The 60,948-nt window shown below is 45.6% G+C and overlaps 2 protein-coding genes across 2 annotated transcripts; both read left to right on the top strand.

Annotated features, from left to right (window-relative positions):
• Positions 1 to 23,757: 23,757 nt before the first annotated feature.
• LOC133442191 (hydroxycarboxylic acid receptor 2-like) lies at positions 23,758 to 27,476 on the top strand. The gene is made up of 3 exons (XM_061720140.1): positions 23,758 to 23,812; positions 23,945 to 24,279; positions 26,793 to 27,476. Exons 1-3 carry the CDS (start codon positions 23,758 to 23,760, stop codon positions 27,474 to 27,476), a joined length of 1,074 nt encoding a protein of 357 aa, XP_061576124.1.
• A 7,764-nt stretch (positions 27,477 to 35,240) lies between these two features.
• On the top strand, positions 35,241 to 38,341 carry LOC133442190 (hydroxycarboxylic acid receptor 2-like). Its single transcript, XM_061720139.1, has 2 exons — positions 35,241 to 35,717; positions 37,661 to 38,341. Exons 1-2 carry the CDS (start codon positions 35,241 to 35,243, stop codon positions 38,339 to 38,341), a joined length of 1,158 nt encoding a protein of 385 aa, XP_061576123.1.
• The last annotated feature ends 22,607 nt before the right edge of the window (positions 38,342 to 60,948 follow it).

The raw sequence follows: 60,948 nt of genomic DNA, 5'->3' as shown, positions 1-60,948 counted from the left end.
GTAATACAGCTGCAATAAGCATAGCTTACAGTTAAAGGACACGTTTCCAAAAGAAATGGAGTATTTTGTATCAAAGGGACAACAGGTGTCATGTGTCTGTAAGACAATGGAAAAAGACAAAGGTAGAGAGGGATATAGAGTTACATGACACAGAGGAGATGGGATGAAACTGGTACAGGAGCAGAGGCACTGCAGAATGGGGAAAAGTAGAACTAAATCAATCAATCAATCAATCAATCAATCAATCAATCAATCAATCAACCAATCAATCAATCAATCACTTTATTTGTCCCCAAGGGGGCGATTAGTTTCGCGACAGGAGAAGCACACAATGTTAAATATACATAAAATATACACAATAAGTTACAATAAGTTACACATCATAGTACAGACCTAAGCTTGAGAGGGAAGGCTTTTTCACCCACTACCTTTTCCTTCCGGCATTTAAAAGCGGAGGAACAAAGGCGTGTTTGTATCTGTTTGTCTTTGCAAAAGGGAGTCTAAGCAGTAAGTGATGGTAGAAACTGAAACTGTTTATTAAGGGATGTGAGAATCAGACAACATGGAGTTCTTGATCAGCTGTTTGTTATAAAGTTCTTGTAAAGTTTGTTGAGCCGACCCGATGATTTTACTGCTTAGACTGACAACTTTATTGAGCAAATTTCTGTCTTTGACCTTCAAAGATTGAAACCAACAAATGAAAGAAAAAGTGATAACAGATTTGATGAAAGAACGATAAAACATAGACATCAGGGAAGAATCCACCTCCTGGAATTTAGAAAGTTTTCGGAGACAAAAAAGGCGCTGCTGGCTTTTCTTATATATCGAGTCTGAATTTTTTTCCAAATGACAGTTTGTTGTCAATAATAGTGCCTAAATATTTATAGGACTCAACAATTTCAACTTCTTCACCCTCAATCACTTTCCTTACAGGAGAGGGCTGCACGCGTCTGAAATCAATACACGTATCCTTTGTCTTTAAGATATTCAAAGATAAAAAAGATTCCTCGCACCGTTTAAAAAAATATTCAAACACAGGACCATGTGAAGTCTCAGTACTTTTCAGCAGGTTCACTATAACAGTGTCATCTGCAAACGTCAGTATATGACAGTTTTCTAAAGTGCTACAGCAGTTATTTGTATCCAGTATGTACAACAGAGGAGAAAGGTGAGCCAGTAGATGTTACAGATAAGTCAGAGAACTGTCTACTGCAATGTATCCCTACGTAAGTGACTGATAATGAAGCACAGTGTTACCCTACAAAAGCATAAATGTGGTTTTCAAATAAATAAAGGGAATCTGAGGGAAAGAAGCTTCTTACAAGTTAAAAAGAAAACGAGCAGCGAAAAACAACTAAGATGGTTTAGACCAGGGGTATTCAACTAGATTGGGCCGGGGGCCACATCTGCAAAAGGACTGTATGGAGAGGGCCGCACAATTTGAAAATGTGGGGGTTTTCAAAATGTATTTTGCACTCAAAGACGAAGACTTATGTATATATAATACATTTGTATTATACATTTGAATATATCTAGTTTACATATGAATTATGTATTAATTGTCTCCAGATTTAGTCATTGTGAATGTTAAATATAATATTCAGATAAAGAAATATTATTTTAAATGCAAGTTAATTTTGAAACCATGCATTGTGCAAACTTAATGAAATTGATATTGACCTACTTTTAATAAAACACGCCATAATGACAAAGCACCACTTTCCACCAAGATGGGTAGGGACACTGCGTAGCGTGGGGAAATGGATCTTCCTCCCCGTTATGTCAGGTAGGAACAGACTCAGATTGACCTGAAACGCAGTTACATTCTCGAGGATCTCAGCCACACTCCAGTCTCTCCCCTGTAGCTGCAGATTGAGTTTGTTAAGGTTCCCCATAATGTCACATAAAAAAGCAACTTGTGATATGAGATCGGGTGTTATCGGGTGTTATTATCTCCCATTCAAATCCATTTAATCGGGTCGCGGTGGGGCTGATCTCCGCAATTTGAAGCCTTGTATAATAATTGTAAAAATCTGGGTTATTTTCTTGGAGGATCTCGTCAAACATATAGTGAGGGTTCTCCACCGCATCGGCCCTTCTCTCTGCGCTCTCTCCCCGATCTCCTGCGCTGTGCGCCCCGTGACCGCCTCCATCACCAAGCGGCTTTTCCAAATCCAACTCAGCCTGGATCATTTCTCGTGTCCTCTGCTTTTTCCCCACATCCAAGTAATGATCTGACATGCTGACATGTTTGCTGCATTTAACACCGCTCCCCCCTCACTCCACGCTGTTCGATTGCGTCATCACACGCCGTTATTAACTGTTCGTTTTTTTCCCCATTTATTCCACCGAACACCGAAAGTGTTTTTTTGCTATTTTCTTCCGAACATTCGGTGCATCAATATTATAAAAAAAAAATATATATATTATTTTTTATATATATATATATATATATATATATATATATATATATATATATATTATTTATTTTTTTTAAATATGAGGGGGCCACATAAAAGCTCCTGGCGGGCCGCATGTGGCCCGCGGGCCGCCAATTGAATATCCCTGGTTTAGGTGAAGTTTAACGTCAGTTTAAAGTAGTCAGTAGGAGTCAAGACATTTTGCTTTCCAAAAATTCCCGTACATAAATTGTCTGTGAGCATCTAACATCAGACATCAGACATCAGACAACATCTCATTTAAATGACAAAAATTTTAAAACCTCACGGCACAGATGGCGGTCAGTCCACAAAAATCTGGTTTCCAGCTGTTTTTGGCCAAATTAATATGACGTATTTGTACTATAACATTAATAATCATGCATACATTACATGAGGGCTTTGCCTCATCAATCATTTGTATGATCATCCGTTTGTCTTCATCCTCTGCTGACTATTTTCACAACAGCGGTAGCCACAATTACAAGAACTTGTCAGACTAAAGAAGCTTTCATCCATTTTCTCAAAGTCAGGATCTTCTTTCTTAAAGCAGCACAATGTAACTTTCAGCTTTTGTTGAGTTTGGCGGCTCCTTTGGACAAAAGCGGTAGTGCTTTACCAGAAAGAACACTACATTTCCCATGAGCACCAGCGCGTACTGCCAGAAAACTCCTGTCCCCGTCACTGCATTTGTTTTGATAGTAAATGAAATAAGACGGGACGGACTTTCAAAACGACTTTTCTGTTTTTAGCGGTCGTTTGCAGGATGGATAGTGAAGAGGTAATGTATCTATTTTTGGCTAAACATAATAATGTGACGATGTTGAAAATCACTAAGTTCAACTTGGTTTTATTAGTGAAGTCTCCCCCGCCCCCCCCGTCCTGTTTCAGCAGATAATGAGCCCCAAACTACAAACTCATACGCTAGTCCAACATACTTACTGACAAAATAAAAAAATACTTCATAACCTGTGAATAACTGAATGTTTTGCAGATCAGCCCTGCACAATTTTACAGTTCTCAGGAAAAATACTAGAAATATTCTATACATTTTCTTTGCATTGCATTCTTTCCTCTAGTGCTGTAATTCTATTCAATTGTATTATTTTATAAAGCTTCCTCATTGCGAATTACACAATTTTATGATCACTATTATTATTCTATGTGTCTGTTGATATTGTCAGTAATTTTAGAATTACCAAAACCACGCCAGCGAGTGAACGCCGGGCCAATGTTTATTTTTGTCCGGGCATTTAGCTTGTTACTCTCCCGCTTTCTTTTTTTGCCTCCTCCGATAAAACTTTTATTTTCTTGGGTTTTTCCGCTGCTTGGGCCATGATACCAGCTTCTGCTGAGCTCTGCGCTCCACGCCCCGCCCAGCTTTGGTCTCCACTACGAATCGGGAAGGAGGGGGAAGTGACGTATGCCGTAAACCAGTCAAAGCTGTAAAAATGTGTAGTTTTTTAGTGTGGCAGGGTTCCTACCATGCTCCTCAAAGTTACATAGTGCCAGTGAAGGAGATACAGACCCCTCAGACCATGACAGAGGTTCATTAAACCTGTTGGAAGTTGATGTTCCATCACAATGATGATGATGAAATATTAGATTAAGCTGGAAAAGTTACATAGTGCTGCTTTAAGGCGCATGATATAACAAAGCTAACTCGAACTTTGCAAGTTAATGATCAGAATGAACAGTTTCCTGCATATATTTCACAATAAAAGCATTTTAAACTGCAAGGGGGTTCAATTTGAATCGTGTTACGTTTGTATTAACAGTGTCGTGCAGTAACTTCAACAATGCAAATGGTTGACAGTTTTCTTATTAAAATACAATGAATTACACGTAAAGAGTAAAAGACGGTCATGTTACCTTCTGTAGTTAAGGTGGATAAAGGTCTCCGTCACATTTAAAATTCTATAAATATCTGGATGTTTTTTTTTTTAATATATCGCTGACCAACGGTCCCTTTGCAATTACACCACGGACCACTAGGGGTCCACGGACCCTGGTTGAGAATCACTGTACTAGAGCAGCATAAAAGAGGTGAGATGTGTGGTAGGCATGATGGAGGGATTCAAAGTGGAGGTGGGGTTGCATCAAGGGTCATGCACAGCACTGTTTTCTACGGTGGAGACACTAACGGATCAGATTACAGATGAGTGAAGGGTGGTGGTGAAAACAAACAGGTGGAGGTACGCACTAAAGAATGAAACTGATGAAAAGATGGGAGGCCGAGCTGGAGGTAAAAAAGGCTGATTTAACGTGGCTGAGAGGAAAGTTCAGATCCAGATTTCTAAGCTGGTTTTTCAGTTCTAGAGAGTCATGAGGTAACTGATGACACTTTGTTTCTGTGGAACTGACGATTTCAGCTTCCTCTGAATTTAACTCAACAAAATGCTTTTGTATCCATACTAATGCGTTTTATGCAGCAACAAAACTCCACAGGCCCAAGTTCTACTGTCAGCGACAGATGTTAGTGTCATCTGCATAGTTGTGGAACATATTAGCTGGTCTAATGAAAGTATGTAAAGATTGGACGATAGGGGACCAAGGATGGACCCCAGGGGAACACCAGAGATCAGCCAGTTGCTCTCAATTCAATTCAATTTTATTTATATAGCGTCTAATACAACAGATGTTGTCTCTAGACGCTTTCCAGAGATCCAGAACATGAACATAAACCCCCGAGCAATTATATAAACAATGGCAGGTAAAAACTCGCATAGTGGGAGAAAAGCCTTAAGAGGTAAGAAACCTGGACCAGGACAAGGCTCATGAGGGGGGACCCTCCTGTCGAAGGCCAGACTGGGGGAGTCAGGGACGTCAGCAGCACACAGCAGGCAGGTGGAAGCAGCAGCAGGATGACCAGAGGTGGGGGGGGGGCGTCAGCAGCACACAGCAGTCATGTGGAAGCAGCAGGGGGGGGTGCAGGCAGGCGGAAGCAGCAATAGCAGACATCCACGTAGGCAGGTGGAAGCAGCAACAGGATGACCGGGGATGGGGGGGGGGGGGCGGGAACACGGTCCAGAACGCAGCTTCCGAGGCTCCAGCCTGCAAACATGCACAAGAGGAAAAAAAGGGGGGCCGGCACAAGAAACTACAGGAACGATGGACAAAAATGATAGCTATGAGATATTTATAATAAATAAAAATGGTAATGGAGAAGAGAGGCAGGGAAAAGGAGAGGAGAAGAAGGGTGAGAGGCACCGCCCAGCGGATCATGTCGGTGCCCCCCTGCAGCATAAGCCTATAGCAGCATATCTACTGCGAAGCTATATTTGAGACTAACTATTATAGTTTTGTTCTATAGCTGCAACAAGACTACTAGAGTTTACACTATCTAGAGGTTTACCAACACCAGCTAGAGTTTTACTAAACACCAACTATAGGCTTTAAACAGGTTTTAAGTTTAGTTTTAAAGGTGGAGGTGGTGTCAGCCTCCTTAACCCAGATTGGAAGTTGGTTCCAAAGTAATGGTGCCTGATAGCAGAACGCCCGCCCTCCAAATCTACATTTAGGAACTACGAGTAAACCTGCACCCTGGGAGCGGAGAGCTCTGCCAGGAACATAAGGCACTATCTTGTAAATACTGCAGAGCTAAGCCGTTTTGGGCTTTATATGCAAGTAATAAAATTTTTAATTGATTCTACAGGTAGCCAATGGAATGAATGCTCTGGAGTTATTTCAGTATCTGTCCTTGATAGCACCTAAACCAGTGATTAATGTATACGCCGATGTACATGTAACATTTCTCTTGCAACTGGCCATGAGGTGCCACCACAGGATTGGAGTCAGATTACGGTCTCTGGAGGACACCTAGTGACCTGTAGATGGTTCCAAAACCTTGGTTTTGGGCAGGATAGGTGTCATGCCACATGACAGGCATTTGTCTACCAGAGTATTGAATATGCGAGGCCAGAATGTGCTCAGCCAGGTTTAAAGATGCCTGTAACACATTTGGTTGGTATTTTTGTCCACAGCAGTAGACTGTTCAGTAGGTCTCAACTGAAGTAAGCAAACTTCCTGGAAAGGTCACCAACCACCACTAGTCTGAGCGCAGGCTACATGTGGTTTGGTGCTATAGCCACGTCTTGATACAGAACCAAGAAGCAAAGACGAGGTCAGAGTTCATGAGTAAAATCCTGTTTTATTTATATTCACATTAAAAGTTGTATAAAGAGTTGCTGCACCTGTTGGGACAGCGAGTGCTGGACAGGTCAGCCAGACGGTTCCTGCTAGGATCCATGCTGTAGTTGGACCCGGCTCCACTTGAAGTCTTGATGAGCAGCTGGACGCTGTGGCTTGTACACGGCCAGCTGCTGGCGAGGGGGTGCCAGGACCTGAACCGGCTTCTGGGTCTTCACTTGCTCAGCAGGATCCCTAAACCTCCTGATGGGAGAGCCACCGAGGTGCTGAGGAATGTTGTGGACCGTGGCCGGACCAGAACCTCCAGCTCTGCTCCCGGGGACTACCTGGGCTGGGATCCTGAAGTTGGGGATACCTGCACTTCCAGTACCAGTCTGAGGGGAGCGGTGAGCTTTAGAGCGCCGCCGTGATGCCCTCTTTGCTGGAGCACGAGCGTACGTCTGCATCCGTACATGGCTTCCACCTGGAGAAGCACCAACCGGGCTGAACAGGACGGAGCCCATCTGATTGTAGCTGGAGGGACTTTTAGCAGCAACGCTAGAAGGTTCCTGAGCTGGAGACGGGAGAGAAGCCGACCCAGAGGAGCTTCCTGTAGGACCAAACATGGAGGCAGCGCTCCGAGGTAGAGGCTGGACAGCAGCTAGCGTAGCCTGCTGAGCTGACCCAGCTCTGCTCTTCCCACCTGGACCCTGCTGGTTCCGACTCACAGCAGTGAGGAGGACAGATGTCCTTTGTAGCTCAGGTTGGACATTGTCCTGGTTGGACACCAAGCTGCTCTGCATCGGTCCTGCAGAGTTCTGGGCTGGCTGGAAAGGAGTTTGTGTGTAGTCCCTGGTTGAAAGTCCTGGACCAGAACCCCTTTGGACCGCAGAGGCAACGCTGAAACCTCGACTCTGGAACGGACGTGGAGACACAAAGACTTGTCTGACCTGGTTCTGGGGAGAGCCACCAAGTCTCCTTGGACGGCCATCTTGGTCCAGGAAGCCAACATGCCTGTTGTCTCTGGAGCTCTGGGCTGCAGGATAAAGACCGTTAATCTGACATGAACCACAGCAGCAGGTGAACAGGTGTCGTACTCACCTGCTGAGGTCCAGAGGCAACGTGCACGCTCTGCTTGAGCCAGACAGACCAGCAGGATCCTGCTCAGGAACCAGGAGACCAACAGTCAGGAGAATAAAACCAGATCTACATGTCTGAATACAGCTGCAACCACGTACCCCAAACCAAGTCCACAAGCCATCTCCAGGAGTCTCCGGTCTGGTCCAGCACCAGGAACACAAACACACTGAAGCTGTCCCTGCTGGTCTGGTGTTTATTGAAGCTGCAACCAATCAGTGTTTGATGAAGATGTTCTGCAGGTGTTGCTGCAGAGAGGTCGGGGTGGAGGCTTTAGAGACCAAACCTCACTGATACTCACTCATACTATTAGACTATCTTTCTTTTCACGATAGGAGTCTACAGACTTAATTCAATTCAATTAAATTTTATTTATATAGCGTCTAATACAACAGATGTCTCTAGACACTTTCCAGAGACCCAGAACATGAACATAAACATAAACCCCCGAGCAATTATTACATAAACAATGGCAGGTAAAAACTCCCATAGTGGGAGAAAAGCCTTAAGCCAAACAGTGGCAAGAAAAACTCCCCTTTAGGAGGGAAGAAACCTTGACCAGGACCAGGATCATAAGGGGGGAGAAACCTGGACCAGGACCTGGATCATAAGGGGGTAGAAACCTGGACCAGGACCTGGATCATAAGGGGGTAGAAACCTGGACTAGGACCTGGATCATAAGGGGGGACCCTCCTGCCGAAGGCCCGACTGGGGGGTCGGGGACGTCAACAGCACAGCAGGCAGGTGGAAGCAGCAACGTGATGACCGGGGGTGGGGACAGTAGGCAGGTGGAAGCAGCAGCGGGATGACCGGCGGTGGGGACCGCAGGCAGGTGGAAGCAGCAACGGGATGACTGGGGGTGGGGACCGCAGGCCAGCACGCAGCTCCCGAAGCTCCGGCCCAATCAGCAAAGGTTGAGAAGGGGCAGGGCCAGGGAGAGGAGTCTTGATGGACAAATCTCCCCCCCGCCTGACCGGGCCGTTACCCTCCCCCTCTCACTCCCACGTTGCAGGTTCAGGTGTTGTGCATTCAGAGATGCTCTTCGCCACAGCAGAGGATGCTGCACCATGTACAAAAGAGAAAAAAGAAAAGGGGGGCCAGCACAAGAAACTACAGGAGCGATGGACAAAAATGATGGCTATAAGATACTTATAATAAATAAAAATGGAAATGGAGAAGAGAGGAAGGGAAGAGGAGAGGAGAAGAAGGGTGAGAGGCACCGCCCAGCGGATCATGTCGGTGCCCCCCTGCAGCATAGGCCTATAGCAGCATATCTACCACCAAGCTATGTTTGAGACTAGCTATTATAGTCTTGTTCTATAGATGCAACTATGACTACTGACCAGTGTCGGCGCCATCGGCGGTTACCAGGGGGCAGTGCCCGCTTACTTCAGTCACTGTGCCCCCTCACTTTTCTTCTTTGGCGGTAAACAAATTTCCCGAAAGCGAACTATTGCGAAGGAGAGATTGCGAACGAAAGAGAAATTGCGAACGTGAGCTGAGTGTATCCTGTGTGGTTTCCTCTAACTCAGAAGGGGAACACTGTGAGTCTTTTTTAGACATTTTGTTCACATTTTCAACTGTCAACTGTCAACTGCGGATTCTGGTGTTTTCCTCTTTGCAGCAAGTTTAAACAAATCCTCCTCCATTACACTATCCTCCTCTCCATCCAACACAGACTCAGCCATCCTGGTGGCAGTCTGTCCAGTCAGACCCTTCCACAGAGCCTGACTTCTAGACTCTGCCATCTCGCTCTGTACACCGGTCGCTTCGCTCTGCGCAAAAACCTGCGCCCCACTTTGCGCCTCGCCCGGCGCCCCGCTCGGCGCTTTGCCCGGCGCTGACAGCCGGCTCTGCTGCCTGCCGTTCCCCCACTCTGTCGGGGCATGAATGGATCAACTTGATATATTGAAAACATGTATGTGACCTCGTTGTGTGTTACGAGTAAAACATTTTCAGTCAAAGTAAAATATGCGCTTCCTTGCATTATTTACACCTAAATGATTTGATTTCTCCACATGTTTTAGACAGATTATTAATAGGAAAGCAGTGAGAATGCACTTTTTTCCTTAAAATGCTGTCCTACACGACTGATTTGGTGCCCGCCCTAATAAGCATCGTGCCCCCTCTGAATTTTTGCTCTGGCGCCGACCCTGCTACTGACTCTAACACACTAGAGTTTACACTACCTAGAGATTTACCAACACCAGCTAGAGGTTTACTAAACACTAACTATAGGCTTTACTAAACAGAAAGGTTTTAAGTTTAGTTTTAAAGGTGGAGGTGGTGTCAGCCTCCTTAACCCAGATTGGAAGTTGGTTCCATAGTAATGGTGCCTGATAGCAGAACGCCCACCCTCCAAATCTACATTCAATTCAATATTCAATTCAATTTTATTTATATAGCGTCTAATACAACAGAGTTGTCTCTAGACGCTTTACAGAGACCCATACCCAGAACATGACCCCCGAGCAGTTATTACATAAACAATGGCAGGTAAAAACTCCCCTGGTGGGAGAAAAACCTTAAGCCAAACAGTGGCAAGGAAAAACTCCCCTTTAGGAGGGAAGAAACCTTGAGCAGGACCAGGCTCATCAGGGGGGACCCTCCTGCCGAGGGCCAGACTGGTGGGTCAGGGACGGCAACAGCACAGCAGGCAGGTGGAAGCAGCAACGGGATGACCGGGGGTGGGGACCGCAGGCCAGCACGCAGCTCCCAGCAAGTCCCAGGTTGGGGTGCAGGGTCAGGAAAAGACTTGTGCTCCGTAATGCAAGCTACAGCCACCCACGACCACCTGCAGGACAAAAGAGAGAAAAGGGAGGAGAAGGGGGGGCCAGCAACGGGATGACCAGGGGTGGGGACCGCAGGCCAGCACGCAGCTCCCGAAGCTCCGGCCCAATCAGCAAGTCCCAGGTTGGGGTGCAGGGTCGGGGAAAGACTTGTGCTCCGTAATGCATGCTACAAGCCACCCACGACCACCTGCAGGTTCCGGTGTCCGGCAAAGGATGCTGCAACATGGACAAAAGAGAGAAAAGGGAGGAGAAGGGGGGGCCAGCACAAGAAACTACAGGAGCGACTCTGACACACTAAAGTTTACACTACCTAGAGATTTACCAACACCAGCTAGAGGTTTACTAAACACTAACTATAGGCTTTACTAAACAGAAATGTTTTAAGTTTAGTTTTAAAGGTGGAGGTGGTGTCAGCCCCCTTAACCCAGATTGGAAGTTGGTTCCATAGTAGTGGTGCCTGATAGCAGAACGCCCGCCCTCCAAATCTACATTTAGATACTCTAGGAACTACGAGTAAACCTGCACTGTGAGAACGGAGAGCTCTGACAGGAACATAAGGCACTATCAGGTCTTGCAAATAATGCGGAGCTAAGCCGTTTTGGGCTTTATACGCAAGTAATACAATTTTTAATTGGATTCTGAATTTTACGGATAACCAATGGAGCGACGCTAACACTGGAGAGACGTGGTCTCTCCTGCTGATTCCTGTCAGCACTCGTGCTGCTGCATTCTGGATCAGCTGGAGCCTATTCAGCAAATTACTTGGACATCCTGCTAACAACACATTACAGTAATCTAGTCTAGAAGATACAAACGCATGAACTAGTTTTTCTGCATCACTCTGCGAGAGGATTTTCCTAATCTTTGCAATATTACGGAGATGGAAAAAGGCTATTTTACAAACCTGATTGACATATGGTTTAAACGACAAATCCTGATCGAAAATAACACCAAGGTTTCTCACAGTTGCACTGGAACCCATCGCAACACCATCTAATCCCTTCCTAAAATGCTCTGGACCAAGAATGATAACCTCTGTTTTATCTGAATTTAGAAGCAAGAAATTTCTGGACATCCAGTCCTTGATGTCCCTAAGACATGCCTGAAGTTTAACTAACGGTTCTGTTTCATCCGGCTTCATAGACAAGTAGAGCTGCGTATCATCAGCATAACAATGAAAGTGTATGCCGTGATTCTGGATTATACTTCCCAATGGCTGCATGTATAAACTGAACAAGATTGGCCCTAGCACTGAACCCTGCGGAACACCATAACAGACCCTTGACTGTTCTGAAGAAACCTCATATACATGAACAAACTGGAACCTGTCAGATAGATATGATTTAAACCAACATAGAGCTGTCCCTTTAATCCCAACAACATGCTCTAACCTGTGCAGTAAAATGCCATGATCTATAGTGTCAAAAGCAGCACTGAGGTCCAGTAGAACCAATATGGACACTAATCCCTTATCTGAGGTCCAGTAGAACCAGTATGGACACTAATCCCTTATCTGAGGTCCAGTAGAACCAGTATGGACACTAATCCCTTATCTGAGGCCATAAGAAGGTCATTCGTGACTCGGACCAGTGCTGTCTCTGTGCTATGATGCATTCTGAACCCTGACTGAAAGACTTCAAACAGATCATTTCTATACAAATAGTCACATAACTGGCTTGAAACTGCCTTTTCCAGAATTTTAGATACAAATGGAAGGTTGGAAATTGGTCTATAATTAGCTAAGGTGTCTGGGTCAAGAGAAGGTTTTTTAAGTAAAGGTTTAATTTCTGCGACTTTGAAAACCTGTGGTACATATCCTAAACTTAGGGATAGGTTAATTTGGTCCAGTATTGTCGTACCAATAAGAGAAAAAATATGTTTGAATAGTCGAGTCGGGATGGGGTCTAACATACATGTGGTTGACTTAGCTCTATTAACGAGTGAAGTCAGCTCAGGGAGGTCTATAGGATCAAAATAGTCTGGAGACAAGTCAGAGCCTAGGGAAGTCGCTAAAGCTGAAGAAACACCTACAACCGGCTGGTTGATTTCTTCTCTAATTCTCGTGATTTTACTGTTAAAGAAGCTCATAAAGTCTTCACTACTGAGAGCTGCAGGAATGCACGGCTCAACAGAGTTGTGACTCTTTGTCAGCCTGGCTACAGTGCTGAACAGAAAACGTGGGTTACTTTTATTATCCTCTATCAACGTTGAATAATAAGCTGTTCTGGCTTTGCGAATGGCTTTTTTATATACTATTAGAATATCTTTCCATTCACGATAAGAGTCTACAGACCTACAAGAGTACCACTTCCTTTCCATTTTACGCACGCTTTGTTTCAACATGCGAATATCTGAATTGTACCAGGGAGTTAAGCTCCTGTGGCTAGAAACCCTCCTTTTCAAAGGAGCAACTTCATCTAAAGCTGAATGCAACAAATCAGCAGTGTTACTAGCAAGGAAATCAACATCTGCAGAGGTAGAACCCAGGTCACTGGCCTCGACTACATCACTATTTCGCACTGTCGTAAGATAAGCAATGGCCTCCCTAAATTTAACAATAACTTCATCAGACAAACATCTGCTAAAATAATACCTCCTATTTTGCACTTCAACATCAACAAAATTAAATTCAAACGTTATTAAGTAATGGTCGGATAAAAGGGAGTTTACAGGTGACACCAACAGACCATCAGTTTCAACACCGTAGGTGAGAACGAGATCGAGAGTATGATTAAAACAGTGCGTCGGTTTATTCACTTTTTGTGAGATACCCATTGATTCTAGAAGAGAATCGAAGGCTAATTTAAGATTATCGCTTTCAACATCCATATGAATATTAAAATCACCCACTATGATGAATTTATCTGTGCTGATCAATAATCCAGAAAGGAAATCTGAAAATTCAGACAAAAATTCTAGATACGCACCAGCAGGGGGCCGGTACACTACCACTAACACAACTGGCTTTTCTGATTTCCAGCTCGGAAATTTCAGACCAAGCATGAGGCTTTCAAATGTATTATAATTGCACTTAAGTTCAATTTTTTTACACTTGGATACTCTAGGAACTACGAGTAAACCTGCACTCTGAGAACGGAGAGCTCTGACAGGAACATAAGGCACTATCAGGTCTTGCAAATAATGCGGAGCTAAGCCGTTTTGGGCTTTATACGCAAGTAATAAAATTTTTAATTGGATTCTGAATTTTACGGGTAACCAATGGAGCGATGCTAACACTGGAGAGACGTGGTCTCTCCTGCTGATTCCTGTCAGCACTCGTGCTGCTGCATTTTGGATCAGCTGGAGCCTATTCAGCAAATTACTTGGACATCCTGCTAACACATTACAGTAATCTAGTCTAGAAGATACAAACGCATGAACTAGTTTTTCTGCATCACTCTGCGAGAGGATTTTCCTACTCTTTGCAATAATATAATCATAATTTGAATCGTGTTACATTTATATTAACAGTGTCGTGCAGTAACTTCAACAATGCAAACGGGTGACATTTAATTACACGTAAAGAATAAGGTCATGTGACCCTCTAGTTTAGGTGGATAAAAGTCTCAGTCACATTTGAGTAAAATAATCTCTTTCTATAAATATCAGAGGATCTTTTTTTTTTTAAATATGTATTTTATCAACGACTGAAGGACCCTTTGCGATTACACCACAGACCACTAGGGGTCCATGGACCCCCAGTTGAGAATCCCTGTACTAGAGCAGCATAAAATAGGTGGTGTGGAGTAGGCATGATGGAGGGATTCAAAAGTGGAGGTGGGGTTGTATCAAGGGTCATGCCCAGCACTGTTTTCTACGGTGGAGACACTGGCGGATCAGATTAGAGATGAGTGAAGGGTGGGGGTAAAAGGAACAGGTACACACTAAATGAAACTGATGAAAAGATGGGAGGCAGAGCTGGAGTTAAGAAGGCTGCCGATTTAACGTGGCTGTTAGAAAGTTCAGATCCAGATTTCTAACCTGGTTTTTCAGTTCTAGAGACTCATGAAGTGATATGTTTTCTGTGGAGCATAGATTCAGTTTTGTCTGAATTTAACTGAAGTAAATGGTTTTGCTTCCACACTGATGTGTTTGATGCAGCGACACGACTCCACAGGCCCAAGTTCTCCTGTCAGCAACACAGATCTGAGTGTCATCTGCATAGTTGTGGAACATTTACGCTTATCTGATGAAAGCATGTAAAGATTGGACAATAGGGGTCCCAGGATGGACTTCTGGGGAACACCAGAGGTAAGCCATTTGGGGGTATTTCAGTATCTCCTGAAGCAGTGATCAGTGTATACGCCGAGGTACCTTTAACATTCCTCTTAGCATTGACTTGCAACTGGCCTTGAGGTGCCACCACAGGATTGGAGTCACATCACGGTCTCTGGAGAATACCTAGAACCCTGTAGACCAGGGGTAGGCAACCCTGGTCCTCGAGTGCCACTGTCCTGCATGTCTTAGCTGCTACCCTGCTTTAACACACCTGATTCTAATTAATCGTCATCAGGTGTCATCCAGGGCTGCACAATTCTGTTGATGACACAGGTACTTTTATCATGGTGTGCTGAAGCAGGGTAGCATCTAAGACATGCAGGACAGTGGCACTCGAGGACCAGGGTTGCCTACCCCTGCTGTAGACGGTTCCAATCCTTGGTTTCGGGTGGGATAGGTGTCGTTCCACATGGCGCATTTGTCTACCAGAGTATTGAATATGCGAGGCCAGAATGTGCTCAGCTAGGTTTAAAGATGTCTGTAACACATTTGGTTGGTATTTTGTCCACACCAGTAGACTGTTCAGTAGGTCTCAACTGAAGTGGGCAAACTTCCTGGACAGGTCACAAAACACCACTAGGTCAGGCTACATGTGGTTTGGTGCTATAGCCACATCTTGGTACAGAACCAAGAAGCAAAGACGAGGTCAGAGTTCATGAGTAAAATCCTGTTTTATTTATATTCACATTAAAAGTTGTATAAAGAGTTGCTGCACCTGTTGGGACAGCGAGTGCTGGACAGGTCAGCCAGACGGTTCCTGCTAGGACCCATGCTGTAGTTTGACCCGGCTCCATTTGGAGTCTTGATGAGCAGCAGGACGTTGTGGCTTGTACACGGCCAGCTGCTGGCGAGGGGGTGCCAGGACCTGAACCGGCTTCTGGGTCTTCACTTGCTCAGCAGGCTCCCTAAACCTCCTGATGGGAGAGCCACCGAGGTGCCGAGGAATGTTGTGGACCGTGGCCGGACCAGAACCTCCAGCTCTGCTCCCGGGGACTACCTGGGCTGGGATCCTGAAGTTGGACATACCTGCACTTCCAGTACCAGTCTGAGGGGAGCGGTGAGCTTTAGAGCGCCGCCGTGATGCCCTCTTTGCTGGGGCGCGAGCGTACGTCTGCATCCGTACATGGTTTCCACCTGGAGAAGCACCAACCGGGCTGAACAGGACAGAGCCCATCTGATTGTAGCTGGAGGGACTTTTAGCAGCAACGCTAGAAGGTTCCTGAGCTGCAGACGGGAGAGAAGCCGACCCAGAGGAGCTTCCTGTAGGACCAAACATGGAGGCAGCGCTCCGAGGTAGAGGCTGGACAGCAGCTAGCGTAGCCTGCTGAGCTGACACAGCTCCAGTTCTGCTCTTCCCACCTGGACCCTGCTGGTTCTGACTCACAGCAGTGAAGAGGACAGATGTCCTCTGTAGCTCAGGTTGGACATTGTCCTGGTTGGACACCAAACTGCTCTGCATCGGTCCTGCAGAGTTCTGGGCTGGCTGGAAAGGAGTTTGTGTGTAGTCCCTGGTTGAAAGTCCTGGACCAGAACCCCTTTGGACCGCAGGGGCAACGCTGAAACCTCGACTCTGGAATGGATGTGGAGACACAAAGACTTGTCTGACCTGGTTCTGGGGAGAGCCACCAAGTCTCCTTGGACGGACATCTTGGTCCAGGAAGCCAACATGCCTGTTGTCTCTGGAGCTCTGGGCTGCAGGATAAAGACCATTAATCTGACATGAACCACAGCAGCAGGTGAACAGGTGTCGTACTCACCTGCTGAGGTCCAGAGGCAACGTGCACGCTCTGCTTGAGCCAGACAGACCAGCAGGATCCTGCTCAGGAACCAGAGAAACACACAGTCAGGAGAATAAAACCAGATCTACATGTCTGAATACAGCTGCAACCACGTACCCCAAACCAAGTCCACAAGCCATCTCCAGGAGTCTCCGGTCTGGTCCAGCACCAGGAACACAAACACACTGAAGCTGTTCCTGCTGGTCTGGTTCTTATTAAAGCTGCAACCAATCAGTGTTTGATGAAGATGTTCTGCAGGTGTTGCTGCAGAGAGGTCGGGGTGGAGGCTTTAGAGACCAAACCTCACTGATGAACCTCCTATAAGGGAGCCATACGTCTGTCAGGCTGGTACCAGCTAACAGGATTGTAGCGGGTTTCTGGTCAACAGATCCTGCCGTGTTTAGGATGTTGTTCTAATAGAGAAACATTTTCAGCAAAGCTTTGCTGTTTCAGAGATTTTTGTTATTAAATCACGTTGGTAAAACTTTTCTTTATTTCTGCACCGCAGGAATCAGATCGTGATGCTTCATGTTTTAAATATAAGTATAAGTTGTTCACATTGTTATACTTATGAGAGAGGTGATTGCAAACATCCACAATGCCAACTATAAGACTCTACAATCTACATTGGTCTTAATCCGTTAGTATATAATACGCGTCAGTAAAGCGGAACGAGGAGCTGTTTTTCGGTTTTTAAAATACAAACAGGAACTGTTGACCAAAAACCCGCTACAGTCCTGTTAGCTGGTACCAGTCTGACAGACGTATGGCTCCCTTATAGGAGGTTCATCAGTGAGGTTTGGTCTCTAAAGCTCCACCCTGACCTCTCTGCAGCAACACCTGCAGAACATCTTCATCAAACGCTGATTGGTTGCAGCTTCAATAAGAACCAGACCAGCAGGGACAGCATCAGTGTGTTTGGGTTCCTGGTGCTGGACCAGACCGGAGACTCCTGGAGATGGCTTGTGGACTTGGTTTGGGGTACGTGGTTGCAGCTGTATTCAGACATGTAGATCTGGTTTTATTCTCCTCTGACTGTTGGTCTCCTGGTTCCTGAGCAGGATCCTGCTGGTCTGTCTGGCTCAAGCAGAGCGTGCACGTTGCCTCTGGACCTCAGCAGGTGAGTACGACACCTGTTCACCTGCTGCTGTGGTTCATGTCAGATTAACGGTCTTTATCCTGCAGCCCAGAGCTCCAGAGACAACAGGCATGTTGGCTTCCTGGACCAAGATGGCCGTCCAAGTGGACTTGGTGGCTCTCCCCAGAACCAGGTCAGACAAGTCTTTGTGTCTCCACGTCCATTCCAGAGTCGAGGTTTCAGCGTTGCCCCTGCGGTCCAAAGGGGTTCTGGTCCAGGACTTTCAACCAGGGACTACACACAAACTCCTTTCCAGCCAGCCCAGAACTCTGCAGGACCGATGCAGAGCAGCTTGGTGTCCAACCAGGACAATGTCCAACCTGAGCTACAGAGGACATCTGTCCTCTTCACTGCTGTGAGTCAGAACCAGCAGGGTCCAGGTGGGAAGAGCAGAACTGGAGCTGGGTCAGCTCAGCAGGCTGCGCTAGCTGCTGTCCAGCCTCGACCTCGGAGCGCTGCCTCCATGTTTGGTCCTACAGGAAGCTCCTCCTCTGGGTCGGCTTCTCTCCCGTCTGCAGCTCAGGAACCTTCTAGCGTTGCTGCTAAAAGTCCCTCCAGCTACAATCAGATGGGCTCTGTCCTGTTCAGCCCGGTTGGTGCTTCTCCAGGTGGAAACCATGTACGGATGCAGACGTACGCTCGCGCCCCAGCAAAGAGGGCATCACGGCGGCGCTCTAAAGCTCACCGCTCCCCTCAGACTGGTACTGGAAGTGCAGGTATCCCCAACTTCAGGATCCCAGCCCAGGTAGTCCCCGGGAGACCTGGAGGTTCTGGTCTGGCCACGGTCCACAACATTCCTCAGCACCTCGGTGGCTCTCCCATCAGGAGGTTTAGGGATCCTGCTGAGCAAGTGAAGACCCAGAAGCCGGTTCAGGTCCTGGCACCCCCTCGCCAGCAGCTGGCCGTGTACAAGCCACAGCGTCCAGCTGCTCATCAAGACTTCAAGTGGAGCCGGGTCCAACTACAGCATGGATCCTAGCAGGAACCGTCTGGCTGACCTGTCCAGCACTCGCTGTCCCAACAGGTGCAGCAACTCTTTATACAACTTTTAATGTGAATATAAATAAAACAGGATTTTACTCATGAACTCTGACCTCGTCTTTGCTTCTTGGTTCTGTACCAAGATGTGGCTATATCACCAAACCACATGTAGCCTGACCTCTAGTGGTTAGTGACCTTTCCAGGAAGTTTGCCCACTTCAGTTGAGACCTACTAAACGGTCTACTCCTGTGGACAAAAATACCAACCAAATGTGTTACAGACATATTTAAACCTGGCTGAACACATTCTGGCCTCGCATATTCAATACTCTGGTAGACAAATGCCTGTCATGTTGCATGACACCTATCCTGCCCAAAACCAAGTTTTTGGAACCATCTACAGGTCACTAGGTGTTCTCCAGAGACCGTGATCTGACTCCAATCCATTGGTGGCACCTCAAGGCCAGTTGCAAGAGAAATGTCACAGGTACGTCGGCGTATACATTATCACTGGTTCAGGTGCCATCAAGGGCAGATACTGAAATGACTCCAGACCAAATGGCTGATCTCTGGTGTTCCCCAGGGGTCCATCCTGGGTCCCCTATGTCCTATCTTTACATACTTTCAGTAGACCAGCTAATATGTTCCACAACTATGCAGATGACACTCGGATCTATGTGTTGCTGACAGTAGGAGAACTTGGGCCTGTGGAGTCGTGTCACTGCATCAAACACAGAATGGATACAAAAGCATTTTGAGTTAAATTCAGAGGAAGCTGAAATCTTCTGTTCCACAGAAACGAAGTGTCATCAGTTACCTCATGACTCCCTAGAACCGAAAAAACAGGTTAGAAATCTGGATCTGAACTTTCCTCAGCCACGTTAAATCAACCTTTTTACCTCCAGCTCCGCCTCCCATCTTTTCATCAGTTTCATTCTTCTTTTGGTGCATACCTCCACCTGTTCCTTTCACCACCACCCTTCACTCATCTCTAATCTGATCCGTCAGTGTCTCCACCATAGAAAACAGTGCTGGACATGATCCTTGATGCAACCTCACCTCCACTTTGAATCCCTCCGTCATGCCTATTCCACACCTCACCTCCTTTATGCTGCTCTAGTACAGGGATTCTCAGCCGGGGGTCTGAGGACCCCTAGTGGTCCGTGGTGTAATTGCAAAGGGACTGTCGGTCAGTGATATATTTAAAAAAAAAAAAAAAGATCTGATATTTATAGAAATAGATAATAATTTAGATGTGAAGGAGACTTTTATCCACCTAAACTACAAAGGGTCACATGACCTTTTACTCTTTGTGTCATTCGTTGTATTTTAATGAGAAATCTGCCAAGCATTTGCAGTGTCAACCAAGACAGCCCTACGACATCCAGAGACTTGAGGTACTCGGGGCGAGTCTCATCCACCTCCGGTGCCCACCGTGGAGCTTACGAACTACCTCAGTGACCTCGGCTTGGGTGATGGATGAGCACGTCCCCGAGTCCCCACTCTCTGCTTCTTCAGTGGAAGGCATGTCAGTCGGGTTGAGGAGATCCTCGAAGTATTCCTTCCACCGTCCGACTATGTCCCCAGTCGAGGTCAACAGCTCCCCACCCACACCGTAAATGGTGCCGGCAGAGTACTGCTTCCCCCTTCTGAGGCGCCGAACGGTCCTCCAGAATTTCCTGGAGGCCGACCGAAAGTCTTCCTCCATGGCCTCCCCGAACTCCTCCCAGACCCGAGTTTTTGTCTCCAGGACCGCCCGAGCCGCGGCTCGCTTGGCCTGCAGGTACCTATTTACTGCGTCAGGAGTCCCACAGGCCAACATAGCCCGATAGGACTACTCCTTCAGTCTGACGGCATCCTGTACTTCCGGTGTCCACCAACGGGTTCTAGGATTGCTGCCACGACAGGCACCGGAGACCTTGCTTCCACAACTTCGAACCGCTGCGTCGACAATGGGGGCAGAGAACATGGTCCACTTGGACTCAATGTCCCCCGCCTCCCCTGGGATCTGAGAGAAGCTCTCTCGGAGGTGAGAGTTGAAGATGTCCCTGACAGAGCAACACAGTCTCACTCCCAGCTCGTCAAAAACCGACGCTTGGTCAGGGCCCTTCGGCGTCAGTTTCTGACGCACAAGGTCGCCCTCAGCGTCAAGCACCGACGCAGCGGGCTCTCAACCGATTCTAATGTAACCCGGCCGCGTCGTTTCAAGCCGCTGAGAGCATCAGTCCCATTGGATAACGGAGGATCGGACACACGGAAGTATTCTAGTTACTGTCCGTTTTGACGTTAACGGCGATTTTCACAATGATATCTGCAACATTTCTTAAGGCAGAAACACCACTGTATCCTTAATTACACAACATTATTGGGGTAATTTCCTGCACAATCTGCATAAATAGGCTGTTAACGTCATGCCAGCCAATCAGAATCCTGGAAAAAACATCAACAAATGACACGTGTAACTTCTAGTTAAGGCTGATTTATGGTTCTGCGTTACACCAACGCAGAGCCTACGGCGTAGGGTACGCGGTGACGCACACCGTACGGCGCGCATCGCCTCGTACCCTACGCCGTAGGCTCTGCGTCGATTAAACACGGGACCATAATTCAGGCTTTACTTCCAAGACGGAACGAGAGTCTTTCGTTTGGAGTGACAGAAGTACAGTTACTTTTAAGTGTGACTTTAGAATATTAAATAGGTAAAATACAAGAAAATATTGACGGTGGCCAAACTAATTGTAAACACAGGTCGCACACATGACGCTGGTGACGTTTCTGTTGCATAATGTGACGTTCTGAAGCCTAAATCTCTGTTTTCCTCTGTTTAGACGCAAACGTGAAAACAGAGTTTTTGAAAATCTCCACTTTGGCCGGAGTTTTCAGAAATGATCGTTTTTGGTGACTTTGAGCTCTGTTTTCGTGTAAACGAACGGCCAAAACGCATGAAAACGCCTCCGTTTTTGCTCCGTATAAACGGGGCCTCAGTCCCATTGGATAACGGAGGATCGGACACACGGAAGTATTCTAATTACTGTCCGTTTTGAGGTTAACTGCGATTTTCACAATGATATCTGCAACATTTCTTAAGGCAGAAACACCACTGTATCCTTGTTAATTACACAACATTAGTGGGTTAATTTCCTGCACATCAATTTTCATGTTTTTCCCTTCGATTCTGAGAAAGAAAGAGTTGTTTTATCAGTGATGGATAATTGTAGGCAATACACTACCCATAATCCTCAGCTACCGTTGCTATAGAGACGACGCCAGTCCGCTTTGCTTGACAAAATCGTTTTATAACTATTTATATTTATTATTATTATTATTAATAATTATATTTATATATAACTATTTTAACATTTCTAAACACAAAAACACGAAAGTGTCCTTGATAATTCAATAATACAATAGGTTCATGTTAAGGACATCCGTTTTAATTAGTTCTCCTTCGATTATGACATGTTATTAATGCTCAGTAGGCACAGGAGGTTTGTTATGTATTGTTATGAGGCCTATTTCGTGTCTATTTTTGAACAGTTCACTAACGCTTTGAGCTAGGAGGCTGACATTCTAGACTCTGTATCAGGAGGTGACTTTCATCCACTGTGCAGATTTTCAGATCTGTGTGACCTTCGGAAGTGTCAAAGGTCACCGCGTCTGTTGCTTTTCGGCCTGCAAAGACTATTTTGTGTCTTTTTTTGCATAGTTCACTAACGCTTTGAGCTAAGAGGCTGAAATTCTAGACTCTGTATCAGGAGGTGACTCTCATCCACTGTGCCGAGGTCCAGACCCATGCGTCCTTCGGAAGTGCCAAAGGTCACCGTGTGTGGTGCCTTTTTCGGGCCTTTTTTGTGTATTTTTTGAATAATTCACTAACGCTTTGAGCTGGGAGGCTGATTTTTGACTATGTTGCAATGCAGAAGGCCCTTTGCTAGGATCTTTTGGTCCCGTGGCTGTACGACTTCCACAGAGCTAGTTGGCATTGCAGAGGGTTCACAGAGTTGAGACTTGGCAAGCCCAATCTAGGCCCCATATGGAGGCCACAGGTTTTACTTGGTTTGGTCAAATGTTGTGGCAACAGTGTCCGTTCGAATGTTGGAAAAGGTGAAGTTTCAAAGCCCCGCCCATCGAAAAGTACAGGTCCGATCTGCACCAAACTAACGTCACAATGATATCTGCAACATTTCTTAAGGCAGAAACACCACTGTATCCTTGTTAATTACACAACATTAGTGGGTTAATTTCCTGCACATCAATTTTCATGTTTTTCCCTTCGATTCTGAGAAAGAGAGTTGTTTTATCAGTGATGGATAATTGTAGGCAATACACTACCCATAATCCTCAGCTACCGTTGCTATAGAGACGACGCCAGTCCGCTTTGCTTGACAAAATCGTTTTTAACTATTTATATTTATTATTTATTATTTATATTTATATATAACTATTTTAACATTTCTAAACACAAAAACACCACGCGGCCGGGTTACATTAGAATCTGTTGAGAGCCCGCTGCGTCGGTGCTTGACGCTGAGGGTGACCTTGTGCGTCAGAAACTGACGCCGAAGGGCCCTGACCAAGCGTCGTTTTTTTCACGAGCTGGGAGTGAGACTGTGTTGGACAGAGGGCTCAGCCAGACGTTCCCAACAGACCCTCACAATCCATTTGGGTCTGCCCGGTCTGTCCAACCTCCTCCTCTGCCAGCGCATCCAACTCACCACCAGGTGGTGATCAGTTGACAGCTAAGCCCCTATATTTTTTTAAATATAAAGATGTTAAAATATAAAATGAGAACAAAGCTTTCAAAAACAATATATTAAATCCACATGGATATGAATGATTTAGGATAGAAACTTCTGATTTTGACAAAAATAAAAATGTTAAATTCCATTTTTAAACTTTAAACATTTAATTTTTTCCATGAGGGACTTGAAAAAGTAAAAAAGAAAAAAAAAAAGAAAGAGGAAGCTGTTTAGTTTCAAAACTTTCCCTAGTTTGTTAATGTGAGCCGCTCCCTTCAGTCTCTGTCAACAAACTGACTTGATGGTCTGTTTTCATCACTGAAGTCAGGCAGAACCGGAATTTAAGAAAATGGACCCAGAACCAAACTTAACCACTATCTTAAACCTCCCAACTCCTGGAGGGGGTTGCCCCCCGGTTGGGATCTTAAACCTCACAACTCCTGGAGGGGGTTGCCCCCCTGTTGGGATCTTAAACCTCACAACTCCTGGAGGGGGTTGCCCCCCGGTTGGGATCTTAAACCTCACAACTCCTGGAGGGGGTTGCCCCCCGGTTGGGATCCAGCTGGAAGGACTAATCCTGCCCCCGATGCTGAGCATTGATGTGATTCTGGGACTGCTGGGGAACATCGTAGCTCTGTGGATCTTCTGCTTCAGAATCAAGGCCTGGAACACCAACAACCTGTTCCTCTTTAACCTCGTCATCGCTGATTTCCTGGCTCTGGCCAGCCTACCGCTCAGGATTGATGCCTTGCTCAGAGGCTACTGGGTGTTTGGAGATGGGATCTGCCGGATCAACCTGTTCCTGATGTTCTCCAACCGAACGGCCAGCATCGCCTTCATGACGGTGGTGGCTGTTTACCGCTATTTCAAGGTGAGGAAGGAGAAACACACTTATTTCTGTTGATAAAAACAAACCTTGAATCCTAAAACCTGAAAATGAGTAAAACATTTTCCAAACATGTCCAGACCACTGATTGGGTAACGTATTGTGTCACTTCCTGTTTTTTGCAGTCTGTTGCCGTTGCAGGCTCTGATTTCTCCAGACTTTTTTGTCTAAACTTAGATTGTTTTCTGGTAAAATAATACTATATCTGGTAAACTTCTGTCTTTAATTCAACACTCGCACATTTTTCTCTTCCGTAACTTTCATTGTCACCAATCACTGATCCATAGCACCATAGCAATGATAGAAATACCTCCATAATCTCCGTAATAACTGACAAACTAAACATATAGCCTACATTCACTAAATGAAGATTATGTAAATAAAATACACATTTCTCTCTAGAAACATTAAAATGCATTTTAATGCCGAAACATCTTAAAATATTGCATTTTCCAACAAAAATAAAATGTATATCAACTTCTGACATGTTACGTTACTATTTCAATCTTATTTGTTATTTACTGTCTAATTATGTCTTGCCGCTTTTAATCTCAATGTAAAGCACTTTGAATTACCTTGTGTTGAATTGTGCTATATAAATAAACTTGCCTTGCCTTGCCTATAAGCTTAACTATCTTAAAGGAGCATGAGGCAGGATTGAGGCAGGATTTATGAAAACATTTGTAAACGTTTTAAGTTTTCTAGTAATAATGTCAGATGAAACGTTCCAAACCAAAAAGAATGAGCTAGTGTAGCTCTAGTGTATCTCTCCGTTGCCTTGTACAGGCTGTGTGCTGCAAAATGTGCTGCAATTCTGGGCCCGAATTTCCCGCGCTGGGCTGCGGATGTGACGTCACATGGCGCTGCATGCACGTTCTCCCCGTTCTCCCGTGCCGGCTTCACTGTTGGCTGCAGTACCCCCGACGCCCGTCGTGGTGAAGGGTGGCGCTAGAGTCTCATTTCTTAAAAGGAGCCTCATGCTCCTTTAAATATTAACCGTTTACTTCCACGTCCATAGCAACAGTAACCATGACCAGACATCCGGGTCCTTACATACTAACAACCAGCCCTCTGATTGACCACCTCCACCTTTAAAACTAAACTTAAAACCTTTCTGTTTAGTAAAGCCTATAGTTAGTGTTTAGTAAACCTCTAGCTGGTGTTGGTAAATCTCTAGTTAGTGTAAACTCTAGTGTGTTAGAGTCAGTAGTCATAGTTGCAGCTATAGAACAAAACTATAATAGTTAGTCTCAAATATAGCTCCATGGTAGATATGCTGCTATAGGCTTATGCTGCAGGGGGGCACCGACATGATCCACTGGGCGGTGCCTCTCACCCTTCTTCTCCTCTCCTTTTCCTTGCCTCTCTTCTCCATTACCATTTTTATTTATTATAAATATCTCTGGTCATCCCGCTGCTGCTTCCACCTGCCTGCTGTGTGCTGCTGACGTCCTGACTCCCCCAGTCTGGCCTTCGGCAGGAGGGTCCCCCCTTATGAGCCTGGTCCTGCTCAAGGTTTCTTCCCTCCTAAAGGGGAGTTTTTCCTTGCCACTGTTTGGCTTAAGGCTTTTCTCCCACTAGGGGAGTTTTTACCTGCCATTGTTTATATAATAATTGCTCGGGGGTTTATGTTTATGTTTATGTTCATGTTCTGGATCTCTGGAAAGCGTCTAGAGACAACATCTGTTGTATTAGACGTTATATAAATAAAATTGAATTAAATTGATTGGCAGAGACGTACCAAGCATACTGTATTGTAACAGGTTAGATTACATTTACACAACACTACAGGCTACACAAACAAGGGGTAACTGAAACAAATGGCTAGTAACTACTAGCAGGTAAATAGCCCCCCCACTAGCCTATACTTATGTGACCAAATAACGCCTCATTCAATGGGCTGATAACAGTCAAGTCGGGGGCACCCGATCGGGGCACTCGTCGCGTGTCCAGGATCCCCCTCGTCACTATGACGTAGAGGGGGCTCCCAGAGGGAATTCCCTGTGTCAAACGTTCCCCATATAAATAATAATAATGTAATAATCCTAGCTGCTCCCGGTTGTCGGGCCAGCGCTGTTGTGTGGCAGCTGCAGTCTACAGTGTAAAGCGCTTTTGGGCAGTAGGAGTGCAGCTGGAAAGCACTATATAAGTGTAAGCCATTTACCATAATAATGTAATAATCCGTGTATATATCACGACAACGGATCCCAAATGACTTCGCATATGTACAATATCCGTGGTGCTCACACGGAATTTTAGCACTTAAACATCATTAAAACACCATTAAAACATATATTATACAATTCAAGTGCTATTATTGTAACCCCTCTACGTTTTTGCACTTTGGACATGCGTAGGGAGGGCACGTTTTTATGTGAGACTGGGTTGGGGGCTCATGTTCTGAGTCTCTGGAAACTGCCTAGAGCGAACTTGTGTTACAATAGACGGTATATAATTAAAACTGAATTGAATTCTGCTTCACTTTCTTCTGCTCCCAGGTTGTCCACCCTCACCACTGCTTCAACCGGATGACAAAGAGACGGGTGGTGTTGGTAACTGTGCTGCTCTGGTTGGTGGTTATCTCACCTCGGGTTCCCATGCTGGCCTTCAACCACATCAAGGGCAGTGGAAACACGACTCAGTGCTTCTTCTTCACCTCCTACAAAGAGGCGTCCTCTGCCATCATCATCCTGGTAGCCGTGCACCGCGTCCTGACGGTGCTGGAGTTCATCCTGCCCATGATCCTGCTGCTGTTCTGCTCCATCCAGATCTACAGCTTCCTGAAGCAACACCAGACGATGGGGAAACCCCACAAGCTGAGGAAGGCCATGCGGATGTGTGCCGTGATCGTTGTGGTGTTCATGGTGTGCTTCCTGCCCACCACGGTGACGACCGTCGGAGTGTGGGTGATCCGCTCGTACCGGCCCTGGGACTGTAGCAGCTTCTACACCTTCACCCAGCTCACCATCGTGTCCTTGGGTCTGAACTTCCTGAACTCGGCTCTGGACCCCGTCGTCTACGTCTTCTCCAGCTCCACCTTCAGGAAGGCCCTGCTGGCAGCGACGCCCCGCGCTCTGCTCTGCAGGAAGGATGGAGATCAGAACTCGGCCTCCATGTCAACAACTCAGTCCACCAATCAGCAGGAAATGAGGTTCATGAGAGAAGCAGCGTCTGACCCATGAGAGTGGGCCAGGTCTGATCCCTCTTGTTGCTCAGTCAAAGTTTTAAATGCTCATTTTATTTCAAACATGCATGATAAAAAAGCGTACAGAAATATATATATATATATATATATATATATATATATATATATATATATATATATGTACAGCACTTCATATAATAATAGTTCACGGATCCACCAACGTGCTCGAAACGCAGTAGGGTTGAAGTAACTACTTATCCAGTCCTAGCCCGGAGCTTGACATACATTCTTACATAGAACAAGACGAGTTTCAATAAGCTTACTTATAAAACACACATAACCAAACACCCCTTACTTTAATAACTATTCAATACAGTGATATAATACTCAATTATATGTATATATAAATATAGTCAAAATCAAAGCAAATCAATGCAAACAAAACAAACGCCCAGCATTAAGTTGCTACTATGTACCGGTATGTATGTAATAATAGAAGTAATTATAATGCATAGTATTACATTATTATGACTTTGCTATAATACTACAATATAATAGAGAACAACAGACAGCAATGGTATAACAATATACTTGAATAACTATATAAGAGTAGATATGCTATATATACATTGGCTCATATATTTACTTCCAATTATATACATAAAAATTACTATAAATCTATATATCAACATATCTACATATAACTGTAAATCAATATATATTAATAGATATAGATATACAAATATTGTCAGTATTATACACCTCAATATATCCATATACATAGCTACATATAACATATCTATGTCCATAATATACATCTATATATCTACATATATTAATAAATGTACATATCTACATGTTTATTCACATCTGTATTTTGAATAGAATGTTTCTTCTATCTTTTTTTAAATTGTGATATGTTTGGACTTTGGCCTGCCTGTTGGTTGTATTTATCTTAAACTAGTGGCATCTGTGAATGTTTCTGATCATATATGCGCTGCGTCCCTCTAGGGTTGGCCTACACGCATTTATGTGTATTTTACGGTTCCTCCTCGGCTTTAGATGTGTCTGTAGAACTTTCCAAGAACTTTGTAAAACTGTACTGTTGCTTATGATTCCAAATATTATTGAAGATTCACAACTTCAAGATTTCTGTAAATGCAGTTGTTGTCTGTGTGTTTAGAACCATTAAACCTGGAAAAAACTGTTTTGTTTTGTTTTGTTGGAAATGTGAAACATTCCGAGGTGAAAGCAGGTGGAACTGCATTCTTGGGGAGAGTTGGGATCCTCACCAAAGTGGGTCCAGTATGGCCGCCCGTCAGGGAAGGAGCTCCATTTTCCTTTGATCTTTTATCAATCTTTTTTTAATATTCTTGGACTCTACTGAATGGTCGTGGCCATAAGTCATTATTTTGTACTTTATCTCCCATTCAAATGTTAATTAATTACATTTAATTTTGTACACGAAGATGTTGGATAATTTTCTATCCACTAATGTTTATCACGTTCAATAATTTTGTAATCAAATAGGTAGGTATAGTAATAGTTGTTTTTAATTAAGATTGGTACTGATAAAATAATGATAAATGTATTGTGGGAAGAGGGTTTGGTCAAATTTAGTTTATTAATTGTTTGGAATTATGGGAAACAGTGCTTTATTTTACCAAGATGGTATTCTCATACGTGGGTTTCCTCCGGGTACTCCGGCTTCCTCCCACAGTCCAAAAACATGCGTGCTAGGTTAATTGGTGATTCTAAATTGCCCGTAAGTGTGAGTGTGTCTGGTTGTTTGTCTGTATATGTGTCCCTGTGATGGACTGGTGACCTGTCCAGGGTGTAACCCCTGTCTCTCACCTGAAATGAGCTGGGATAGGCTCCAGCAGACCCCCGTGACCCTGCAAAGGATAAAGCGGGTATAGATAATGGATGGATGGATGGATGGATGGTATTCTCATGTACAACACTGACATTGTATTATTAGCTATCAAAATTAGGAGATGAGAAAGTATCATGAATTGACTGTTTTATTTCAGGCTGAGGCAAAGTGCAATATTTGGTAGCTCTGCACTCACCATCAGGTCTGTGGACGTGGTGAGTGCCGACTCCTGAGGCACTGTGCAGGGAGTGTGTTCCGGACTCTTTTTCAACACTCCCTCGACAGTCACACCGTTCCACAGTTGTGGAAACACTCCACAGTCATCCCTATCCCCCCAAAAAATAAGCCAAAGACTCCGAACGATCTCCGCCCTGTGGCCCTCACCTCCCTGGTGATGAAGGCCATGGAGAAGATCATAAAACAGCACATCATCAGAGCAACTGACTCCCTAATGGACCCACTCCAGTTTGCATATCGCGCAGGCAGAAGCGTTGATGATGCAAAAATCTTCATCATGGACTCCATTCACAAACACCTGGAGCTCCCTGACTCATCCGCCAGACTACTGTTTGCTGACTTCTCATCAGCATTCAACACCCTGCAGCCCCACATCCTGGCCACTAAACTCTCCTCCCACTTTCACCTGGATAATCAGTTAATCCTGTGGATCCTAGACTTTCTGACCAACAGGACTCAACAACTCTCTCTCTGACCTCTGCTCCACCTCCACTGGCTCCCCCCAGGGCTGTGTGCTCTCCCCCCTGCTCTTCATCCTCTACAAGTGCGCGAGGGCTCCCGGCAGACATTTTGAGCCCTTACTGCTCACTTCCCGTAAGTCTGCATCTCCGCAGACTTATGGAAAGGGAATTACCCACGGTTCATTGCGTTGTGACATGAAAGGAGGTTACCAGGGAGAATGTAAACAAAACAGGGGGCGGAGGAAAAGAATTAATGTGCGACTGCAAGAAGAAAGTTTACCTGTAAGTATAAATACATATCCCACTGGTGATTTAAATTCAGAAACTGTTGTCCCGTGATGATTTTTCAACGGCCCTAATATTTCCTTTACAAACAGGGAGCGACCAACAAACGGAGGGAAGAAAACCAAAAAAAGGACAAATGAAGTTTTGGACTTTCTTCAACACTAAAGACAAGAAAAGAGGCTGAGGAAAAGGATGAGGAGAGGGAAAAGAAGAGGGATGACCAGTTATCTAAGTTAATTGACATTTTTGGGAAGATGGAGGACAAAATGTAGTTTTCTTCATCATTTTTTTATTCATAATTTGAGGTTCAATTTCTTTTTTTTTTTCATTTTATATTAGACAAATCCTCAGTTGACCTGGTGTTGAATAAACAAGACTTGCTTTTCTTTAATCTGAGTACAGTGTTTGAATTAAGATTCCCTATGTTAACAGAAATGCATACATGTAAATACTAGCAAGATAGTTTTAGATCCAACACAAACAAGTCGGGCAGTAATTTGGTTATTCATTTATTTATGACCACAACATTTAAACAATTTCAGCAAGTTGAAAAAAAACGTTGCAGTAAATAGTGATAATAACTGAAATATTTAGCTCAAGTTACCATCAATTTATACGGTCTGGCCGCGTGTCCGGCCCGGACCGGGTGGCCGGGGATTGCCTGGGTCGCGGTCCCTGGCTGCTTCTTCCCGCGCCGTGGGGGCCCCGCCCGCGGGGGGGGGGGCTCGCAGGCGGTGGGTTGCCTCCCTCCTACTTCTCCCCTCTGTGGGGTTGCCGGTGGCCTGGGTTCCGGGCTCTTCCGTGTCGGCCTCTGGTCTCGCGGGTGGCGGGGTTGCTCCCCCCCCTCCCCCACTATAGATACACTTCAGGTGGAGCTTTGTTTGGTTTATTACACACACACACACACACACACACACACACACACACACACACACACTCACACACATAGTCACATGCATATACACACACACACACACACACACACACACACACACACACACACACACACACACACACACGCAGGATCATATACATACACACACACACACATAGACATACACACTGGCTTGTTCACCTGCATGCTGGCTCTCTAGTTTTTGGGTTTAGGTAGCGGTAGCGATAGCTTAGCTCAGACTGCGATCAGATCTCAAGATTTAGGTCGATTGCTGTTATTGTTTTGGTTGGCTCCGTGCCGGTTTCGTGCTTTGTTTTGTGGTTTTTTGTTGCAGATTTCTAGTGCTTGACGTGTGTCTCCGTGTGTTCCTGCTTCCTGGATTGGCAGTGGATGTCGTCACCCCCCCCCCCCCCCCAAAAAAAAAAAAAAAAAAAAAAAAAAACACTGGGTTTGTATGTGTATATTTATGTATGTGTACGCATATGTATGCGTATATATATGTATATATATTAAATATAGTAATAATGCACATATATTTACTTTTGGTTTCTACCGTCATGGTATCAATCATTAATATGTGTGCAAACAAGGTAAAGAAAAAAATAAATAAATTAAAAAATTTAAAAAAATAAATAAATAAATTTATACGGTCTTTTATAAAAAATGAAATTATTCGGCGATTGAGCCTGGCATACTGGATGTGCTGGTATGGGTAGATTGAAAGAAATACACTACATTAACAAGGAAATACATATTGTACTGTGCGCATATTTAAATTGTGTTCTTTGTTGAATTTTATACTCCTTTATATAGGCTACCACTTTGTTTTCAAACATCCGTAGGATGATCATTCCCAAACTTATAATACTGGTACGGAACATTTTGATCCGACTAATGATCTGACGAATTTTGTAAATTGAAATGTTAAATAAAGTTTTTTAAATCCGGTTTCTGCTAAGTCCTGTCCCATTCCTATTTCTACCATTTGGAGCCCTCACACCCTCTCACACTTGATCACTTCCAGCTGACGTCACTAAAGTCTGTAAGGGTTCAGGGCCTGAGGGTTTAGGGTGGAGTTTGGGATTGCGGGTTGGTCTCTAAAGCCTCCACCCTGACCTCTCTGCAGCAACACCTGCAGAACATCTTCATCAAACACTGATTGGTTGCAGCTTCAATAAGAACCAGACCAGCAGGAACAGCTTCAGTGTGTTTGGGTTCCTGGTGCTGGACCAGACCAGAGACTCCTGGAGATGGCTTGTGGACTTGGTTTGGGGTACGTGGTTGCAGCTGTATTCAGACATGTAGATCTGGTTTTATTCTCCTCTGACTGTTGGTCTCCTGGTTCCTGAGCAGGATCCTGCTGGTCTGTCTGGCTCAAGCAGAGCGTGCACGTTGCCTCTGGACCTCAGCAGGTGAGTACGACACCTGTTCACCTGCTGCTGTGGTTCATGTCAGATTAATGGTCTTTATCCTGCAGCCCAGAGCTCCAGAGACAACAGGCATGTTGGCTTCCTGGACCAAGATGGCCGTCCAAGGGGACTTGGTGGCTCTCCCCAGAACCAGGTCAGACAAGTCTTTGTGTCTCCACGTCCATTCCAGAGTCGAGGTTTCAGCGTCGCCCCTGCGGTCCAAAGGGGTTCTGGTCCAGGACTTTCAACCAGGGACTACACACAAACTCCTTTCCAGCCGGCCCAGAACTCTGCAGGACCGATGCAGAGCAGTTTGGTGTCCAACCAGGACAATGTCCAGCCTGAGCTACAAAGGACATCTGTCCTCTTCACTGCTGTGAGTCAGAACCAGCAGGGTCCAGGTGGGAAGAGCAGAACTGGAGCTGGGTCAGCTCAGCAGGCTACGCTAGCTGCTGTCCAGCCTCTACCTCGGAGCGCTGCCTCCATGTTTGGTCCTACAGGAAGCTCCTCCTCTGGGTCGGCTTCTCTCCCGTCTGCAGCTCAGGAGCCTTCTAGCGTTGCTGCTAAAAGTCCCTCCAGCTACAATCTGATGGGCTCCGTCCTGTTCAGCCCGGTTGGTGCTTCTCCACGTGGAAACCATGTACGGATGCAGACGTACGCTCGCGCCCCAGCAAAGAGGGCATCACGGCGGCGCTCTAAAGCTCACAGCTCCCCTCAGACTGGTACTGGAAGTGCAGGTATGTCCAACTTCAGGATCCCAGCCCAGGTAGTCCCCGGGGGCAGAGCTGGAAGTTCTGGTCCGGCCACGGTCCACAACATTCCTCAGCACCTCGGTGGCTCTCCCATCAGGAGGTTTAGGGATCCTGCTGAGCAAGTGAAGACCCAGAAGCCGGTTCAGGTCCTGGCACCCCCTCGCCAGCAGCTGGCCGTGTACAAGCCACAACGTCCTGCTGCTCATCAAGACTCCAAATGGAGCCGGGTCCAACTTCAGCATGGATCCTAGCAGGAACCGTCTGGCTGACCTGTCCAGCACTTGCTGTCCCAACAGGTGCAGCAACTCTTTATACAACTTTTAACGTGAATATAAATAAAACAGGATTTTACTCATTAACTCTGACCTCGTCTTTGCTTCTTGGTTCTGTATACAGACGTGGCTATAGCACCAAACCACATGTAGCCTGAGCTCAGACTAGTGGTGGTTAGTGACCTTTCCAGGAAGTTGTGAGAGTGGGGAGCAGAGCCGTTAGTCTGCTGCTGCTGCTGCTGCTGCTGCTGCAGGACTTTCTGCCCAGCAGCAGCCCGCAGGGACAAGTGAACAGCCGCGGCAGCCGTGAAGAGCCGCAGCAGCTCCGGCTCGGAAGCTGTATGGGGGTCGGTGGGGATGTAGGCGTCTCCATCACGGCTAGAGCGGAGAGCGCCGGTGCGGCTGGCGGAGCGGTGCCGTGCAGGCTCTGTTGCCACAGCTACGCCGTAGGGTACGCCGTGGGGTACGGCGTAGCCGTGGCTCTAGAGCCTGCACGGCAGCGCTCCGCCAGCCGCACCGGCACTCGCCAGGATGGAGACGCCGGTGGGCAGGATGCACGTTTGGGTGGGCACAGCCCCCCCCCTAAAACCGGCCTCGCTTACAGGTGAATGAGACATGGGGTAGTTTTGCTGTAAATGTGCTGTCCAAAATGTTTAATAATACGCGTTCGTGTTTTGTGGGGGCGTGGCTTTGGACGGAGCGCTCGTGCGGGGGGGGGGGGGGGGGGGCTTAGAGGAGGCGCCACTTTCAAATCTTGCTAGCTCTCAGAAGTTGCATACGGTGCCGGCAGAGTACTGCTTCCCCCTTCTGAGGCGCCGGACGGTCCTCCAAAATTTCCTGGAGGCCGACCGAAAGTCTTCCTCCATGGCCTCACCGAACTCCTCCCAGACCAGAGTTTTTGCCTCCAGGACTGCCCGAGCCGCGGCTCGCTTGGCCTGCCGGTACCCATCTACTGCGTCAGGAGTCCCACCGGCCAACATAGCCCGGTAGGACTCCTTCTTCAGTCTGACGGCATCCTGTACTTCCGGTGTCCACCACCGGGTTCTAGGATTGCCGCCACGACAGGCACCGGAGACCTTGTGTCCACAACTTCGAGCCGCCGCGTTGACAATGGAGGCAGAGAACATGGTCCACTCGGACTCAATGTCCTCCGCCTCCCCCGGGATCTGAGAGAAGTTCTCTCGGAGGTGGGAGTTGAAGATGTCCCTCACAATCCGTTTGGGTCTGTCCAACCTCCTCCTCCGCCAGCGCATCCAACTCACCACCAGGTGGTGATCAGTTGACAGCTAAGCCCCTATATTTTTTAAAATATAAAGATGTTAAAATATAAAATGAGAACAAAGCTTTCAAAAACAATATCAAATCCACATGGATATGAATGATTTAGGATAGAAACAAAAATAAAAATGTTAAATTCCATTTTTAAACTTTAAACATAAAATTTTTTCCATGAGGACGTAAAGTAAAAAAAAAGAGGAAGCTGTTAAGTTTCAAAACTTTCCCTGGTTTGCATGTGAGCCGCTCCCTTCAGTCTCTGTCAACAAACTGACTTGATGGTCTGTTTTCATCACTGAAGTCCGTTGTGTTGGTCAGGCAGAACCGGAATTTAAGAAAATGGACCCAGAACCAAACTTAACCACTATCTTAAACCTCCCAACTCCTGGAGGGGGTTGCCCCCCGGTTGGGATCTTAAACCTCACAACTCCTGGAGGGGGTTGCCCCCCGGTTGGGATCTTAAACCTCACAACTCCTGGAGGGGGTTGCCCCCCGGTTGGGATCCAGCTGGAAGGACTAATCCTGCCCCCGATGCTGAGCATTGATGTGATTCTGGGACTGCTGGGGAACATCGTAGCTCTGTGGATCTTCTGCTTCAGAATCAAGGCCTGGAACACCAACAACCTGTTCCTCTTTAACCTCGTCATCGCTGATTTCCTGGCTCTGGCCAGCCTACCGCTCAGGATTGATGCCTTGCTCAGAGGCTACTGGGTGTTTGGAGATGGGATCTGCCGGATCAACCTGTTCCTGATGTTCTCCAACCGAACGGCCAGCATCGCCTTCATGACGGTGGTGGCTGTTTACCGCTATTTCAAGGTGAGGAAGGAGAACACACTTATTTCTGTTGATAAAAACAAACCTTGAATCCTAAAACCTGAAAATGAGTAAAACATTTTCCAAACATGTCCGGACCACTGATTGGGTAACGTATTGTGTCACTTCCTGTTTTTTGCAGTCTGTTGCCGTTGCAGGCTCTGATTTCTCCAGACTTTTTTGTCTAAACTTAGATTGTTTTCTGGTAAAATAATACTATATCTGGTAAACTTCTGTCTTTAATTCAACACTCGCACATTTTTCTCTTCCGTGACTTTCATTGTCACCAATCACCGATCTATAGCAACGATAGAAATACCTCCATAATCTCCGTAATAACTGACAAACTAAACATATAGCCTACATTCACTAAATGAAGATTATGTAAATAAAATACACATTTTTCTCTAGAAATATTAAAATGCATTTTAATGCCGAAACTATCTTAAAATATTGCATTTTCCAACAAAAATAAAATTTATGTCAACTTCTGACATGTTACGTTACTATTTCAATCTTATTTGTTATTTACTGTCTAATTATGTCTTGCCGCTTTTAATGTCAATGTAAAGCACTTTTCGGCTTCACTGTTGGCTGCAGTACCCCCGACGGCCGTCGTGGCGAAGGGTGGCGCTAGAGAGTCATTTCTTAAAAGGAGCCTCATGCTCCTTTAAATATTAACCGTTTACTTCCACGTTCATAGCAACAGTAACCATGACCAGACATCCGGGTCCTTACATACTAACAACCAGCCCTCTGATTGGCAGAGACGTACCAAGCACACTGTATTGTAACAGGTTAGATTACATTTACACAACACTACTGGGCTACACAAACAAGGGGTAACTGAAACAAATGGCTGGTAACTACTAGCAGGTAAATAGCCCCCCCACTAGCCTATACTTATGTGACTAAATAATGCCTCATCCAATGGGCTGATAATAGTCAAGTCGGGGGCACCCGATCGGGGCATCTGTCACGTGTTCAGGATCCCCGCTCGTCACTATGACGTAGAGGGGGCTCCCAGGGGAATTCCCTGTGTCGAACGTTCCCCATATAAATAATAATAATGTAATAATCCTAGCTGCTCCCGGTTGTCGGGCCAGCGCCGTTGTGTGGCAGCTACAGTGTAAAGCGCTTTGGGGCTGTAGGAGTGCAGCTGGAAAGCGCTATATAAGTGTAAGCCATTTACCATAATAATGTAATAATCTGTGTATATATCACGACAACGGATCCCAAATGACTTCGCATATGTACAATATCCGTGGTGCTCACACGGAATTTTAGCACTTAAACATCATCAAAACACCATTAAAACATCAATAAAACACTGTTAAAACAGCGTTAAAAACATGCTTTTACAAACTGACAGTACAAACAGTAACTTGCGCGTCAAAAACTCTATAATAAAGAATAATATATAAATAATAATAATGTAATAATCAGGTTGCCGTCCAGCAACCAAAACGTTGTGATTTCACATTATTCAAACGTTTCGGTTTCACATTATTCTGGCGAGATCTGAAAAAACAACAACGAGCAAGTGATTGATTATGTACATTCACTGAGTGAATATTATGAAAGTAAAATATATATTTCTCGCTAGAAATGTAATCAAAACTCAAAATATTTATTTGTTTCACTAAAAAATGAGAAATGTCAGCCATGTTTTTTGGTGTCACGGCCAAAATCTTGAAAGTCACGTGACTTGGACGCAAAACGAATAGTCAGAAAAATGTAACAGTTATACAATTCAAGTGCTATTATTGTAACCCCTCTAGTTTTTGCACTTTGGACATGCGTAGGGAGGGAACGTTTTTATGTGAGACTGGGTTGGGGGCTCATGTTCTGAGTCTCTGGAAACTGCCTAGAGCCAACTTGTGTTATAATAGACGGTATATAATTAAAACTGAATTGAATTCTGCTTCACTTTCTTCTGCTCCCAGGTTGTCCACCCTCACCACTGCTTGGTGATGACAAAGAGACGGGTGGTGTTGGTAACTGTGCTGCTCTGGTTGGTGGTTATCTCACCTCGGGTTCCCATGCTGGCCTTCAACCACATCAAGGGCAGTGGAAACACGACTCAGTGCTTCTTCTTCACCTCCTACAAAGAGGCGTCCTCTGCCATCATCATCCTGGTAGCCGTGCACCGCGTCCTGACGGTGCTGGAGTTCATCCTGCCCATGATCCTGCTGCTGTTCTGCTCCATCCAGATCTACAGCTTCCTGAAGCAACACCAGACGATGGGGAAACCCCACAAGCTGAGGAAGGCCATGCGGATGTGTGCCGTGATCATTGCGGTGTTCATGGTGTGCTTCCTGCCCACCACGGTGACGACCGTCGGAGTGTGGGTGATCCGCTCGTACCGGCCCTGGGACTGTAGCAGCTTCTACACCTTCACCCAGCTCACCATCGTGTCCTTGGGTCTGAACTTCCTGAACTCGGCTCTGGACCCCGTCGTCTACGTCTTCTCCAGCTCCACCTTCAGGAAGGCCCTGCTGGCAGCGACGCCCCGCGCTCTGCTCTGCAGGAAGGATGGAGATCAGAACTCGGCCTCCATGTCAACAACTCAGTCCACCAATCAGCAGGAAATGAGGTTCATGAGAGAAGCAGCGTCTGACCCATGAGATATATATATATATATATATATATATATATATATATATATATGTGTATATGTACAGCACTTCATATATATAATAGTTCACGGATCCACCAACGTGCTCGAAACGCAGTAGGATTGAAGTAACTACTTATCCAGTCCTAGCCCGGAACTTGACATACATTCTTACATAGAACAAGACGAGTTTCAATAAGCTTACTTATAAAACACACATAACCAAACACCCCTTACTTTAATAACTATTCAATACAGTGATATAATACTCAATTATATGTATATATAAATATAGTCAAAATCAATGCAAACAAAACAAACGCCCAGCATTAAGTTGCTACTATGTATGTATGTACTAATAGAAGTCATTATAATGCATAGTATTACATTATCATGACTTTGCTATAATACTGCAATATAATAGAGAACAATAGACAGCAATGGTATAACAATATACTTGATTAACTATATAAGAGTAGATATGCTATATATACTGGTTCATATATTTACTTCCAATTATATACATAAAAATTACTATAAATCTATATATCGACATATCTACATATAACTGTAAATCAATATATATTAATAGATAGATATACAAATATTGTAAGTATTATACAACTCAATATATCCATATACATAGCTACATATAACATATCTATATCCATAATATACATCTATATATCTACATATATTAATAAATGTACATATCTACATGTTTATTCGCATCTGTATTTTGAATAGAATGTTTCTTCTATCTTTTTTTAAATTGTGATATGTTTGGACTTTGGCCTGCCTGTTGGTTGTATTTATCTTAAACTAGTGGCATCTGTGAATGTTTCTGATCATGTATGCGCTGCGTCCCTCTAGGGTTGGCCTACACGCATTTATGTGTATTTTACGGTTCCTCCTCGGCTTTAGATGTGTCTGTAGAACTTTCCAAGAACTTTGTAAAACTGTACTGTTGCTTATGATTCCAAATATTATTGAAGATTCACAACTTCAAGATTTCTGTAAATGCTGTGTCTGTGTATTTAGAACCATTAAACCTGGAAAAAAAGGCCCAGTAGAACCAGTATGGACACTAATCCCTTATCTGAGGCCATAAGGAGGTCATTCGTGACTCGAACCAGTGCTGTCTCTGTGCTATGATGCATTCTGAACCCTGACTGAAAGACTTCAAACAGATCATTTCTATACAAATAGTCACATAACTGGCTTGAAACTGCCTTTTCCAGAATTTTAGACACAAATGGAAGGTTGGAAATTGGTCTATAATTAGCTAAGGTGTCTGGGTCAAGAGAAGGTTTTTTAAGTAAAGGTTTAATTACTGCGACTTTGAAAACCTGTGGTACATATCCTAAACTTAGGGATAGGTTAATTTGGTCCAGTATTGTCGTACCAATAAGAGAAAAAATATGTTTGAATAGTCGAGTCGGGATGGGGTCTAACATACATGTGGTTGACTTAGCTCTATTGACGAGTGAAGTCAGCTCAGGGAGGTCTATAGGATCAAAACAGTCTAGAGGCAAGTCAGAGCCTAGGGAAGTCGCTAAAGCTGAAGAAACACCTACAATCGGCTGGTTGATTTCTTCTCTAATTCTCACGATTTTACTGTTGAAGAAGCTCATAAAGTCCTCACTACCGAGAGCTGCAGGAATGCACGGCTCAACAGAGTTGTGACTCTTTGTCAGCCTGGCTACAGTGCTGAACAGAAAACGTGGGTTACTTTTGTTATCCTCTATCAACGTTGAATAATAAGCTGTTCTGGCTTTGCGAATGGCTTTTTTATATACTATTAGAATATCTTTCCATTCACGATAAGAGTCTACAGACCTACAAGAGTACCACTTCCTTTCCATTTTACGCACGTTTTGTTTCAACATGCGGATATCTGAATTATACCAGGGAGTTAAGCTCCTGTGGCTAGAAACCCTCCTTTTCAAAGGAGCAACTTCGTCTAAAGCTGAATGCAACAAATCAGCAGTGTTACTAGCAAGGAAATCAACATCTGCAGAGGTAGAACCCAGGTCACTGGCCTCGATTACATCACTATTTCGCACTGTCGTAAGATAAGCAATGGCCTCCCTAAATTTAACAATAACTTCATCAGACAAACATCTGCTAAAATAATACCTCCTATTTTGCACTTCAACATCAACAAAATTAAATTCAAACGTTATTAAGTAATGGTCGGATAAAAGGGAGTTTACAGGTGACACCAACAGACCATCAGTTTCAACACCGTAGGTGAGAACGAGATCGAGAGTATGATTAAAACAGTGCGTCGGTTTATCCACTTTTTGTGAGATACCCATTGATTCTAGAAGAGAATCGAGGGCTAATTTAAGATTATCGCTTTCAACATCCATATGAATGTTAAAATCACCCACTATGATGAATTTATCTGTGCTGATCAATAATCCAGAAAGGAAATCTGAAAATTCAGACAAAAACTCTAGATACGCACCAGCAGGGGGCCGGTACACTACCACTAACACAACTGGCTTCTCTGATTTCCAGCTCGGAAATTTCAGACCAAGCATGTCAATAAAGCATGTCCCAGTTGTCAATAAAGTCCACGTCGTTTTCTGAACACCACTGAGACAACCAGCGGCGGAGCGAGAGCATGCGACTAAACATGTCATCGCTGGTCAGATTGGGGAGGGGGCCAGAAAAACCTACAGAGTCTGACATGGTCTTGGCGTAGTTACACACCGAGACAATATTCATTCTGGTTACTTCCGACTGGCGAAGACGGGAGTCGTTAGCTCCGACATTGATGATAACTTTACCATATTTACGATTACCCTTTGCCAGTAGCTTCAAATTTGCTTCTATGTCGCCCGCTCTGGCCCCCGGGATACACCTAACTATGGTCTCTGGAGTCGGCCTCACATGTCTCACAATAGAGTCTCCAATCACCAGGGTCGGTTTCTCAACAGATGTGTCGCTGAGTGGGGAAAAACGGTTAGACACATGAAGCGGGTGGTGGTGTTCTGTGAGCCCTTTAAGACTAGTCTTCCTCCGAACCGTCACCCAGCTGCCCTGCCTGGCCGGCTGCTCGGGAGCTGCAGGGGAGCGGCTACGCTCAGCTGCTACGGGCCGGTCCGCCGCTAGCTTAGCCTGGTTAGCTGAGGAGGCTCTCGGACTATGGTTTAGTTGGCCCAACCGGACCTCTAACTGACTGAGCCTCGCCTCCAACCCTGCAAATAAACTACACTTTAAGCACTTACCGTCTTCACTAAAGGAGGTAGAGGAATAACTAAACATTTCACACACTGAGCAGGAAAGCGGTGAAGCGGTGGGAGCCGGAGAGGCCATGCTAAGATGCTAACGGAGGCTAACGGACAGAAAATGTATCGGTGATTGGTGACAGTGAAAGTTACGGAAGAGAAAATGAGCGAGTGTTGAAATAAAGACAGTAATGTACCAGATATAGTGCTATTTTACCAGAAAACAGTCTAAGTTTTAAATAAAAAGTCGGGAGAGATCTGAGCCTGCACGCCGTGCAGCAGCAACGGACCGCAAACACCAGGAAGTGACGCGATGCGTGACGCAATACGTTACCCAATCAGCAAGCAGCAGTTTCCAGTCCTGTCCAGGGTGTAACCCCTGCCTCTCACCTGAAATGAGCTGGGATAGGCTCCAGCAGACCCCCGTGACCCTGCAAAGGATAAAGCGGGTATAGATAATGGATGGATGGATGGATGGATGGTATTCTCATGTACAACACTGACATTGTATGGACTCTAGGGTTGGCCTACACGCATTTATGTGTATTTTACGGTTCCTCCTCGGCTTTAGATGTGTCTGTAGAACTTTCCAAGAACTTTGTAAAACTGTACTGTTGCTTATGATTCCAAATATTATTGAAGATTCACAACTTCAAGATTTCTGTAAATGCAGTTGTTGTCTGTGTATTTAGAACCATTAAACCTGGAAAAAAATGTTTTGTTTTGTTTTGTTGGAAATGTGAAACATTCCGAGGTGAAAGCAGGTGGAACTGCATTCGTGGGGAGAGTTGGGATCCTCACCAAAGTGGGTCCAGTATCGCCGCCCGTCAGGGAAGGAGCTCCATTTTCCTTTGATCTTTTATCAATCTTTTTTTAATATTCTTGGACTCTACTGAATGGTCGTGGCCATAAGTCATTATTTTGTACTTTATCTCCCATTCAAATGTTAATTAATTACATTTAATTTTCTACACGAAGATGTTGGATAATTTTCTATCCACTAATGTTTATCACGTTCAATAATTTTGTAATCAAATAGGTAGGTATAGTAATAGTTGTTTTTAATTAAGATTGGTACTGATAAAATAATGATAAATGTATTGTGGGAAGAGGGTTTGGTCAAATTTAGTTTATTAATTGTTTGGAATTATGGGAAACAGTGCTTTATTTTACCAAGATGGTATTCTCATACGTGGGTTTTCTCCGGGTACTCCGGATTCCTCCCACAGTCCAAAAACATGCATAGTAGGTTAATTGGTGATTCTAAATTGCCCGTAGGTGTGAGTGTGAGTGTGTCTAGTTGTTTGTCTGTATATGTGTCCCTGCGATGGACTGGTGACCTGTCCAGGGTGTAACCCCTGCCTCTCACCTGAAATGAGCTGGGATAGGCTCCAGCAGACCCCCGTGACCCTGCAAAGGATAAAGCGGGTATAGATAATGGATGGATGGATGGATGGATGGTATTCTCATGTACAACACTGACATTGTATTATTAGCTATCAAAATTAGGAGATGAGAAAGTATCATGAATTGACTGTTTTATTTCAGGCTGAGGCAAAGTGCAATATTTGGTAGCTCTGCACTCACCTTCAGGACCGTGGACGTGGTGAGGGCCGACTCCTGAGGCACTGTGCAGGGAGTGTGTTCCGGACTCTTTTTCAACACTCCCTCGACAGCCACACCGTTCCACAGCTGTGGAAACACTCCACAGTCATCCCTATCCCCAAAAAATAAGCCAAAGACTCTGAACGATCTCCGCCCTGTGGCCCTCACCTCCCTGGTGATGAAGGCCATGGAGAAGATCATAAAACAGCACGTCATCAGAGCAACTGACTCCCTAATGGACCCACTCCAGTTTGCATATCGCGCAGGCAGAAGCGTTGATGATGCAAAAATCTTCATCATGGACTCCATTCACAAACACCTGGAGCTCCCTGACTCATCCGCCAGACTTCTATTCAATTCAATTCAATATTATTTATATAGCGTCTAATACAACAGAGTTGTCTCTAGACGCTTTACAGAGACCCATACCCAGAACATGACCCCCGAGCAGTTATTACATAAACAATGGCAGGTAAAAACTCCCCTAGTGGGAGAAAAACCTTAAGCCAAACAATGGCAAGGAAAAACTCCCCTTTAGGAGGGAAGAAACCTTGAGCAGGACCAGGCTCATAAGGGGGGACCCTCCTGCCGAGGGCCAGACTGGTGGGTCAGGGACGGCAACAGCACAGCAGGCAGGTGGAAGCAGCAACGGGATGACCAGGGGTGGGGACCGCAGGCCGGCACGCAGCTCCCGAAGCTCCGGCCCAATCAGCAAGTCCCAGGTTGGGGTGCAGGGTCGGGGAAAGACTTGTGCTCCGTAATGCAAGCTACAAGCCACCCACGACCACCTGCAGGACAAAAGAGAGAAAAGGGAGGAGAAGGGGGGGCCAGCAACGAGATGACCAGGGGTGGGGACCGCAGGCCAGCACGCAGCTCCCGAAGCTCCGGCCCAATCAGCAAGTCCGAGGTTGGGGTGCAGGGTCAGGGAAAGACTTGTGCTCCGTAATGCAAGCTACAAGCCACCCACGACCACCTGCAGGACAAAAGAGAGAAAAGGGAGGAGAAGGGGGGGCCAGCAACGGGATGACCAGGGGTGGGGACCGCAGGCCAGCATGCAGCTCCCGAAGCTCCGGCCCAATCAGCAAGTCCCAGTTTGGGGTGCAGGGTCAGGGAAAGACTTGTGCTCCGTAATGCAAGCTACAAGCCACCCACGACCACCTGCAGGTTCCGGTGTCCGGCAAAGGATGCTGCAACATGGACAAAAGAGAGAAAAGGGAGGAGAAGGGGGGGCCAGCACAAGAAACTACAGGAGCGACTCTGACACACTAAAGTTTACACTACCTAGAGATTTGCCAACACCAGCTAGAGGTTTACTAAACACTAACTATAGGCTTTACTAAACAGAAATGTTTTAAGTTTAGTTTTAAAGGTGGAGGTGGTGTCAGCCTCCTTAACCCAGATTGGAAGTTGGTTCCATAGTAGTGGTGCCTGATAGCAGAACGCCCGCCCTCCAAATCTACATTTAGGAACTACGAGTAAACCTGCACTCTGAGAACGGAGAGCTCTGACAGGAACATAAGGCACTATCAGGTCTTGCAAATAATGCGGAGCTAAGCCGTTTTGGGCTTTATACGCAAGTAATAAAATTTTAAATTGGATTCTGAATTTTACGGGTAACCAATGGAGCGACGCTAACACTGGAGAGACGTGGTCTCTCCTGCTAATTCCTGTCAGTACTCGTGCTGCTGCATTTTGGATCAGCTGGAGCCTATTCAGCAAATTACTTGGACATCCTGCTAACAACACATTTGTTGTGCAACTCATAGGTAGCTTGGCTGTCCAGTTATCAAGGCTAATGATAATTCTATTAAAGAATTATTAATAATTAATAAAGTTGACTATTTATCAAATTGTATTATCAAAAATGATAATTCTCGTAGGGGCACCACCGCCGGGGCCTTACTTCCGGTGGGATTCGATAACTAACAGCAGAAAATCAGTCTCATTATGATTTGAATTATCCTGCAGAACAGCAAATCTTACAGAATAACAGTGAAGGCGTGATATCCGAACACTAGGCTCTGCTTAAACAAATCAATTTGTGACCAAATCTTGCATGAAATAACACAACCACTCATAAAGAAATCAATCAGAATTTATTTACATACGGGTGTCAAAAGATGATAAACGCAACACCCAAATAAACCTGATGGCAGAAATGGCTTAAGTATCCATAAAACAATTAATTAACTAGAAAAACAACAATCAATAAAATGAAACATAAACGTTAAATGCATGGAATGAAAAAGAAAAGAAATCAAGCAATAATAACGAAGATATAGAACATCTACAGTTCAAACGGGCTCCTGTGGTCTTTTAAAGATGGACGCGCCCTCTGGGCCACGTGCAATTAGAACGGATGGTGATCCCGGTGTTAAACCGTGATCAACTGCAGAAAACAGCGCTTTAAAACATGAATGACTAGCAGAAAGTAGTGACTACAAATTAATGAAAACAGTCCTTATAATGATGGTGGTGTAATCTCAGCTCTGAACACAGATTTAGCTCTGTAACACTCCCAGTTAAACTCATACACCCAGGTCTCAAAACCTCACGCCTCCTCGGGTCTCCGGGTGCCGATCAGGGGTTCCTGCCGGGTCTTTGGTCGGAGTCCGATCCCAGAGAGTCCTCCCGCCTCTCCCGCTCCTCCTCCTGACTCTGGAATCACGAGAGGACGGGGGTACAGCTGAAGCAGCCGGCGCTCCAGCTCCGGTCCGGAGGCTATCACGTCGTCTCGGGGGCGCGCGGGGCCAGTCTACTTCTTCTGAGTGCTGGTGCCCGTCGGCCTGAGCGCGTGGCCCCGGGACGGGCAGCGGGATGCGTCTCGGTTCTGCGCGGGGCAGGCTGTCCACAGGTCCTTTCAGGTGAAGTTTAAGAGCAGAGAGAGAGAAGTTAGGAAAGAAGAACGGGTCTCACCCTGGGCCGGGGCCGAGCTTCGAAGCGGCTTCCCCCCCCCTTTCCAGCTCCCAGGGACCGGGGACACGTGAAGCAGGACTCTGGATGAAAAGTTGAGACCGGGAGCTGATGGGGGCGGCTCCGTGCACCGCGGCTTCAACGGGCTGCAGGTCCACCGGAGCGGCCCGATGGGGCCTTACACCTCCCCCCAGCCGGGGGGAGAAAGGGAGATGGGATCTTGGCCCAGAGCCAAACGATCCAGCTCGGATGAGAGGGTGATCGGAAGAGAAGAGAGGAGAAGCAGCGGCAGGGGTTTTGATCCTACGCGCGCTGCAGTGACGTCATCGGTGCCTCATTGCGATTGGATGAGCGCCGCTTGTAGGCGCCACCCCCCCCCGCAAGGCATGCTGGGGGTTGTAGTTCAGGCAACAGCGCCATTTTATGAGGCACATTAAAGCGGAAAAGGGGGGGTTCAAAGAAGCAGTACCATTTTGAGGTCTGGTTTTGGGCTCCGCTGCATCCCGACCCCTGCTTAGGTGTCATAAAACCCCAAGGAAGTCTGTTTTCCCTGGCAGAAACCTTCCTGTCCTGCTTTGATCTGGAGCCGTATCGTGGGTCACATACAGGCCATCTCGAACCAGGCCACCAGGGTCATAAATTGGCCTGAGCGAGAAGATAGCAGCCGGGCCATAAACTCCAGGGGGGAGGCCGGGTCTGGCTTTGCTGGAATTCATAATCACAAAATGTTCATACATTTTATAAGTCCAGATGATCACTGGGTGCGGCCCAACACATTACAGTAATCTAGTCTAGAAGATACAAACGCATGAACTAGTTTTTCTGCATCACTCTGCGAGAGGATTTTCCTAATCTTTGCAATATTACGGAGATGGAAAAAGGCTATTTTACAAACCTGATTGACATATGGTTTAAACGACAAATCCTGATCGAAAATAACACCAAGGTTTCTCACAGTTGCACTGGAAGCCATCGCAACACCATCTAATCCCTTCCTAAGATGCTCTGGACCAAGAATGATAACCTCTGTTTTATCTGAATTTAGAAGCAGGAAATTTCTGGACATCCAGTCCTTGATGTCCCTAAGACATGCCTGAAGTTTAACTAACGGTTCTGTTTCATCCGGCTTCATAGACAAGTAGAGCTGCGTATCATCAGCATAACAATGAAAGTGTATGCCGTGATTCTGGATTATACTTCCCAATGGCTGCATGTATAAACTGAACAAGATTGGCCCTAGCACTGAACCCTGCGGAACACCATAACAGACCCTTGACTGTTCTGAAGAAACCTCATGTACATGAACAAACTGGAACCTGTCAGATAGATATGATTTAAACCAACATAGAGCTGTCCCTTTAATCCCAACGACATGCTCTAACCTGTGCAGTAAAATGCCATGATCTATAGTGTCAAAAGCAGCACTGAGGTCCAGTAGAACCAGTATGGACACTAATCCCTTATCTGAGGCCATAAGGAGGTCATTCGTGACTCGAACCAGTGCTGTCTCTGTGCTATGATGCATTCTGAACCCTGACTGAAAGACTTCAAACAGATCATTTCTATACAAATAGTCACATAACTGGCTTGAAACTGCCTTTTCCAGAATTTTAGACACAAATGGAAGGTTGGAAATTGGTCTATAATTAGCTAAGGTGTCTGGGTCAAGAGAAGGTTTTTTAAGTAAAGGTTTAATTACTGCGACTTTGAAAACCTGTGGTACATATCCTAAACTTAGGGATAGGTTAATTTGGTCCAGTATTGTCGTACCAATAAGAGAAAAAATATGTTTGAATAGTCGAGTCGGGATGGGGTCTAACATACATGTGGTTGACTTAGCTCTATTGACGAGTGAAGTCAGCTCAGGGAGGTCTATAGGATCAAAACAGTCTAGAGGCAAGTCAGAGCCTAGGGAAGTCGCTAAAGCTGAAGAAACACCTACAATCGGCTGGTTGATTTCTTCTCTAATTCTCACGATTTTACTGTTGAAGAAGCTCATAAAGTCCTCACTACCGAGAGCTGCAGGAATGCACGGCTCAACAGAGTTGTGACTCTTTGTCAGCCTGGCTACAGTGCTGAACAGAAAACGTGGGTTACTTTTGTTATCCTCTATCAACGTTGAATAATAAGCTGTTCTGGCTTTGCGAATGGCTTTTTTATATACTATTAGAATATCTTTCCATTCACGATAAGAGTCTACAGACCTACAAGAGTACCACTTCCTTTCCATTTTACGCACGTTTTGTTTCAACATGCGGATATCTGAATTATACCAGGGAGTTAAGCTCCTGTGGCTAGAAACCCTCCTTTTCAAAGGAGCAACTTCGTCTAAAGCTGAATGCAACAAATCAGCAGTGTTACTAGCAAGGAAATCAACATCTGCAGAGGTAGAACCCAGGTCACTGGCCTCGATTACATCACTATTTCGCACTGTCGTAAGATAAGCAATGGCCTCCCTAAATTTAACAATAACTTCATCAGACAAACATCTGCTAAAATAATACCTCCTATTTTGCACTTCAACATCAACAAAATTAAATTCAAACGTTATTAAGTAATGGTCGGATAAAAGGGAGTTTACAGGTGACACCAACAGACCATCAGTTTCAACACCGTAGGTGAGAACGAGATCGAGAGTATGATTAAAACAGTGCGTCGGTTTATCCACTTTTTGTGAGATACCCATTGATTCTAGAAGAGAATCGAGGGCTAATTTAAGATTATCGCTTTCAACATCCATATGAATGTTAAAATCACCCACTATGATGAATTTATCTGTGCTGATCAATAATCCAGAAAGGAAATCTGAAAATTCAGACAAAAACTCTAGATACGCACCAGCAGGGGGCCGGTACACTACCACTAACACAACTGGCTTCTCTGATTTCCAGCTCGGAAATTTCAGACCAAGCATGTCAATAAAGCATGTCCCAGTTGTCAATAAAGTCCACGTCGTTTTCTGAACACCACTGAGACAACCAGCGGCGGAGCGAGAGCATGCGACTAAACATGTCATCGCTGGTCAGATTGGGGAGGGGGCCAGAAAAACCTACAGAGTCTGACATGGTCTTGGCGTAGTTACACACCGAGACAATATTCATTCTGGTTACTTCCGACTGGCGAAGACGGGAGTCGTTAGCTCCGACATTGATGATAACTTTACCATATTTACGATTACCCTTTGCCAGTAGCTTCAAATTTGCTTCTATGTCGCCCGCTCTGGCCCCCGGGATACACCTAACTATGGTCTCTGGAGTCGGCCTCACATGTCTCACAATAGAGTCTCCAATCACCAGGGTCGGTTTCTCAACAGATGTGTCGCTGAGTGGGGAAAAACGGTTAGACACATGAAGCGGGTGGTGGTGTTCTGTGAGCCCTTTAAGACTAGTCTTCCTCCGAACCGTCACCCAGCTGCCCTGCCTGGCCGGCTGCTCGGGAGCTGCAGGGGAGCGGCTACGCTCAGCTGCTACGGGCCGGTCCGCCGCTAGCTTAGCCTGGTTAGCTGAGGAGGCTCTCGGACTATGGTTTAGTTGGCCCAACCGGACCTCTAACTGACTGAGCCTCGCCTCCAACCCTGCAAATAAACTACACTTTAAGCACTTACCGTCTTCACTAAAGGAGGTAGAGGAATAACTAAACATTTCACACACTGAGCAGGAAAGCGGTGAAGCGGTGGGAGCCGGAGAGGCCATGCTAAGATGCTAACGGAGGCTAACGGACAGAAAATGTATCGGTGATTGGTGACAGTGAAAGTTACGGAAGAGAAAATGAGCGAGTGTTGAAATAAAGACAGTAATGTACCAGATATAGTGCTATTTTACCAGAAAACAGTCTAAGTTTTAAATAAAAAGTCGGGAGAGATCTGAGCCTGCACGCCGTGCAGCAGCAACGGACCGCAAACACCAGGAAGTGACGCGATGCGTGACGCAATACGTTACCCAATCAGCAAGCAGCAGTTTCCAGTCCTGTCCAGGGTGTAACCCCTGCCTCTCACCTGAAATGAGCTGGGATAGGCTCCAGCAGACCCCCGTGACCCTGCAAAGGATAAAGCGGGTATAGATAATGGATGGATGGATGGATGGATGGTATTCTCATGTACAACACTGACATTGTATGGACTCTAGGGTTGGCCTACACGCATTTATGTGTATTTTACGGTTCTTCCTCGGCTTTAGATGTGTCTGTAGAACTTTCCAAGAACTTTGTAAAACTGTACTGTTGCTTATGATTCCAAATATTATTGAAGATTCACAACTTCAAGATTTCTGTAAATGCAGTTGTTGTCTGTGTATTTAGAACCATTAAACCTGGAAAAAAATGTTTTGTTTTGTTTTGTTGGAAATGTGAAACATTCCGAGGTGAAAGCAGGTGGAACTGCATTCGTGGGGAGAGTTGGGATCCTCACCAAAGTGGGTCCAGTATCGCCGCCCGTCAGGGAAGGAGCTCCATTTTCCTTTGATCTTTTATCAATCTTTTTTTAATATTCTTGGACTCTACTGAATGGTCGTGGCCATAAGTCATTATTTTGTACTTTATCTCCCATTCAAATGTTAATTAATTACATTTAATTTTCTACACGAAGATGTTGGATAATTTTCTATCCACTAATGTTTATCACGTTCAATAATTTTGTAATCAAATAGGTAGGTATAGTAATAGTTGTTTTTAATTAAGATTGGTACTGATAAAATAATGATAAATGTATTGTGGGAAGAGGGTTTGGTCAAATTTAGTTTATTAATTGTTTGGAATTATGGGAAACAGTGCTTTATTTTACCAAGATGGTATTCTCATGCGTGGGTTTTCTCCGGGTACTCCGGATTCCTCCCACAGTCCAAAAACATGCATAGTAGGTTAATTGGTGATTCTAAATTGCCCGTAGGTGTGAGTGTGAGTGTGTCTAGTTGTTTGTCTGTATATGTGTCCCTGCGATGGACTGGTGACCTGTCCAGGGTGTAACCCCTGCCTCTCACCTGAAATGAGCTGGGATAGGCTCCAGCAGACCCCCGTGACCCTGCAAAGGATAAAGCGGGTATAGATAATGGATGGATGGATGGATGGATGGTATTCTCATGTACAACACTGACATTGTATTATTAGCTATCAAAATTAGGAGATGAGAAAGTATCATGAATTGACTGTTTTATTTCAGGCTGAGGCAAAGTGCAATATTTGGTAGCTCTGCACTCACCTTCAGGACCGTGGACGTGGTGAGGGCCGACTCCTGAGGCACTGTGCAGGGAGTGTGTTCCGGACTCTTTTTCAACACTCCCTCGACAGCCACACCGTTCCACAGCTGTGGAAACACTCCACAGTCATCCCTATCCCCAAAAAATAAGCCAAAGACTCTGAACGATCTCCGCCCTGTGGCCCTCACCTCCCTGGTGATGAAGGCCATGGAGAAGATCATAAAACAGCACGTCATCAGAGCAACTGACTCCCTAATGGACCCACTCCAGTTTGCATATCGCTCAGGCAGAAGCGTTGATGATGCAAAAATCTTCATCATGGACTCCATTCACAAACACCTGGAGCTCCCTGACTCATCCGCCAGACTTCTATTCAATTCAATTCAATTTTATTTATATAGCGTCTAATACAACAGAGTTGTCTCTAGACGCTTTACAGAGACCCATACCCAGAACATGACCCCCGAGCAGTTATTACATAAACAATGGCAGGTAAAAACTCCCCTAGTGGGAGAAAAACCTTAAGCCAAACAGTGGCAAGGAAAAACTCCCCTTTCATTGCGTTGTGACATAAAAGGAGGTTACCAGAGAGAATGTAAACAAAACAGGGGGCGGAGGAAAAGAATTAATGTGCGACTGCAAGAAGAAAGTTCACCTGTAAATATAAATACATAGCCCACTGGGGATTTAAATTCAGAAACTGTTGTCCTGTGATGATTTTTCAACGGCCCTAATATTTCCTTTACAAACAAGGAGCGACCAACAAACGGAGGGAAGAAAACCAAAAAAAGGACAAATGAAGTTTTGGACTTTCTTCAACACTAAAGACAAGAAAAGAGGCTGAGGAAAAGGATGAGGAGAGGGAAAGGAAGAGGGATGACCAGTTATCTAAGTTAATTGACATTTTTGGGAAGATGGAGGACAAAATGTAGTTTTCTTCATCATTTTTTTATTCATAATTTGAGGTTCAATTTATTTTGTTTTCATTTGATATTAGACAAATCCTCAGTTGACCTGCTGGTGTTGAATAAACAAGACTTGCTTTTCTTTAATCTGAGTACAGTGTTTGAATTAAGATTCCCTATGTTAACAGAAATGCATACATGTAAATACTAGCAAGACAGTTTTAGATCCAACACAAACAAGTCAGGCAGTAATTTGGTTATTCATTTATTTATGACCACAAAATTTATACAATTTCAGCAAGTTGAACAAAAACGTTGCAGTAGATAGTGATAATATAACTGAAATATTTAGCTCAGGTTACCATCAATTTATACGCTCTCTTACAAAAATGAAATTACTCTGTGATTGATCCTGGCATACTGGATGCGCTGGTATGGGTAGATTGAAAGAAAGACACTACATTAACAAGGAAATACATATTGTACTGTGTGCATATTTAAATTGTGTTCTTTGTTGAATTTTATGCTCCTTTATATAGGCTACCACTTTGTTTTCAAACATCCGTAGGATGATCATTCCCAAACTTATAATACCGGTACGGAACATTTTGATCTGACTAGGAATTTTGTAAATTGAAATGTTAAATGAAGTTTATAAATCCGGTTTCTGCTAAGTCCTGTCCCATTCCTATTTCTACCATTTGGAGCCCTCACACCCTCTCACACTTGATCACTTCCAGCTGACGTCACTAAAGTCTGTAAGGGTTCAGGGCTTGAGGGTTTAGGGTGGAGTTTGGGATTGGGGGTTGGTCTCTAAAGCCTCCACCCTGACCTCTCTGCAGCAACACCTGCAGAACATCTTCATCAAACACTGATTGGTTGCAGCTTCAATAAGAACCAGACCAGCAGGGACAGCTTCAGTGTGTTTGGGTTCCTGGTGCTGGACCAGACTGGAGACTCCTGGAGATGGCTTGTGGACTTGGTTTGGGGTACGTAGTTGCAGCTGTATTCAGACATGTAGATCTGGTTTTATTCTCCTGACTGTTGGTCTCCTGGTTCCTGAGCAGGATCCTGCTGGTCTGTCTGGCTCAAGCAGAGCGTGCACGTTGCCTCTGGACCTCAGCAGGTGAGTACGACACCTGTTCACCTGCTGCTGTGGTTCATGTCAGATTAATGGTCTTTATCCTGCAGCCCAGAGCTCCAGAGACAACAGGCATGTTGGCTTCCTGGACCAAGATGGCCGTCCAAGAGGACTTGGTGGCTCTCCCCAGAACCAGGTCAGACAAGTCTTTGTGTCTCCACGTCCATTCCAGAGTCGAGGTTTCAGCGTCGCCCCTGCGGCCCGAAGGGGTTCTGGTCCAGGACTTTCAACCAGGGACTACACACAAACTCCTTTCCAGCCAGCCCAGAACTCTGCAGGACCGATGCAGAGCAGCTTGGTGTCCAACCAGGACAATGTCCAGCCTGAGCTACAAAGGACATCTGTCCTCTTCACTGCTGTGAGTCAGAACCAGCAGGGTCCAGGTGGGAAGAGCAGAACTGGAGCTGGGTCAGCTCAGCAGGCTACGCTAGCTGCTGTCGAGCCTCTACCTCGGAGCGCTGCCTCCATGTTTGGTCCTACAGGAAGCTCCTCTGGGTCGGCTTCTCTCCCGTCTGCAGCTCAGGAGCCTTCTATCGTTGCTGCTAAAAGTCCCTCCAGCTACAATCTGATGGGCTCCGTCCTGTTCAGCCCGGTTGGTGCTTCTCCACGTGGAAACCATGTACGGATGCAGACGTACGCTCGCGCCCCAGCAAAGAGGGCATCACGGCGGCGCTCTAACGCTCACAGCTCCCCTCAGACTGGTACTGGAAGTGCAGGTATGTCCAACTTCAGGATCCCAGCCCAGGTAGTCCCCGGGGGCAGAGCTGGAAGTTCTGGTCCGGCCACGGTCCACAACATTCCTCAGCACCTCGGTGGCTCTCCCATCAGGAGGTTTAGGGAGCCTGCTGAGCAAGTGAAGACCCAGAAGCCGGTTCAGGTCCTGGCACCCCCTCGCCAGCAGCTGGCCGTGTACAAGCCACAACGTCCTGCTGCTCATCAAGACTCCAAATGGAGCCGGGTCCAACTACAGCATGGATCCTAGCAGGAACTGTCTGGCTGACCTGTCCAACACTCGCTGTCCCAACTGGTGCAGCAACTCTTTATACAACTTTTAATGTGAATATAAATAAAACAGGATTTTACTCATTAACTCTGACCTCGTCTTTGCTTCTTGGTTCTGTATACAGACGTGGCTATAGCACCAAACCACATGTAGCCTGAGCTCAGACTAGTGGTGGTTAGTGACCTTTCCAGGAAGTTGTGAGAGCAGGGAGCAGAGCCGTTAGTCAGCTGCTGCTGCTGCTGCTGCTGCAGGACTCTCTGCCCAGCAGCAGCCCGCAGGGACAAGTGAACAGCCGCGGCAGCCGTGAAGAGCCGCAGCAGCTCCGGCTCGGAAGCTGTATGGGGGTCGGTGGGGATGTAGGCGTCTCCATCACGGCGAGAGCGGAGAGCGCCGGTGCGGCTGGCGGAGCGGTGCCGTGCAGGCTCTGTTGCCACAGCTACGCCGTAGGGTACGCCGTGGGGTACGCCGTAGGCTACGGCGTAGCCGTGGCTCTAGAGCCCTGCACGGCACCGCAGCGCTCCACCAGCCGCACCTGCACTCGCCAGGATAGAAACGCCGGTGGGCAGGATGCATGTTTGGGTGGGCACAGCCCCCCCCTAAAACCGGCCTCGCTTACAGGTGAATGAGACATGGGGTAGTTTTGCTGTAAATGTGCTGTCCAAAATGTTTAATAATGCGTGTTTGTGGGGGCGTGGCTTTGGACGGAGCGCTCGTGTGGGGGGGCGGGGCTTAGAGGAGGCGCCACTTTCAAATCTTGCTAGCTCTCAGAAGTTGCATAGAATAACTAATACTTAAACAATGAAACACCAGTCAATAAACCCAACACAATGATCTTAGTTTCTAGGTTTCCTGGAAATGTATTAAGCAGTTCAAAAATGCACAAATCCAATCAGTTTGTGTTGAAAGAGAAAATAAAAAACTAGAACCCGGGGTTTTAAAGTGTTTTGTCTTTTCTCAAACTGTCTTTTATTTTGAGTGCACTCTTTTTACTTTCGTTGGCGCGCTTAGTTGGAGGTCATGATGGAAACCTTTGATACCGGTACTCCAGTGTGTTGGTGTAGTCAATCAGACCTGACCGTAGCTGATTAATGGCTCGCTTGTTGCGGCAACGACCGTCTCCACCTCCCGCAGCTCGCAGCGGGCGACCTCCGCCGGGGACCCTCTCCCGAGACGACCCACCGACGCTCCTCCCGCCCGTGCAGGCGGCGTTCTCCCCCAGCGAAGACGGCGGCGCTAGCCCAGCTCTGGCGTTGTTAGCCTAGCTCCTGCCAGCCAACAGACCAGGGGCCTCATTTATAAAGCTTGCTTGCGCACAAAACAGGGCTTGAAAGATGAGCATGCCACCTTCCACGCAAAGGTTGGGATTTAAAAAAAAAACGAACGGGAAAATGTACTTATCTTTATGCCAACTTTGACCCTAGCGCACAAACATTTTGAAGATATGGGGAACTGGCGACGCAGGAGGTGAGGTGGTGAAATGAAGCCAGATTCATGTCATACTTTGAATGTCATCACATATCAGACTTATAATAGTGCTGATCATGTCCCTCTGTGTTTGAAGCTCAGCGTCAGTCAGGACTCTGGTGCTGCAGCTGCGGTGCAGGACACGCCGGACCAGTGTCGTGCCAAAAAGTGATTGAAGGCCAAATACAGTTAATGAAAGGTTGTTTCTGCCTAAATGTGACTTGATCTCATTATTGAGCTTCATAATATGAAAATCTGACGTTTTAGCGCTATCGCTCAACGGGCTGCTGTGCGTGCTCCCGCGGCCAGAAATCAGATTCTGGCAGGCAATCACTTTTTGGCACGACACCTGTCGTACGACACCGGGACACTCTTCTCTTGGCCTCCCCCTTCAGATCGCACCACTTATTTTTTTTTATTTCTGCAACAGATCAGTCCGTGGCACTCACGGCATTTACAGCAGCAACAACGTGCTGCCATTCACTCGCTTTCTTTTTGTTAGTGATGCCACTACTGTGACCACCAAATAATGTGGTTTTCCTGCCTCCACCTCATCCACAACATCTCATCTCGGTCTCCGTGAAATTTAATGGCACGGTTGCTCGACAAGTCTCATTCATCCTGACACAGCAGAAACAGACTGCAGGTGGCACTGCCCATGCTCAGCAGGCTCATTTATATGCAAATACAGTCGCCAGGTGCTTTGCATTGACCATTCATGGTAGAAAGTGGGCGTGTAGAGGGCGGGATATGAGGCAAATTCACGTGCGCAACCTTCCAGCTGGAATGTGGTTTATAAAGCGAACATTCCGTGCAAGTGTAAGAGCCATTTGTGTATCAAATGTGTTTATCTTGTGTTTTTGGTCAGCCTTCCGTCCACTAGGGGGAGTATTGATACCATCAATTGGGCAGGGTCTACTTAATCAAGGTGCAATCACACACAGGTGTCTGTGTGGAGACAAAAGTTTTTTGACTGTGCGGGAGTGTACAGAGGAAATGAGAAATAGCAGGTGGATATTCATGTTTGTTTATTTTATGTTTACAAGTGACAAAGTGGCAATACCTGCATGAACACTAAGTAATAAAAATACATTGGAACATTGGAAAAGGCTTGTATTTGCACGCGTCATAACTGAACTCTAATTACAGCCAGGTGGTGGCTTTTTGATAAGCAAATGGTCACTACGCGTTGAATTGGATAAACACACAACTAAATAGTTTTCCAACATCCATCCAACTTTGTGGAAAAAGTGAATGAAAAATAAAGAATGTACAAAAACTGAAATGATGCTTATTGTTGTTTATGTCTGTTGAAATACTGTTTAAACTAACAAAGTATATTCATGAAAATGAAATAAGTACGTCAACATGGAACTTAGAGAACAGGGTGATTCTTGTGGATCTTCAGTTCAAGAGAAGATGGTTAAGATGTCAGACTCTGCTGCCTTCATTTATATATTCATCCACTGTCTAACATCAGGGTTTAAAAAGATTTTAAGAGGGTAACTTTACCTCTCCCCCAGCTTCCTTCCATCACCAATGCTTCCTAAACCTGTCCAGTGGTCCAGGTGGACAGACTCGTCCCACCAGCTTATTCTAGAAAGATCCAGTTTGTCTGTAACAAAACATTGCATGAAGGAAAGAGTCTGCATCAGAAAATCCTAAAAAAAATGTTATGTCCTGCAGGATGTCACTCTTTATAAACTATTTCTGGGTCTTTCTGGCATAAAATGACGTAGTTGTAGAAGCATGTGATTAAGTAATTAATGATGTAAATATATCACAAATGCAGTCGTTGTAATGTGTAGTTTTCCTGTGGAAAACCCCAGTGTAGCATGTTTTTTTTTTTCCCTTGTCTGCACACATATTAATGGTTAATACCAGGCATTCTTTTTTTTGGGGGGGGGTGACATCCGCTGCTAATCCAGGACGCGAAACACACATGGAGGCGGAACGTCGAGCACTGGAAATCTGCAAAAAAAAAACACAAAAAAAAACAGAACAGACACGAAACCGGCACGGAACCGGCAGAAACACGAGCAGCAACCGTCTCAAGTTTCGAGATCCAATCACAATCTGAGCTAAGCTACCGCAATTAACTAACCCCAAAAACTACAGAAAAAGCATGCAGGTGAACGAGCCGATGTGTGTGTGTGTGTGTGTGTGTGTGTGTGTGTGTGTGTGTGTGTGTGTGTGTGTGTGTGTGTGTGTGTGTGTGTGTGTGGATGTTGAATATGCTACATCTACTGTACCATGGGAGGGATTGACAGCCTGGGGGGGGGGTGTCCGTTGTCTAGCCTGCGTTTGGGACTGTTTACTGTTGGGCTTATCTGGATGGAGTTCAGGTAAAGCCTAGTTTTTACCTAGCACACACACATTTACACAGACATACACACCTGCTCACCCCCCCCCCCCCATCCCCCTTATATATTTACAAAAAAAACACACACACCCACAGCAACAAAAAAGTACGTTGGTGTGAGGTGTGGCTTTCAGTTAATGCGTAGTTAATGCGGGCCCTGCCCGCGGGCCCCCTCGGCCGCCGCCGGGTGGGGGGGGGGTCCTCGCAGGCGGTGGGTTGCCTTCCTCCTACTTCTCCCCTCTGTGGGGTTGCCGGTGGCCTGGGTTCCGGGCTCTTCCTTGTCGGCCTCTGGTCTCGCGGGTGGCGGGGTTGCTCCCCCCCTCCCCCACTATAGATACACTTCAGGTGGAGCTTTGTTTGGTTTATTACACACACACACACACACACACACACACACACACACACACACACACACACACACACACACACACACACACACACATATACACACATATAGTCATTTAGTCACATGCATACACACACACACACACACACACACACACACACACACACACACACACACACACACACACACACACACACACACACACATGCATGATCATATACATACACACACATACACATAGACATACACACTGGCTTGTTCACCTGCATGCTGGCTCTCTAGTTTTTGGGTTTAGGTAGCGGTAGTGATAGCTTAGCTCAGACTGCGATCAGATCTCAAGATTTAGGTCGATTGCTGTTCGTGTTTTGGATGGCTCCGTGCCGGTTTCGTGCTTTGTTTGTGGTTTTTTGTTGCAGATTTCCAGTGCTTGACGTGTGTCTCCGTGTGTTCCTGCTTCCTGGATTGGCAGTGGATGTCGTCAACCCCCCCCCCCCCACCCTCCCCCCCCCCCCCCCAAAAAAAAAAAAAAAACACTGGGTTTGTATGTGTATATTTATGTATGTGTACGCATATGTGTGCGTATATATATGTATATATTACATATAGTAATAATGCACATATATACACTTTTGGTTTCTACCGTCATGGTATCAATCAATAATATGTGTGCAGACAAGGTAAAAAAAAAAAAAAAAAAAAAAAAAAGTTAATGCGTAATAAATGTGTCAGCCCACTCACAGCTACACAAGGGTGCTCCTGATTTGCAGCTTAACCAGCTACAGACAACTGGACACCCACATACACACTGGTGTTGCAGGTAAATGGTGGTGGTAAGTGTTTGAGTACTGCTAATCTCTCTCCTAAAAAAGCTAAAACCCAAGCAGGATCTTGCTGCTCTGAGTCCAGTTTTGTAACTGAACCATGAAGTCCACTCAGTGATTCACGTGACGTATATACAAACATGCTACACTACATCCTCCCGCCCTCTTCTCCCCTCTGTGGGGTTGCTGTTGGCCTGGGTTCCGGGTTCTTCCTTGTCGGCCTCTGGTCTGGCGGGGGGCGGGGTTGCCTCCCCCCCTCCCCACTAGAGATACACTTCAGGTGGAGCTTTGATAGGATTTGATAGGACACACACACACACACACACACACACACACACACACACACACACACACACACACACACACACACACACACACACACAGATAATAAATAAACATAAATTCCTCCGCAATAAAGTTATCAGTTACTTGTGGGCGATGGGTGATTGGTCCCAGATTGGTGTTGTATAAAGGTTTAAAAATACTCCTCCTTCCTGATCAGTCCGGATGTTTTTCTTCTCACAAAAGAAGAACTATTTCTTCCTCTTCTATTCCTTTCTCATCATCCGTGGCCTTAGAGTATTTTCCATAAACAAAGTGTCTTGTTTCCCTGCTTTACAGAGGACAAACAGATCACACCCTTTAAGTTAAAAAGTAAGAGTCCACTGCATCCTCTGCCTGACAGTCAGGAAATGTAGTTTTCCAAAACCTAATATAAGTAAGACCGGGGTCATCGTGCTTGGTTCCCTGGGCTGCTGGTTGTTCTCAGTCTCAACACGGTCCTCATGAGCATTCCTTAGTCAAGAGTCTTAAGACCAATATACAAGGTTATTACATGTATTATGGAGCTATAAAAGCTTGCCTTGACATATTGTAAGGGGTTGTCTACACTCATTCCTTTAACACCTGCATCTGATACAACATTGAACCATTTAACAGGCAGTATGAAGAGCTACGACATAGTGCTACATAGTTAGCATGCAGAAATTGAAACATGTTTGTGGTCCTAGGTTATTTATGGTATTATGAAGGCAAGTCAGACGCACCCTCTGTTGGGCGTTAGGGCAAAGTTGCTGCTTGAGCTCTCACATGCTCACATGGAACTACTTTCTACCCCCACATAACACATAACATACATAACAAGGACTCCAGAAAGTGGTTCTCTGATTGAATCTGCTGGCAAAGAGTAATCGTAAATTTGGTAAAGTTATCATACATGTCGGCGCTAATGACACCAGTCGGAAGTCACTAAAATTAAGATAACTACGCCAAAACCATGTCGGACTCCATAGTTTTCTCTGGTCCCCTCCCCAATTTGACCAGTGATGATATGCTTAGCCGCAGGTCATCTCTCTGTCGCTAGTTGTCTCGGTGGTGTTCAGAAAACGACGTGGCCTTTATTGACAATTGGAAAGCGACTCTGATGGCGGCTTCTTGTTCATTTTTTCATTTTTTGTCCATCGCTCCTGTAGTTTCTTGTGCTGGCCCCCCTTTTCTTTTTTTTCTCTTTTGTACATAGTGCAGCATCCTCTGCTGGTGGCGAAGAGCATCTCTGAATGCACAACACCGGAACCTGCAGCGTGGGAATGAGAGGGGCAGAGTAACGGCCCGGTCAGGCGGGGGAGAGAT

The sequence above is a fragment of the Cololabis saira genome, chromosome 4 (assembly GCF_033807715.1).
Source record: "Cololabis saira isolate AMF1-May2022 chromosome 4, fColSai1.1, whole genome shotgun sequence".
Taxonomy (NCBI): domain Eukaryota; kingdom Metazoa; phylum Chordata; class Actinopteri; order Beloniformes; family Belonidae; genus Cololabis; species Cololabis saira.
This window is presented reverse-complemented; position numbering and strand designations above follow the sequence as displayed.

Coding starts and splice junctions, on each gene's coding strand:
- LOC133442191 (XM_061720140.1), top strand. CDS start 23,758: ATGGACCCAGAACCAAACTTAACCACTATCTTAAACCTCCCAACTCCT. Junction 23,813..23,944: donor CCTCCCAACTCCTGGAGGGG/GTTGCCCCCCGG, acceptor CAACTCCTGGAG/GGGGTTGCCCCCCGGTTGGG. Junction 24,280..26,792: donor CTGTTTACCGCTATTTCAAG/GTGAGGAAGGAG, acceptor TTCTGCTCCCAG/GTTGTCCACCCTCACCACTG.
- LOC133442190 (XM_061720139.1), top strand. CDS start 35,241: ATGGACCCAGAACCAAACTTAACCACTATCTTAAACCTCCCAACTCCT. Junction 35,718..37,660: donor CTGTTTACCGCTATTTCAAG/GTGAGGAAGGAG, acceptor TTCTGCTCCCAG/GTTGTCCACCCTCACCACTG.